This window comes from Triticum aestivum, chromosome 6D (genome assembly GCF_018294505.1).
Source record: "Triticum aestivum cultivar Chinese Spring chromosome 6D, IWGSC CS RefSeq v2.1, whole genome shotgun sequence".
Lineage (NCBI taxonomy): Eukaryota > Viridiplantae > Streptophyta > Magnoliopsida > Poales > Poaceae > Triticum > Triticum aestivum.
The window spans coordinates 859,551-931,639 of record NC_057811.1 but is presented as its reverse complement, the minus strand read 5'-3'; the positions used below and the strand labels follow the sequence as shown (position 1 = coordinate 931,639).

Genomic DNA, 72,089 nt, shown 5'->3' with positions numbered 1-72,089 from the left:
GTGCCATGTCGGCATGCGGACCTTCGCCTCACAGCCCAGGCCTGGCACGGCCCGTTTAGCCGCATGCTGGGCCAGGCACGTGCCGTGCCAGGGATGCGTGCTTTTGGCCCGGCTCGTGTAGCACATGGTCTGGCCAGGTCTGAGTGGTAGACATGCTCGTCCGTATGATGATCGAGCATCAACTCAGCAGCAGCTCTCTCGGTTAGTTTTTTTTATCACAAAAGGTAGTACTCCCTCTGTTCACAAATATAAGATGTCCTAACCTTTTCATGAATCAAAATGTATAGAAAGACATTTTAGTCTCTCTTTTTTTCACTCATTCTAGTCCATACGTACTTCATATTGAAATATCCAAGCCATCTTATATTTAGAGAGCAAACACAAAACACATGGCGGTGTAGCATTATTGCTAATCAATGGTCGTCGTTGATCCTGTTCCATTCCTGCCCTGGATATGCCCAATGAATTTAGAGAGTGCATCTTCCATGCCTTAGTGGACACATGCATGCTCCATCGTCATACATGCACAATGACGCATGTTTGTGTGCATGCACTTCCTGCAAGTTAAACAAGGAAAAATGTAATCAATAAAAAAATTACGGCAGATACGTTGCATCGTGGATTGGTTTGTTTGGAACGTTCCACAGGCCACGCACTGTCACCATCCAACTTTCCACTAGTCTACATGTAGTCACCACGGTAGACAACAGCCTCCATGTGGCTTTGTCGAATTGTAAACCTCAGCCAACAGAAAGCTCGCAACTAAACTAACCAAACCATTTAGTCACCATCGTCAAGTACAAGTAAATTTTACTTACTAGCACCGCCGGTTATTGTCAATCAGTACTTTTATGTTCGCTTTGCTGCTCAAGGGTAGACCGGCACGTTAACATCGTGTAGGGAAGGGCAAAATCCACATCGAGACTTATACTCACCACCAGCTTTGACAAGATGAAACTACTTTCCGGTAATATTCATGTGAAATTCTGCGAAATGCGATTGTGTCGAGGGTTGTGCCTTGTGAGAAGCAATTTTGACGATCGCTCGCGTCGCCCACGGGGGTGTCTCAGGTGAAACCCTAGATGTCGCTGTCCCCGCTACCTCCTTTACTTGTCTACTCCGTTGTCGTTGGACGCTCTCGTGCAACGATAACTCGCTCGAGAAGCTCTCTAATTGAGCAACACATCGGCCTCGGCGCGCCACATTTATATGGAGCATGGACAGGGCGGAGGTCCCGAGTGCCAGGGTGGTCGCTTGATAATGGGCCTTCAACACTGGGATTTGGCAATGCCTGCTCGGAGGCTGGTCCACAGTGGCAGTGGCGAAGTGACAGCAACAACAGCGACGCAAAAATAGGCATCAACGAGTTGGGGTGGTACGGCTATGGCTTGCGGCAGCAACATAATTGTCGGCTCAATTGTTGGCATCCGTCTCTGCCATAGGGTTTTTGGCGCACGTGTGTGTGACGATCCCGACGATGTTCGACTCTTCATGTTGTGTGACAGTTCTATGCTCGTACGCATAGATTTGACCGCGTGGTGACATCAATGCCAATGATGTGTACGCGAGCAGCTACGTCCGAGCATGAATGCCATGGAACATTTTGGATTTCAAATTCCAGTGACCATGGTGTGTGGATGCCTTTCCATGCAGCTTCGTCTTCTTTGACAAAGGGTGTGTCTTTGACTTGATGGTACTCTTCGAGCGCTTGGTCTCGAGCTCCAGGGTAAAAACCCTAGGCCCGACCTTTGATGGATGAACTTGACAATGGTGGTGTTTTCACACGACTTGTTGAAGGCATTGCTTTAGAGTCTGCTCATATGTGCTCTTCAGGGTGAAAACCTAAGATCTGACCTGTAGTGGTTGGACCACGAGACGACAGCTCTTAAGCATCATCAGGTGTTGTTTCCAAAGAACCTTTATCGTAGCTCGTGTGTTCCACGGCGGTGGATGGCTTCGGTGCTGGTACAAGTCATAGGTTGTGTAGTTTTCTTATTATTATTATTAGTTTTATTGTTGTTTTGGCGATATGCATCCTCGATGTTTCGATTAGGGCTTGATATTTGTGTCGTTGCAGATAGTGTAATTGATGTACTAGTCAGCGATGGAGCAATGGAGCAAGGCAAGGCGATGACCTTGTCCTTACGCACGTGGCGGAAGAACTAGAAGTGGCCTGCGCCAAGGTGCTCGGGGAGGCGGACTTACTTCTTTTCAAGAGGCGATCAGATAAAAAAACCACATATCTATGCTTTCCTACTTTTTTTCCATTCAAATAAAGAATAATATAGTCTTACGTTAACTGAAAAATTAACTAAAATTGATTTTATGAAAAACGTGGGAAAACTTGTTTCCAAAAACACGTAGTAACATGTTATCATTCCTTAGCTAATCTGTTGTAAATTTTCGCTAACTAAAACAAGTGAATAAAGCCTCCTCCAAAATCCACATCACACTTCTACTCTTTCTATAATAACTCTGTTTTTCAAATTCATATCCACTTCCTCCCTTTTTATTTGATAGGATAATCTTAAAAAGGAATCTGAATTTTCAGTGTGTAATCCGTGCTTTGGGAATAGGTAAACATTAATTACAACCACATTAATTTCATTCTAATTTTGATTAGTATTGGTGTGGAATCAGACAAATGCATAAATGAGATGTGCGACCATGCATATAGCATAGTACATTATCATTGAGACACAACTATGTGTTAAGATGAGGGGGCCTATGCCCCCCCCCCCCCTTCCCCATTGGATGAATTTTTGAAAAATGAGAGCTTAGTCGTTCGACGGCCACAAGCACTACAGTACACCACATAGACACACTAAATTACACAAATCATGACAGACGTAGATCAGAGTGGCTTAGAGTGGTAGTGGATCAGAGAAGGTTGCGTAGCATAATAAACAGGGTGCACAACATGGTAACGGCGCTGACGTACGCTGCAAAGCAGGTAAACGTCAACTGGAGCAGAGTGTAGCAGGCATCATGTTTTTGCAAAGGATGAGTTGTTGCGCGATGTCTGCTCAGCGACAAGTGCGGATTTATTTCTAGGCGTGAAGCAGGCATGAGGTCCGACCCAAAAATTCAAAAAGAAAATCTCATGGTAGACAATGTCGTGCGTGAGGTCCGATCCAATTTTCAAATGATTTGGACAACTGAGCAACTCTCGATAAAAAAGACAAATTCAGGGTCTGTAAAACAGTTTACTGTTCACGTACTGTTTTGACCCGATTTTTCTTTTTTGCTGAGAGTTACTCAGATGTCCAAATGTGTTGGGAACGTAGCAATTTCAAAAAAAAATCCTACGCACACACAGGATCATGGTGATGCATAGCAACGAGAGGGGAGAGTGTTGTCCACGTACCCTCGTAGACCAAAAGCGGAAGCGTTAACACAACTCGGTTGATGTAGTCGTACGTCTTCACGATCCGACCGATCCAAGTACCGTACGGCACCTCCGAGTTCAGCACACGTTCAGCTCGATGACGTCCCACGAACTCCGATCCAGCAGAGCTTCGAGGGAGAGTTCCGTCAGCACGACGGCGTGATGACGGTGATGATGTTGCTACCGACGCAGGGCTTCGCCTAAGCACCGCTACAATATGATCAAGGTGGAATATGATGGAGGGGGGCACCGCACACGGCTAAGAGATCAAGAGATCAATTGTTGTGTCTATGAGGTGCCCCCCTCCCCCGTATATAAAGGAGTGGAGGAGGGGGAGGGCCGGCCCTCTCTATGGCGCGCCCTAGGGGAGTCCTACTCCCACCGGGAGTAGGATTCCCCCTTTCCTAGTGGAACTAGGAGCCCTTCCAAGTAGTAGGAGTAGGAGAGAAGGAAGGAGGGGGCGCCGCCCCTCCCCCTAGTCCAATTCGGACTAAGCCTTGGGGGGGAGGGGGCGCAGCCTCCCCTCCCTCTTTCCCCTAAAGCCCAATAAGGCCCATATACTCCCCGGCGAATTCCCGTAACTCTCCGATACTCCGAAAAATACCCGAATCACTCGGAACCTTTCTGATGTCCGAATATAGTCGTCCAATATATCAATCTTTACGTCTCGACCATTTCGAGACTCCTCGTCATGTCCCCGATCTCATGTCCGGGGGAGCAGGGTAGTCGGCCTCAAAAAGGAGGCGCGCCTCCACTTCATGGAGGTGGCGGCGGCCGAAGCCGTTCTTCGCCGCGGAATTGCCTGGGTACCGCGCTGCCATTGCTCGTCGGCGGGATGTGGAGTGTGCGAGTGGGGGAGGGAGGGGGGAGGGGGGAGAGAGGCGATTTGCTGCGGTGTGGCGTTCACCGGCGAGGCGGGCGGCTTTTATAGCCGAAGCACGGGTGGCGGAGGCGCATGCCAGGCGACGCGTGGCGGGCGCCCGTGGCGCTGGGCGACGCGACGCTTCACTGCACGGCATCAATGGGCATGCTGACCGGCGCGCTGCATCGCGGCAGGCGCGCCATCAATGGAGGCGACGGCGCGGCAGCGCGTCAGCTTTGTCATTGATTCCCGCGGGAAACGAGGCGATGTGGACGATGAAGCGGCGCGTCGCTGACAGGGCGGGCCCATCACAGTTCGCGCCAAAAACGGTCCGTCCGGCGACCCCAGCGCGCCGGGTTCGAGTTGGGTACGCGGGCGTCAATTTCGGCCCAATCCGACGGAAAACGGGCTCCTGGGGGCGCGAGTGGGCCGGCGCTGAAAAAGTGGCCTGGGAGGGCCTGTTGGGGGCGCGGGTGGAGATGCTCTAAATGACTAGGCTACGCACCAAGATTCTTCGAGCCAATAAACACTAGTACTGGAAAACAAGAGGCAGCCAGTGAGGCAAATGCAGCTGGGCGATCGGATCCTGCTAAACCAAACCAAAATAAAGATCTCATCACCATTTATTTTACTTATTAAGTGTAGTAGAGTGGATTCAAATCCAGGAAAGAATCCCAACTGCATCCACCTGGCTGGAAGGAGATTCTTCAGGCCCCTCCCTCCCCCTCACCTCACCACCGTCGCTCTCCTCCTTCCTTCCTCTACAGTTCCAGCCCCAGCCAGTCCCCACAAAGCCCACGGTTTGGTTTTATATATAGCCAAAGCGGAACCCGAGGTCCTCACCGGTGTCTTCCTCAAGGCCACCGAGGCAAACCTCAAGAGACTTGCTGCTGTTGGACCGTTCGTCACCTATGGGTAACTCACTGAATGGAAATATCTTCTCCATTGGTGTGGCTTGTTTCGCCAGTTTTGTACTAGTAGTTTACAGTGATTGAATGTTGTTAATTGGTGTCACGGTAGGTTCCCCAATTTGAAGAATGTGAAGGAGCTTATTTACAAGGAGCCTTTCCCCCTTACCAGCAATGATCTAATCGAGAAGGTATAATTTCTGTGACATCTTCTGGAGAATGAGGTTCAGACATTTGATTAAAGTAAAGCTTTGGCATGACTACGGCAGCCTAGTAATTGGCATAGGAAGTAATCAGCTAGGAGTGTCAGTGATCTGTGCGTGTTAGCTTTCTTTAGCCAGTTCTACAATTGGTAAGAAACCTGAATACCTTCAGGGTTCAATTCTGGACCGATAATATGTTGTCGCCTTTTCCCTGTATCCTTGATGTTGCCAGGCATTTAACTATTTTGCGGTGTGAAAACAGATGATGTTGCTGCAGCGCTAGTACAACACCTTTCTTTTCATTTTTTCCTTGATTTTGTGTCTCCCCACTCCGCACAATGTTCCTCTTTCTCTGTATCAGATTGAACAAAAATGCATGTGTGCGCATACTCCAACTTCAGAGAACCTGAACTCTCTCTTAATCGTTGTGGATGTTTTTTTGTGCAGAGGCAGGAGGAAGAAAAGACAGCAATCAACACACACGTTCTGAAAAAAAAAATGTTGTTTTCACTTCCTTACTACGGCAATGTGAGAGACTTATAAAAATGAGGAAGTTCAACCTTATCTTTGTGAAGGTTCAGTGAGTGTACCAGTAGCAGGAATTCGCAGACTGCAAAAAAAAGAAAATCTTTCAAAAAAAACAACACACCTTGGGTGGGGGACTGTTTGCTGCTGGAGCTCATATTTGTGTTTTTCGTGCAGTGTTTTCAGGTGCATCGGAAGGTGTTATGACAATCTCCGCTGTTTCTACACGGCGCCGGTCCGCCACATCTCAACTAGCATCTACTACTACATGTTGTACTAGGCATGCTCGATTTCTTAAGCTCAAAAGTTTGATTTTGCCATGCTTTCCGCGGGGCAAATGTGCTGTGCTGGGTAGCAAGGATTTGGGATCCGCTGCTTCTCGATGTGCGGCCTCATACCATTGAACTTGATTGCTCAGGCCTCTACGATACTATGATCTCTGTTTGCAATTTGCTTCTTGTAAATACTATTGCGGATTCAGATGGGGTTGTATTATTTCCAATTGTATTCTTCTGAGCTTGTGTTTTAATTGAAAAAAATGTGCGTGTGAACAAGAGAAAAAGAATATGTACAAAAGAAGTTCGTGTATCACTTCCCTGAGAGTTCTTGTATTACTCCCTAAAGAGTTCAAGCATTGCTATCCAGTTTGTGCACAAATAATTCTCTTTCCTGTATGTGTCTATGTTTTCGAAACTACAATGATCCAAAAAAAAAAGATGTAACCAATCTAAAAAGTTTTGTAATTGCTACTATTTGTTGCGATGTCTAAAAGAGAATTGAGTTTTCGTTGAAATTCAAATAAATAAATATGAGCTGTTATATGTTAAAATAAATAATTGAAAAGGCCCCAAGGAGTCCAAATTTTAGAAAAGTAGCAGTTCGATGTTTATATAAAATTTAGACTGTTCTCATTATAAAAGAATGAATACAAGAAGTTCAAAAATAAATAAAAAAGAAGTTTGTATTTTAAAAATACAGCAGTTCAAAAATCTTAAAAAGGATTTACGCTGTTTCTAAATTAAAAAACTCTAGAAGTACTAATTTAAACAACGGTCTGGTTCAATAATTATTACAAAACTAGGATTTTTTTCGTTAATAAAAGGAATAAACCAAGAAGTCCAAATTACGAAAATATAGAAGTTCGATATTTATAAAAATATCATATTTTCCTTGTTACTAAAGAATAAAAATAAAGAAGTTTAAATTAAAATAAAGGAGTAGTTCGATGTATACAGAAAACTCAAATTCTTTCTGTTTCTCAGAAAAATAAAAGTAAGGAGTTCGATTTTAAGAAAATTGTATGATTCTAAAACCATATTTTTTTTCTCCGAAGAATAACACAAAGAAGTTCAAATTGAAATAATAGAGAAGTACGAAGTTTATAGAAACTTCAGATTTTTTCCTCGTTACTAAAGAAAATAAAAGGAAGAAGTTCAAATTAAAATAAAAGGAAGAGCTAAATGAAGAAGTTCAAATTAAAAAAGTGGGGGAGTTTAATGTATATGAAAAACTCAGTTTTTACTAATAATAATTTAAGAAGTTCAATTTTAAAAAACGGAGCAGTTTGACATTTATTACAAACTCGATTTTTTCCTGTTACTAACGAGTAAACCAAGAAGTTCAATTTTACTAAATAATAACCGAAGAAGTTCAATTTAAAAAAATGAAGAAGTTCAATATTTATTTTAAAAACTCCATTTTTCTCAATTCTAAAAATACACAAAGAGATTTAAATTGAAACAAAGGGCATTTTGATGTTTATAAAAAAAATCAGTTTTTTCATTGGTAAAGGTAACGTCATTTTTGTTTTTTAATGGAGCAATACGATTTTAAAAAGAAAATCAAAAATTTAAATTAACAATGGAGTAGTTCGATGTATATAAAAAACTCAGACTCTTCTTCTTTCTATGCAAAGTTGAAGTATGAAGTTAAATTTAGAAAAAAAGTTGTTTGATGTTTACTTAAAAATCATTTTTTTAAGAATAAAACAAAGAAGTTCAACTTAAAAAAGCAGAGAAGTTCAAGGATTATAAAAAGCTATGATCTAGATGCCCAATTTGGATGAGCGATTTGGGAGTTAGGGCAAAAAACAGAGAACAATTCAAAGTGATAACTGCCAGAAGTTCACGTACTACACAGTGTGCATTTTGTATTAAAAAAGTAATGAAAAAGCAAAGGCTAAAAGTTTTGTTGCTAGAAGTTGAAGTGCTCGGCCCGAGAAATTTTAAAAATTCTTGTGAGAGAGGTTGAACAAAAATACTTGACAGAATTTTCAGGTGAAAATAGCGGGAAGTTCAACTACTTCATTTCAAAAGAGAATAAAGAAATACAAAACTAAAAGCCTAAACGGTTTGTTGCAAGAAGTTCACGTGCTCCACCCTGCACGGTTCAAAAATTATATTTACGAGACGTCCGTCGTTCATATACATGTTGTTTTAAAAAGCAAAAACAACGTTGTTTTGCCATTTTAAAAACTACTCTCAAACGGCAACAAATTTGTAACACATGTCTACATGAAAAACTTGTTGTGATTCATAAGCTTTCCACCGGGTATATTATGTGCCACATTTCGATGAACGGTTTAAATTTTTCATGTATACCATTTAAAACACGTTTTGATGTATTCAAAAAATTCTTACCTGTTGAAAGAAGTTCATAGTGAAAACAACGAGAGGTTCAGGTACTGCAAGGAATGCATTTCCGGTGAGAATAAAAGTATAGAAAAATAAAAGTTTAAAAGGTTTGTTGAAAGAAGTTCAAGTGCTCTTTCCGGGAAAGTTCAAAAATTCTTGCAAGAGAGGTTCACCTTGTATTTCCATATTCGATTTTTTCGTATAAAAACGAATACAATTCTTTACTCAAAAATATAAAAAGGTGAACTTTAGATTGAAATAACAGAGAAGTTCGGAGTTTATTAAAACCTAGGATTTACCTGTTCAAAAAATAAAAAACACAACGCCCTTTTTTGCACTTTTAAAACAACTCATAAAATGAAAAAAATGGTTGCTAGAAGTTCAAGTGCTCGGCGAGGAAAAGTTCAATAATTCTTGTGAGAGAGATTCACCGTGTATTTAGATGTCCAAAATACATAAAAAAGATGTTGTTTGTTGTGTTTTAAAATAATTTACTCAAACCAGAGAGAAGTTCAAAATAATAACAACCGGAAGTTCACGTACTACATGGTGTGTATTTCGTATAAGAAAAATACAACTAAGTGAAACAGAGTGAAGTTCAAACAGACATGCCCCAGAAGTTCAACTACTTCACGTAGTGCAAAGAACAGTACGTCAAAAACAGAGTGAAGTTCAAACAGACATGCCCGAGAACTGCAACTACTTCACGCAGTGCATTTCCATTCGCGATGAAGGCAGAAATCATGATATCGTCATTTTTTAATTTACTACAAAACGGCAGGAATATCATTTGTGTAAGTTCAAGTCCTCGGTCATAGAAAGTTAAAAAATATTGTGAGAGAGGTTGTAAAAAAAGAATATCATTTGTGTAACATTAACGAATGGATGAGAGAATTACAAACGAAAATACGTCACAGAAGTTCAACGTGAAAACAGCAGGAAGTTCAACTACTACATTGAATGAATTTCAGATAAAAACTTTTAAAATCGTCGCGAGTACGAAAAAATGATCAACACGGAAAAGTTGCGTGTTTACAGCAGCTTTCTATCGGTATATCACTTGCTCAATTACGGTGAGTTGATGGAGAGCTACGAGCAGCGAATGGAGAGCTACGAGCAAGAAAAGCACGTGAAAAAACAGAGTGAAGTTCAAGTACACATGCCGAGAAGTTCAAGTTCTTCACGCGATGCATTTTTCAAGAATCTGTTTCGCGATAGACGCAGAACGCATGATCTCGCTGTTTTTTAAATTACTTGAAAACGGCTAGGAATCAGAGAAAACTATCAACATGAAAAAGTTTTGCATTTTCCGTAGCTTTTCAGCGGTATATTATTTGCCCCATTCCGTTAAAGTTTGTAGAAATTATGCCAAAAATACGTTTTATCCATTTTCAAATTTGACTTAAAACCGTAAGGAATGGGGAGAAACAATATATACGAGAAAGTTTCGCATTTCCTCAAGCTTTCCAACGCCGTATCATTTGTTGCATTCGGACATACGGTTAAAAAAATTAGCTCGAAAATACGAACTCGATGGAACTTGTACCGTTTTCTGAATTACTTTTAAACCATTTCAAATTAGAAAAAACATTTAACATGAGAAAGTAGCGCATTTCCACAAGCTTTCCAACGCCATATCATTTGCCTCAATTGGATTAGTCGTTTAGAAATTACGTTGAAAAGACGAACTCGGCTGTTCGGTTTGCGAAATTTTACGATTTTCTAAATTACTATTTATCCATAGGGAATTAGAGAAAACTTTCAACATGTGGAAGGAGCAGTTTTGCAGCAGCTTTCCAACGCCATATTATTTGCCTCATTCCGATAAACGATTTAGAAATACGATCGAAAATACGATTCACGTTTTTTGTATGAAGAAAAACGGTTTTCAAAACTGCTCTTAAACCACTTATATTTTGCCAAAAATTTAACTTGGGTCATAATACTGGTGTCCATAGCTTTTCAACGGTATATCGCAAGCCCCATTTGGACACTTTTTAGCTGAAGTTCAACTTAGTACTCGGGGAAGGTCAAGCGCGTTACTCAGGAAGTTTATGTTGTGATCAGAATATTATTCTGATCCCGTGATCAGAATAGTGTTTATATATATATATATATATATATATATATATATATATTTAATTCAATCAGTGAGCACCAATTATATCATCTCAGCTCTCACATTGTCTGTCACATGGGGTGTGGAGTTCTACAATTGAGATGATGGAATCCAATTGGCCTATCACCTTGGCTCAGGTATCCCAATCATGCTTGATTCCTCCTCTCCTCTCCAACAGTGGTGTGATGGGGTTGGTGGCGCACGTACACTACACTTTGGGAATTGTTTTTGTCGCCCAGTTGCGGCTTCACGGCTACTGTACCTGCCACAAAATGTTAGTACCACTATGATTCAGATCCCTATGTTGTGCAAGCCTGTCCTACTGTACTATTATTTTTCTGTGTACACATGTAAACAGTGCATTCAAATTTCAACTGGGTTTACATGGATTGTGTACTGAGTACTATGCATATGCTTGCTGTTCAACGATTCCATGTCATGGGTTATTTAGAGCAACTTCAATGGGGCGACCCATTTCGTCCGCGGCCGTCCGTTTGGGTCGGCGCAGACAAAAAAGCCGGCCCAACGCGCCGACCCAAACGGACGCGTGTCCGCTTTCGTCCGCCTGTCGACCCATTCCCGGCCCATTTTTGAGCTTGATTTGCGTCGGCGCGGACACGAGACGGACGCGCGCGCGCTCGCCCTCTTTCCTCACCGGGCCCGCTGGTCGGTGGCACATTGCATTCACACACTCGCCCGCCTGCTACGTCGCCGACGCCGCCGGCCATTTTTTCAGATTTAAAATGGATACATAGATAGTTCTAGCGTACACAGATAAAAGAAAAAGACCACTACTCGTCGCTTTCTGACTCCGACTCGGTAATGTCCTCCTCCGACGTCTGAATGTAGGCGTCAGCAAGCTGCTCGTCTTCAAAGTTCCAACCCGAAGTTTCTCGTAGCTTCAGTTTCAATTGAGCTGCCTGCTTCCGCGAACGCTTATCTTCTCGATAGGCGGCTCGCTCCCTCCTCCTCGCGTCCCTCTCCAACCTCAATTGCCTGTAGAACTGGCGCTCGTCGATGATGTCTTGCGGGAAGCCTCCGCGCCACGCCACCAAGGCTTCCACGTCCTTCTCTACGATGGCGAGGCGACATTGCCGCCTTCGGTGGACACGACGATCCTCGTCGGTGAAAAGCCGCGGGAGAGGCGCCAGATCCTGCGCCCGCTGGCTCGACACGGTGGGAAAATTCATATCAGGACGAGGCGCCACGCCGCCGCGTCGTGCTCGCGGGCCGCCTCCTCTGCGGTGTCGAAGGTGCCGAGGATGAGACGCTTCTCGCGAAAATAGATCTCGGAGGAGAAGGCGCCGGAGCGGAGCTCGCGGACTCCGCGAAAATCCGAAGAGCCCAGGCGGCGGATCGACATGGTGGCGCAGAGGCGGCGAGAGTGGGCGGCGGACAGAGTGTGGAGGGAGCGCCTTCTTTATAACGAGGGCCGGCCGCGGCGCGCGCGCGAACCTTTCCCGAGCGCTGGAGCGCCAAAACCAGCGCGCGCTAGGCCGCTTTCCACTGCGCGCGCGAACATTCCCCGCGCGCTGGAGAGCCAAAACCAAGGCGATGACATGATCTAAAACGCGCGCGGCCATGAAATGGGTCAGCCTGTTGGGCGCACTGCCGACCCAAAACTAAAAGAGGGCAGACGGCGGGCGGCCGGCCGACCCAAACGGACAAAAAGCGGACAAAAACACCGTCCGTTTGGGTCGGCCCATTGGAGTTGCTCTTAGTGGGCGAAATACTACTCCCTCCATTCCTAAATATAAGACGCCTACCAAAACGTCTTATGTGTAGGCACGGAGGGGGTAGAATTATCCTTTATTTTAGCCAATGACCAGGAGTGTATTTTGTTAATTAGTGGGCAAAATACTAGAATGATCCTTGATTCTGGCAGGAGCTTACAACAACATTTAATTTGCCAAGTACTTATTAGGGAGTGTGTCTTGCCGAGGAATATGACAAGTACATTCTCCCAGGCGAAGAGCAAGAAGGCGCTAATGTCCGTAACAACAACAACAAAACGAAATAATGTCCTTAGCTCGGACAATTGTTGAAATTAGACATTTTACCATCCAATTGTTTGATACTAAGTTACATTGCCACATGTAAAATGTTGTGCTCCGCACTACAAAAAATGTTAAACAAATTATACTAGTATTCTTTAAAAAGGGGATTTTTAATGACTTCAAACATAAAGCACATCCAAAGCACATATAAATATGTTTCAATCAAATGTCTTATTAGGTGCACGTGCATACAAAAATGTTGGTTCTACTCCCTCCGTTTCTTTTTAGTCCGCATATAAGGTTTGGTCAAAGTCAAGCTTTGTAGAGTTTGACTAACTTTATATTAAAAAAGATAAACATTCACAATATGAAATCAATATTATCATATGCACCATGAAACGTATTTTCATACTATATAGTTTTAGTATTGTAGATGTTTATATATTTTTATATAAATTTGGTCAAATTTTGTGTAGTTTGACTTTGACCAAATCTTATATGCGGAGTAAAAAGAAACGGAGGGAGTATATGATAACAAATGTATATGTTAAAAAGCAACAATATAATGAATACAATTGACAAGATTAAGTTTAGTTTAAGCCTTCTACGTATTTGACAAACGCATAACACTTCTTTTGGAAAACGTTACATTTTTAACGTGAGCTACTCTTTTAGTTTTATATAAACATTTCTTGTCACATACCAGCTTATTTTTTTTAAACACTCCACAAAATATTTTATTTTTTTAGAGTACATGTTTTATACACACACAAAATATTTCGATACACTAGACCTTTTTTGGCAACATTTTTTTGAATACACAAACTTATAGTTTGATATATGCGAACATTTTATTTTTGTAATACAAGGATATTTATTTCCACATATGTCAATATTGAAAAAAAAATATGGACATGTTTTCTAAAATACACATACACTTATTATTCGGATCATTATTTAAATAGTGAGGTACATATATTTTAAAAGTATCCTCACAAACAATATACATACATTTTAGAGATTTTGTATAAAAGAAAAACAAGCTATACCTATTAATGGTTAATGGGGCGCACCATGTGTCAGCCCGTGTATGGCTGCTTCGGACAACGCTGGCCTATTGCTCACTACTTAAATAATGGAGCCAATAAAAAGAATTTCCTGAAAAGGAACACAAATACGAAAATGAAAAGAATTTCCCGGAGGCTTCCAACGGGTCGGTGGCCACCTCCATCGGGAGCTCGCGTGATCAAGCCAAGGAGCCCTCCCCGGCGCTATGTTTCAACGGCCGGCCGAAAAATATTACGCTAGGTTTGCCACCGAGAGAGATGCGATCGCTCAAACCGCGAACATGAGTCATCCATGAGAGAGAGAGACCAGGGGGACGAGCGAGAATTTCACCGTCGTATGGCAAAATATGCATGTTTCCAAGTATGTCTTGTCTTTGATTGCACACATTATCTGCCGAGAGACTGATACTGTTTTTGGCAGAAAATTAATTGTTACCAAAAATCAGTGCAGTCCCAATAGAATGGATAACAAATTAGTGTAGGTGTCACCCGATGAAAGATCATCAAGACAAAATCCATGCCCGGAGACTTGTAGTCAGCATTTCAAACACAGAAATAAAAAAGAGCCTTCATTTTGCAGATATATTCAATATTCCACTAGATTCTATTTTGCTCACAGAACCTATAATTTGAAACCAAGTACACAACAGTTGCAGGATTCGAGCTGTTCAACATCCATATGACCCAAAATAACAACTTGATGCAAGATTGGAAAACAAAACAGCATATATTACAATTAACTTGCAACCAAATTGTTGCATAACCAAGTTTCTCAAGGAGACACAGCCAAACATCCAGCAGGGAGATCACATCGAAAGAGACCCTTGTTGAAAAGAATTGGCTGGAAAAGAATAAGCATCGAAAGAGACCCTTGTTCAAATGAGGAACCCAGCAGAGCTCCGGAGACGACTCAAATCGGACTGGCAGGCAGCGGCGACGGCGACGGCGACTAGTATAGTGCTGAAAAAGGAAAGGATAGCAAATCAGCCATTTCTAGGTTCAACCATGGTTGATATCGGCAACATGCAAGCAGGTTTTTATTCAACCCAAAAATTAAACAATCTAAATATGCAAGTAGATACAATCTGGATTTGTTCAAGAATTAGACTGATAAAAAAGTTGCATCTTTCAGAGCTAGGACGACCATCCACTCTTCATTAGGAAAGGAAACCTCTGTTAAAACATTGCCAACGCATAAATTATGCTACAGTACGCAAATGACAAGCAAAGGAAACCTCAGTTCAATCCAAAACTCTAAAGTTATGAAGACAGGAGCAGCAGCCTCTCTTTGATTGTTCAACTTAATAGGCTAGTTTTGACCAAATATTATCGATGCAACACTTGGCATCACTGAACTACAAATCCAAAGCATCACGAACACTAGATAAGAATCACCATGGCCAGCACATGATTTAGCAGCAGAGACGTATGGCCGTGGACACACGCAGTGCATGATAATAGACCAACAGAGAGCAGAGGAGAGGAGTGATTGCTTACGAGCTATGATATGCCGGAACGGAAAAAGAGCAACAGGAAGGGGAGACGTCTAAGTGGAAGAAGAATCACCGCACGGTGGCGTGGCTCGGTAATGAACCTGCGCGTGTTAGGAAGTGCAAGCATCAGGGAACCAAGCATATACATGGCATGCTGAAAGAATATATACCATAGCAGCAATGAAATTAAACAAAAACGTGCAAACAGTACTACTTTCGACTTGTTTGGATCATCACAAACCATCTATTACAGCAGTAAAAACTTGATAGCACTACAAGTGCTAATGATATTCACAATCAAATATTTAATTCAATGAATTCCAACCATTTCTAGGTTCAACAATGTTTGATATCTGCAACATGCAAGCAGGTTTTCATTCAACCCAAAAACAAAGCAGTCTACATTTACAGAATCTGAATTTGATCAAGACTTATATAGACTGATAAAAAAGTTGGATGTTTCAGAGCCAGGATGACCATCTGCTCTTCATTAGGCATATTAAATATGCAGCTAGTTTTTTTTCATTGATTGGACACAGGCAGAGCATGACAGTGAGAGAGAGAGAGAGAGAGAGAGAGAGAGCAGAGGAGACGAACGGTTGCTTACCAGCTAGCTATGCCGGAGTGGAAGAAGACAAGAGGGGCAGGGCGCGGAGTGGAAGAAGAATCGCTGTGGTGACTCTGTCCCCATCCACGAATCGAAAGGAGTTCATCGCAAGTGCAGATACGTCACCAATCACGTACTAATTACACTAAAGAAAAACAGGAAATCAAATTAGATGTATAAGTTGTTGCTTACGAGCTGTGCTTCATGAGGATTTTCTATTTCAGAGGGACGCCCAAACAGGACAATAGTTCCATCAGGATGAGTAACAACCATCAACATTTGGCACATCCCACTCACAGCTAGCCAAGTCAACAGTAGTACTTATATGACTACCAATTGGTGATGTGCTAGAAGTTCAACAATGAAGACATGTTTGTGTCTTGCAAAAGGGAAGGAAAAAATTACAGACTTGCTGATAATATGCATCTCAGTCGTGAACCTAGCTAGTGATTTGTTTCAAGTTCGATTACCACAAACTGAATGCTAATTCTGTACAGAAGGCCACTTTGTATTGCATTAAGTCAAACTGTTTCAAGTTTGACCAAGTTTGTAGAAAAAAATTACCATCGTATATGATGGGATTCATTTCTCAAACTTGGTCAAATTTAAAATAGTTTGATTTAAGACCACACTAAGTGGCCTTGTATACTTTGATAGAGGGAGCAACTGCCAATGGACAATGCTTTGGCTCAGTTACAAAAAGGAAAGAAAAAAGATTCAACCTCTAGCTGTTGTTTGCTGTTGCAAGCGACAGGTGGCCATTCACACCATGATTGCAAACATCAGCCTGCTGTCCTGCAGGTCAAGAAACACCTCTAGCGTCAGTTCAAAAAATAATATATGCTTCCTTATTGTTCAAATAACAAACAGTAAACATAGCATGCGCACAATCACACCGAAATCCTATCCTATGCGTCCACAAGCGTGCTCTACTCCGCTGACTAGTGAACAAAACAGCGGTTCAGAAGTCTAACACTATGGTAAGCTGATGATTTGGTTAACTAAACCAGCCATATTGATTCAATATGAAGAAGCCAACTCTACTGAAATCTGGAATACCAAGACATATATTTTTCCCTGTTCAGTTAATAGCATGCAGCATAAGCATTGTTCAATCCTCTCCAAGTTGTGGGTCGGACTGGTGTATGAGCTAGCTAACAAGGATAGGATAGGAAGAAAGAAATAAATAAAACGTTCCTTCTCTAGTCTCCTCTCTGAACTGAAGAATGAAACTTCTGGTTTTTTTGTTTCAGTTTACATGTACACAATGTGCAGTAAGCATATTGGACAAGAGAGAGCACATAGATACCTTCGATGGCGTCGGCCGGCACTAGGGTCGGAGCAGCAGGAGAGCGGTGGGATAATCATGATAAACCCTGTTCCTACAGAGCCAATAAAAGAAATTCATGAGAAGAAACCCAACAAAACATGATAGTGGGTGGTGAATCCATCGCAAAGAACATTATAAAGGCGGGCATTACACCAAGTCAAGCAATCATGCATTATTCTTCCTTTCTAAACACGCACATACATGAAACAATCATGATATAAACCTCATTTACCTATTGTTAATGACCACCACCCCCCCCCCCCCCCCCCCAAATAACACTTGGGTGAAAAGTGAAAACTGCACTTAACATGTACCAACATCAAAAGTGAAAATGCTGTACAGGACAGAAGGGGGAAAGAAACCTCCATTCTAAAACACAAAAGACATAATTGGCAGTTTGCATTATGGTCCAAGTCATCACATAAATCTGCCTTGTTACCCAAAAAAATAATGTCATCCTTGTACAAGCGTATTGGCCTACAACAAGTCAACTGGACATATCATTCTCCAACATCATTTAGCTACTGTTATTATTGACCCCCTCAAGTTATAACTTGAGTGACCCACAGTAGAAACCTGCACGTAACATATATGTTCCTACATCAAAAGTGAACTCTGCTGTACAAAACAAGAAAGGAAAAGAAGCATCCATCCTTCCATTATAATTATAAAGCACAGAAAACATAAAGGGTTGTAGGTATTGTGGTCACGTCGGCCACGCCATCACATAAAAATTTGACAGATGTGGATGTTCCATTGTTGAAGTAATACATGTACAGTATAATTTTGGAAACAATCATATTGGTAAGTAAGAATGGCATACCTCTCCTTTGTTGATGGGATAACACGAGGACCCATCCCTACAGAGCCAATAAAAAGAATTTCCTGAAAAGGAACACAATGAAACATGATAGTGGGTGGTGAATCCATTGCATAGAAGCATCATCGTATTGACAGTCCGTCATAATCCAATGACTAGCTAGCAAGGGATGTGGTACCTTACGTGCAAGAAGTCGTTGCCGTTGCCGGCGCACGGAGACTAGCTAGCGTCCTCTGCTGCTGGGCGCAACAGCAGCCACCCCGAGCGCGCGTCCGTCCGCGCTCCTTGGCAGGATAAACACATGGAGCGGAGCGGAAGAGGAGCAGCTGGGGAAGCGGATGCTGCGGCTGAAGTGAAGGTGAGCAGACCACAAGCACGGCAACCTTGCACTTTGACCTTGGAAGAAAAGAAATGGCATGACATGAGTAATTAGCCATCAGTTGCAAGGAATCAAACACGCCAAAGTATGGACTTGTATCAGCAACAAGCCCTTGCTCTATTCATCAATCAAGCAACATATATAATGATGCAGTCGCATCAACAAGCCCTTGCGGGGTTGGGCATGGCCTAACCTGCTGCTGTTTCTAAACCAAGCAAGGGCGCCAAATACAGAGAGAGGACAGCAACAAAATCTGGCTGTTTCTAATGCGACAGACAAACTGAAGAATTGTTTCATTCCGGTGGTGAAGAAGAAAGGCAATTTTGCATCACCAACTCGAGAGCACAAGGAAGGAAGGAAAGGGGTTTGTTTGGGGGTGGGGTTATCTGCCCTGAAGCTGCTGCTGCCCCTTGGTGCTGCGGTTATGGGCGCGCGCATTCCGGTGCTGGAAGAACGCGCCGGTGCCACACGAGGCTCTCACGGCCTGTAGGTGTGTATGTGTGACACACCATAAAAATGCAGGACTTTGATGCTGACTGACTTGGCGCCTGAACCAGAGGTCGACCATGCACTTTTTGGAGCAAAGAGCCGCGCAAATTCCAAAGATATACGTACATCCGTAAACACAATTCTAAGTATATTTTGATTTTGAATTGCGACTCGACAATTCAGACTGGACATTCCATGCTCTGAAGTTAGGAAAACTGTCAATCCAGGGCAACATCATGATTTATCCCGTTTATCAGAAACACAACCTACCGGTAACATTGTGCAAAAAGAATGAATTTCTTGTACCAGGAACTGACATAAGCAGAGATGGATGAATAATCGTGAAATTCTACCAAGAGAAAAGACAGATCGGCTCTGCACATATGGGGCATGATGAATTCAGAGATGGCGAGTGTTGCACTAGTAATCTTGAGAAAAACTGCAGAAGTGCTACCTGCTGGGATTGGAGCTGGAACGGAATGCCCATCAAAGAAGAGGGCCCTCCATTATGGCGCTGGCTCCTCCTGACCCCCCTCCCCGTCGTCCTCCCCGGCCATCAAAGAAGAGGGAGTTATGGTTTGGAGCCGCCCTGCATCTGGCCGTGGGTCCCGCCTAGGCGATGGCCTGCACGCCCGCCATGGTGCTCCTCCTTCCATTGTGATGGCCTGCAGAGCAGATCGAAATCAACCGCAGGGGTGCTTGGTCTTGGATCCGGCCGCACCTAGACCCTTGTCTGTCAGATCTGGGGCTGGGTGCCATGGCGAATTTGTGATGGCCTGCAGAAGCCAACCGCAGGGGAGGGTCAGATGAAGAAATCCAGAAGAAGAAGAAGAAGAAGAAGGAGAGGGGGCCGCCGGAGTTGGGGCGCCGGCGTGGTCGGGGCAGAGGAGAGGAGAGCGGCGGTCGGTGGTTGGGAGGACCTTTGGGGTCGGGCCACACGATGTGGATGTGGATTTGGATGGGGTTTTTTCCCTTTGGTTTCAAAAAATCCAACCGCGCCCCCGTCTCCAAAATTTAAATTTCCCCAAGACAAAGCGCGCGCCGTCGTGAGCGGGTCATCGAAAATTTCGCAAAGACAAAGGGCGCGCCCGCGTGCAATCGGACGAGCCTTTTATCGGTCCCACAGATCCCATCGGATCGCCCCACGCAACTCGATCTCGGCCGCTCCTCTCTTTCAGATCCGACGGCTTTGGCATAAAGCTGTAAATGTGTGTGGATGTGGCTTTTTGGTTTGGTTTGAAATCCAACCGCGTCCCCGGTCTCCAAAATTGCCCATGACAAGCGCGCGCAGCCGGTCATCGCAAATTTCAAAAGACAAGCGCGCGTGAGCGAGCGAGCGAGCCGGTTACTGATAAAACCACAAGCGCCGGTCCCGGGATGTGCCAGGTGGCCTGCGTGTTTTTATTGCTCCGACTCCTCCTCCCACAGATCGGCCCACGCAATTCAATCTCTTTCAGATCCCACGGCTCTAGCATAAGGCTTTTGATGGATCCGTACACAACTCAAATTCATGTATCTAGAAGAAAACAAACAAATTCAACATATTAATTTATGAAACTACCCCAAAAAAATCTACTTTACTTTTTAAATGTCTTTCTGCCTGCTTCTCACTGGGTAGGGATTGGGGTTTGCGGGAGAGTAGGAAGACAACAGAGCGGCTCGGGTGAGGCGGAGGGCCATGTTAGGGTGGCGCCGATGTAGGGTGCGCAAGCATGCATGGCAGTGCTGGACGACTAGATACAAGCCAAGTGTCCTCATTATGCTTTTTGGGAGAGGGGATGTGTCGTCATCGGTTTTAAATGATGGGCGTTTGTGATTCTTTGAAACCTTTTTTTTGCTTTTAATACAAAGGCGCGTGAACTATTAGTATATCTCCCACTCACTCACTCACTCTCTCTAGCTCAAAAAATATTAAAATAAAATCAGTTTTCCTCTCCCAAAACAATTAAAAAATACATGTGCCGATCATCCAGTTGAGCCCAATCTCTTCTAACCGCCCTAGGGGCAAAGCCTAGAGTTATATGACAAGGAAAGGGAGTTATACGAGTCCCGCTAAATCGCCTACCGCACTGCCCTTCCAACACATAAAATGACAACACATAGTATATATATTCCACGTCCAAACTACATAAAACCAGAACATGTAATATAACTCTACGTCCAACTACATAAAAAATATTGACACCACAAAGGCCGCATATATACAGTGAGTCAAATTTCTACAAGTAGGACCTACATGTACCATTGAACATACCACCCGATAATGCCAAGGTCACCACCGTCGCGACGTGAGCCTATGTAATTCGGTGTCTTGCATGTCCAAATTCAAGTGGATCCAAAATCAAAGCTTATCCACACTGGTCCATGAGATCCTGAACCGCCCACGACAGATTTTTCATATGCGTAAGTTTCATTGCGCATATGGTTGTTGGCGCGAAAAGAGATGACCACATGTGGGATCGAGTTCCCAACTGACATAGGAAAATGCTTGGCCGCACCATTAGGCCATCGGGTGTCACCACATAGAAACCTATCGGCTGAAGGTAGCCCTCCGCGCACGTGCGTGTGTGAAATGGGGGAAGAGAGATGAACACAGTTCAAGTTAAATTCCATACAGGCATAACACACAGTTCATCGGCCCAGAAGGTTTAGTTCAACGCCCATAACATAGATAAGACTAAAACGGAGACGAAGAGCGGCGCCGGGGCATCACTACTCCCACGCCGGTCCCTTGCCTTTGTGGTCACCGTTGCGACAGTAGCCCTCTGTGTAGCCATCGCCGGGGGAGAGGGAGGGCGTCGTCAGAGATGTTTGCCGCTCACCGGTGTGTGCTCTCTACCAGGTCTAAATTAGTGTTCACGGCTCAGCTAGCTCTTAGCCCCCATGAATGAGGGCGCCGCCACGCCCAACGGGATCATACAGATCAAATATATGGATGCAAAAGTGTTCAAGGTGTTGCCTTGGTTCATCTACACAGACTCGTTCCCTGAGATGGAGAAGAACATTATTAGCATGGAAGGGGCCGGGTGAAATGCATGAGTCATTCGTTGGTCCACCCTTGGTCAATGTGACATCATCCCTGTCTAGTATCGCTTCACTCCTGTATCTATTCCACCTCGATTCGCCAAGCCCGTCATCCTACGTACAGAAATTATGTGCAATGTTAATCTGCCATTAATTACTTTGAGGCTATCTATGAAAATGCCAGTACGTATTTGGTTAATTATTTTATGTTTTTCTTACCGTTGTCAGTTTTTTCTAGCGTACATTCCCCGTTTCACAATCTTCCCGTCCACCAACGTCTCGTCTACAGTCCAAGCTCTCCGCTCTCGTCTACATCATATCAGCCCCATACCATAGTTCAAAAGCATGCATTCTCTCCAGCTTCTGCAAGTACATGTTTTTTTCCCCCTCATAATACTAGCTAGATACAACTGAAGGAGTCACGTCTTACTGGAAACTCAAACCAATAATTAGGAAATAGGTTTGCTAACATGATATCTTGGTAGTGTAATCCGCTTCTGGGGAGGGATAATAGATCGTACATGTTTTGTGACAGGAGACTAGTGAGGATACAAATGAGATGGATCTTGAACCGTGCACGGTGATTCTTCCTTTCAGTTGCCTTTTCTCCAGCGTTGTGTATTTCTCTGTGCACCATTCCATAACTTTTTTGCTCAAAAAGTATAAGCATCCTGATTCTTGATAGCTTGCACACATGAGTCATGTGTTACTGGAAACCAAAAACAAATAACTAGGAATTATGTTTGCTTTCCATGATATTAATAACTAAAGTTTGTTTTGTAACAGGAGACTAGTGAGGATACTGACGAGACGGGTCTTGAACAGTTCATGGTAAGTCTTCCCAATTATTGGTTTGAGTTTCCAGTAAGACGTGACTCCTGTCTAATTACTCGCCTTTTCTCCCTCCCTTATCCATCTTACTCGATGCATCCCAGATCAAGCATTTTTGTTACTGGTCTCCTCCAGATCTAGTCCATTTTGTTGGTTAATTTGCATCTAAACCATTTTGCAGTGCCCTCTTCTCCAGGAATCGAATGCATCTAAGTGTTCATAGTCCTTATAAGATAGTTAATTATTTTTCTTTTTGTCATCTGAGTGGATCCAAAATTGTAGAGTTGCTGGAAGACTCCATGATGAATTAACCTTGCACACGAAAAATGTGGTCATGATCATCCTTCTATGCTTATAGCACCTCAAGATCTTCATGCACATGTTCAGCTCTTAACATATACCAGTACTTGTTTGTGGCAAGTGAATCATCTAATTTGCAATTGACATATTCTTGGTCAAAGATGAATTTAAGAAATTATATTCTAAATCATAATACATATATTTGTCTCACTCTATTGTGGTTAAAGTGTTGATTTGCTTTTTGGTCGTTTGCGTTTAGTTAATCTAATGAAAGCCTTTTGTCTAAGATGCTAATGTTTTGTGTGATCATTGAACAAATGCAGATCTTTGTCAATATACTCCATGGCAAGACTATCACTCTCAAGGTGACAGGATCAGATACGATCTATGATGTCAAGGCTAAGATTCAGGCAAAGGAGGACATCCCTGCATGCCATCAGAGACTCAAATTTGAAAACGAGTTGCTGGTGGGCAGGTGCACCCTAGAGCATTATAACATGGAGGAGTCGTCTACCCTCACCCTTGACCTCGTCACCCATGGGATGCATATCTTTGTCAGGACATTGACAGGCAAAATCATGACAATTGAGGTTGAGAGAAAAGATAGCATATACAGTGTGAAGGCAAAGGTTTTCGACGAAACTGGCATACCCCCAAGCAGACAACGTCTCATCTTTGCTGGGCATGGGCTGGAGGATGGCCGCACCTTGGTTGACTATAACGTGCAAAATGAATCTACCTTTCATGTTGAGTCGTGCCTCCGAAGAAGATGCGGGATGCGTATTTTTGTCAAGCACTTGACTGGGTTGACCGTCACTTTTCAGGTTTATGGAGATTATACCATTTTTGGTGTGAAGGAAAAGGTTTCTGATGAACTCGGCGTTTGTACGAGCCAACAACGTCTCATGTTTGATGGGAATCAGCTGGAGGATGGCCGCACCTTGGATGACTACAACGTGCAAAATGATTCAACCCTTGCTCTTGTGCTGCGCTTCCCTTGTCCAAAAGGTCATATATACATCTCGGTAAAAACGGTAACTGGGAAGAGCGTCATTGAACATCTGTTTACGGACCGAAAACCCATTGGTGACAGCATAAAAGGGCGGATTTACTCTGAGTTGGGCATTCTCCCGGACCACCAGCAGCTCTCTGACGAGCGCGGCCGCCCCCTGGTTGAAGAGTTATGCCATCCGCGCACCACCGTTCTTCTGCAGATCTGTCCTCCTGGTGGTCAGTGAGATGGATGCCATGGCTGTAGGATCGATGCATGCAACGTTCTATCCAGTGTGACCTGAATCTCCCATGTGTAAGTTCGTCCAGCTTGTATGTGTGTGGTATGCGCCACTCAGTCATAAAATCGTCTGTTTTGTTTGGTGCAGGAGCGAGAGCTCAGAGTACTTAATAATGCCATCGTGTGAAGCTTGAGGTGTAGTTTGCCTAAGTAACTAGATGACTCCCGACACGATTGTTGCGGAAAATATTGCCTAAAATTGATGTTTTACTATGCAAACTAAGTCCTAAGAGAGTTAAATGCACAAAACCGTCATGTTTGTGTCACGATTAGTGGAAAACCACCACTTTATGATTTGTGACATTTCACACCGAACAAAATTTCTATTACAAGGATGCGGAATCGCTAACCTAGCTTTCTAGAGATTGCAACTTAAGTCTTTTCGTCCTAGAGGCTCCCCTTTATATAATAGGTCGAGTCCCTGGATTTATAACAGATTCCGGGTCGTATTGCTGACCCGTATTGTATTCTAACTCTTATTTGCCTTGCCTTCCAAGTTACGAGAATCCTTCACCCAGACCCTCCTCGTCAAGCCGGCCCACCATGAGCCGTCCTCCTGCCAGGTCTTCCCCTGGGCCTTGGGTTTATATGTTTCTAGTACTTTCTAGGAGGCCCTTTCCCCGGCCCCAAGTAATGCGTGATCCATTTCTGCATTTGTGGATTCCACCATTTTTCTTCTTACCTTGTTTTCTGAAAACTGCTTCTGCTCCCTTATGTATGTGACTTCGCTTATTCTCGCGCCAAGTATATGGAGAAAATTCCATATCTTACTTTTTAGCGCAGGTTCTCGTAAGCTTGCCGAGTTCAGGGGTTTCATCCTCCTCTAAAAAAAGGGTCTCATAAGCTTGCTTTGCTTCAGTTCTCTTAGCTCTGCTCGTTAGTCTCTTGCCATGTCGTCCCGATCCTCATTGTTTCGACTAAGCTTTACACAATCTCTAGCTTCATTCGGTTGTATGTATCTAGCACTACTAACAAAAACAGTCATGTACGCAAAACAACAATTGAGAGAATCAATTTCATGTACAAGCTGAACCGAAAGCTTTTGAACGGATGTATAGGTAAGTACCTCCGTGGCTCCGTATCTGAGTCAACAATGTCCAAACAGGTCCTGGAGTCCTCCAACTGATTCTATTCGAGATCCACATTCAACACAGAAAGGTAATGGTATCAGCAGGAACACATAACTTGATAGAAATATGTAATAAGTATGTACTAGTACTTTCCTTATGTATGAGCTTATTACTAGTACACCATCACAAACTAAACCTGGTAGTATTCGATCGGCGCGGAGCTGATCAAACGCAAATCGACTGACACACACTACAGAGAACAGAGAGAGGGAGAGCGGATGGCTAGCCTTACGTCGCCTCGTGCCTGGAAGGGGAACGCCGGCCAGCCCAGTTACAGTTGGTGTCGACTCTGAGATGGGCTAGGCCGCCATGTACACTTGTTATCTACTTTGGGCTTTATGACTAACTTACTGGTCTCCACCAAACGGGCCAACTTATGGGCCTTTTGTATCTCTTCTTTTGAAGTTTGTATCTGTTCTACGAATCGCTAAAAAAATGTTCTACGAAACAACTCCAATTTCCTGATATGATTCTGCATTTAGGGACGCCCCTCGTCATCTGGGCATCAATTCTGCATAGAGAGCTCCCTCAGGGACCGAAACCGCCAAAGGTATGATGCAGGAATACCTTCATGGATTTGACAAGCAAATTGGAGAACGAAACACACATCTTTAATGCTCCGCGTGTCACGGACGACCTTACCATCTCCACATCAAAAGGTCGTCGGTGACAAGCAGCGTATCAAAGTTGCCTTCGAATCAAACGGGTGATTGAGTATATATCTGGAGTAGACATTTCGTCCCTTATCTTTTTTTTTTTGTCGACATTTCATCCCTTAAGTTTCAAAACCAGGAGTTTTTTCGGACAGGAGTAATGCCGGCAGATGTAAACAGCACCAATATAGTCCTAATACCGAAAATTAAGAACCCTGTTAAGATTACAGATTTCCGGCCAATTAGCCTCTGTAATGTAATCTATAAGGTGGTCTCTAAGTGCCTTGTTAACCGTTTGAGGCCGGTGTTGGATGGGATTATTTCTCCAACGCAAAGTGCTTTTATTCCTGGGCAAATGATAACGGGTAACTCTTTGATTGCTTTTGAATGTATTCACCATATGAAGTAGGAAAAGGATCCTACAAGGAGTTTTGGTGCCTACAAGTTTTACTTATCCAAAGCTTATGATTGAGTTGATTGGGATTACCTTAAGCAAATGATGCAAAAGCTTGGCTTTGCTCATCGGTGGGTTGACTGGATTATGTCATGCGTAACCCCGGTGAGATACTCAATAAAATTTAATGGAGCCATCTCTGATTCATTTGCACCATCATGTGGACTACGGCAAGGTGATCCTTTATCCCCGTACTTATTTCTGCTTGTGGCTGATGGGTTGTCAATTCTGTTCAACAAGGGGATAGACTCATCTGATTTGTCCCCGTTGAAGATCACTAGGCGAGCCCCTGGAATATCACATCTACTTTTCGCAGATGACACTCTTTTATTCTTTAAGGCCACTGGGCAACAGGCGAATACTATTAAGCAAATTATCAAGACTTATGAGCAAGCCACTGGCCAACTGTTGAATCCGGCAAAATCCTCTATCCTATTTGGAAAATGCATTGGTATGCTTGGCAGAAAATGTTGCGAGCGAAAGAACAAGGAGGGCTTGGCTTTAGGGATTTCAGACTCTTTAATCAAGCGTTGCTTGCAAGGCAAGCGTGGCGATTGCTAATTCATCCTGACAGTCTTTGTGCAAGGTTGCTTAAGGCTAAATATTACCCAAATGGGAGGTTGGAGGATACTGTCTTTTCGGGTAACCCCTCTCAGTCTTGGCAAGGGGTCTACCATGGTCTTGAGCTGCTGAAGAAGGGGCTTGTGTGGCGCATAGCAAACGGCCAGAATGTGAGAATATGGCGTGACCAATGGCTGATGAGAGGAAACACTAACTCTCTGCTTTCAAGAAGAGGCCGGTGTCGTGTCAAATGGGTGTCCGAACTACTTGATCACAATGGCAACTGGGACCTTCAAAAGCTTCAACAATTCTTCTTGCCGGTTGACGTGGCACAGATCTGCAAGTTAAAACCCTCGCCGCGGCTTGGGGAGGATTTTCTGTCTTGGGCGCCTGAGAGGAGTGGAATTTTCACAGTCAAGAGTGCTTATTGGCTTGCTGCACATGAAATGCTACAGCCATTGATTCCTTCGTCGAGCTCTGTTCCGGATAGCAGCAGAGAAGTGTGGAAACTTATTTGGTCTTGTCCCCCCCCTAAGGTTAAGTCGTTTGCATGGCGATTAGCAACGAATTCTCTGGCGACATGGAAGAACAAGAAGCGGAGAACCTTGGAGGAACGGGACACTTGCCCAGTCTGTGGAAGAGAAGTGGAGGACTCGTTTCATGCGTTATGTGCATGTGATAATGCGCAGCAGCTTTGGTGTGCAATGGAGCGGGTCTGGGAGCTGCCCAAACTCACTGATATAAAACGGCATGACGACTGGTTTATCCAGGCAGTCTGCGATGCCGAAGTACAGCAGCGTGTCCGGTTACTTATGCTCCTGTGGAGGATTTGGCACGTCAGAAACGAAGTTGTTCATGCAAAGCCGGCTCCTCCTGTTGATGGATCACTCCGGTTCCTTGAGAGTTATCTAAATTCTTTGGCAAACTTGAGCGTCGGCCAAGATGCTGATTATGTCAAAGGCAAGATGGTTCCTGCCCAGTGCCTCCCAGAAACGAGTGTGGTCCGTGCTGTACCGATACAAAGCAGTAGCCCTTGGATCCCCCCAAGTGAAGGACGAGTAAAGCTAAATACTGATGGTTCTGTCTTGAATGGAAGTGCGGGAACTGGCATGGTATTGCGGGATCATGATGGAAACATTATCTTCAGCGCTTGCAGATTTGTATGTGATTGTGAGGATGTACTGAGTCTGAGATCTTGGCCATCAAGGAGGGCCTCAGTTTGGCGTTGCGATGGAGCTCATTACCTATAGATGTTGAGTCTGATTGTCTTGATGCTGTTCAAATGGCAAATGATGCGGGTCGCAACTTTTCAAGATATGCCTTTATGATTGGAGAGATTAAGCAAAGTATGGGGGAACGGGACTCTTCTATTGCTCATATCCGCCGCTCGGGCAATTGTGTTAGTCATGTCATGGCTAGTTTTGGTAGAAGGCAGGGTCGAACTATGGTTTGGCTCGGCTCAGCTCCAGATGAAGTCTTATGTATTGCCTCGCGAGATTGTAACCCCTAATTATTGAGTAATAAAAGAGTTATTTCGCAAAAAAAAACCAGGCATGTTTCCTCCAAAACCAGCAAATTAAGCGGTATAGGACTCAAGTTTCCCTGGTTTTGGAATTTTGTGATAGACATTCTATCGAAGAGTTAGCATGCAGCTCCTAGTGCAATTGCACTTGCCTCACATCGTCGGCGATGAGCTGGGCCGTGGCCGCTGGCGACGTGGGGTCATGACGTAGGTCGAATGGCACGTCGCTGCACACTTTGGGCCATCGGACTAGCTCCAGCATGGCGCCGGCGCCGCAGCAGGTAGTATAGCGCGCGCGTACGTCGTGCTCTTGCTGCTCCCGGCCGATGGGAGGGACTCGTCACGGACATGGACCTGGATGCGCTGGACCGTTTAATTTGTCATGGTCATCAACTTCCGGGCGTTGCAGCCGTGCTGTTGCCGCCGGTGTCCGCGCCGCGCGGTGCTTCCAGGGCCGGTTCGAGGAAGTACGTGATGTCCACGGCGCTCCGTCGGGTTATGATGCGAGCCGGATTTCGAGCATGAATTGGAGCTAGCTCCTCCCCATCCACCGGCACACACGGCGGCACTGCACACGCACAACAGCCATTAATGGACGGACGCTCCGCACCTGAGCTCTTTTGGAGTTCCTTCAGGCTAGTCATAGTGAAGAGTAGTAACTTAACTAGTACTCCCTCTGTAAACTAATATAAAAACGTTTAGAATACTTAACATGCATATGTTACTGTCTATGTTACTATCTTCATAGTGGGTAGTTCATATATATGGTGACATAGATGTCTTCATTTATTACTTTGTACACTCATTTTGCATTTGAAAGTGTTATGTGATGGTAACATATCATGTTACTCTATTTGTCTCTCTCCTTATTAACTGCTTGTCACCTCACCATTTTTGCTTATGTGGCATCTATGTTACTACTTATGTTACTCCCACTATGACCATCCTCACTCTTGAGCCCGCCAAATGCGCCTGCCTGGATCTAGCACCGCAGAGGGACATGAGCATGGATAACGGCTCTTGCTCCTAGCTGCTGGCTTGCTGCCGGCGTGCCCGAACTGTTTGATCAAATGCCAACCCGAAATACATTGAGGAGAGACATAATGGGGCGGGGAAAAAAATTCTCAGTCCGGCGTGGCAAACGGGACAGAGGAAACTAGGAACACGTCAGCTCAATACCGCTTTATTTCTGATTTTGGACGAAATATGTCTGGTTTTGAAACATGAGGGGTGAAATGTCGACGGAAAAAAGATGAGGAACCGGATGTCTACTTCCTATAAACTTGAGGGACCAAAACCTTACTTTTCTCTCCTATAAATGTTCAGATGGAGAAAAAGAACTCGTTCTTTTCAGCATGGGCACAACTTTAGGCCTGTGGGCTCTGCTTGGACTTCTAGTTTAGGCTTGGACGCCAATGAACAGATATTTACCCAAATCATTAACTAAAGGTATCCTTTGCAATGAACAAACAAATCTAGCTACTTGTGCTTTTCATTAACTAAAACTCACCAATTAGAAATTAAACTCACTGATTAGAAATTAAATAATAATATTTACATATTCTCCCCACCAAGAAACAAAAATAGAAAAGATAAAAATATTAAGTAAAAAAGAATAATATAGAAACAAAAGAAATATTTACAAAGAAGGGAATAACACAAAAAGAAATGAAAAAAAAGAAAAGAGCGCTCATCTCCTGAAATCAATAATTAAAGGGCACTCTTTGCAAAGATCACTCACACCTTCACATGTAGTGCTAGTGCGCCACTTGTCACAATCTAGAAGTTTTTTTTCTTCATGGAACTGTTTATTCAAAATGTTTTATCTCTTAAATCGTGCATCCAAACCTCGAAATGTTTTCATCATTGGATTCCTTGCGTCAAGATCTTCAAAACTAGATCCCATGTTGATAGGTTTTGACGAACTTTTTTTCCAGAAAAAACCGGACGAAAAAACCAAACTGGGAGCACTTTTTTTTTCTTTTTCGAAATAAGCACGACTATGCCTCTCGCAGAAGTAAATCTGAGCCTCCACAAGAAGTAAATATGTGCCTCTCGCGGAAGGAAAACAATGCCCCTTCTGGAAGGATAAAAAAAGAAAACGTGTTTTTTTTCATTTTTTGAGTGGCACGACTGTGCTTCTCGCGAAAGGAAAAAAACGTGTTTTTTCGTTTCCGAGAGGCACTCGCGAAAAAACATGTTTTTTTTTGTTTCTGAGTGGTACGACTGTGCCTCTCGTGGAAGAAAAAAAACGTGTTTTTTCGCTTCCGAGAGGCACGACTATGCTTCACGCGAAAGCAAATCCGTGCTTCTCGCGGAAGAAGAAAAAGAAAATGTTTGTTCTTTGTTTGCGAGAGACACGATTGTGCCTCTCGCGGAAACAAATCATGCACTTTTCCGTTTCTGAGAGGCACAGGAAGCAAATCTGTGCCTCCTGCGGAAGAAAAAAAAACAAAAGAAAACACATTTTTTCGCGCAAATGTTTCTGTTTCCAGAACCTAAGTGAAACCGGGGAAAACTGAAAAGGCGAAAGAAGTCGGAAAAACCATCAAAAATCCGAAAATGCGTGCGAAAAATAAAAAAGCAAAAATCAAAGGGAGCACCTAGAGCGCAACATGTGACGGTGACTGAGAGCCCGAAGGATTTATTAGCCACCCTAGGTGACCCTTGCGGGGTTCCCGAAGAAGTACTCTTTCGTTAGTTGCTCTCCCCATCTCCTTCCAGTTCCACTCTTACACTCTTCCATATATATATAGCCCATATGTAGCCCATGACAACACCTAAAAACACCAGCTTTCGTAGTAAAGCCCATACAGATAAAAAAGAAAAGAAAAAAAAACTATTTCAGCGACAATTAATATGGATTGAGGGAGTACCATACAGAGGCACAACATGGCCTCTCTGAAACGCAAAAAAAAATTCACCATAGGTTGCCAGGCCTTGCAGCATGTGAGAATCACATACCAGCATGCATCCCGACACATTAATCCAATAGATATGGGGCTGAATATGACTTAACTATTTCTAAGATGACTGAAAATTAGCAAGCCCGTTTAATTAATTTTGTTGCATGCCACCAAGTAAATCGGGATGTGGTTAGATGGCTAAGTGGCTAATACTTCCTCCGTTCCTAAATATAAGTCTTTGGAGGAATTTCACTATGAACCACATACGGATGTATATAGATGCATTTTAGAGTGTAGATTCACTCATTTGCTTCGTATGCAGTTCATAGTGAAATCTCTACAAAGACTTATATTTAGGAACGGAAGGAGTAAATCCGAACGGAGAGAGTAAAAAATAAGATAACATTTTTAAGGCAATAAATACTAATTCAATATAGCTAAAATTTGTTTTTTGATACGTAGTCACCTCAACAATAAAATGCCAAATAAACCACTACGATTGCATACATGTGCCCCATCGTAATTGCAACGCACAGACAATTATATAGGTCATTTTTAACAGAGTATTGACTCGGCACAACATTTCGAGCTTGAAGCCACTCAACGGGAACGTCGCCTCCTATTAAATAAGCATCATTGGAAAGGTGAAAATAAATCAGAAAAAAAAATGTCAAGGCTAGGACTTAACCACTTTTGGCGGAGCTATTGCAAGGTTGAATGGGTCGTGGCCCGTCCAGCCCATGGACTTTGGGCACTATACATCTACTTTCGGGGCCTTGAAACAATAGCCCATAATCTGCTTTCTTCTGTTTGGCCCGCCCACCCTTTGGGTGCAAGCTCAGTCATCAAACTTAACTCTGGTGGGCTGGTTCCACCACAAGAAATCTAACCATCTGAGCAATGCTCATTCGCCAGATGACTAATATGGTTAACAGATTGGCCAAGTCACACATGTCAAAAAAGTGAAATTTTTCCCGGGGATACATATACACATTCCGATTACGCGCGTCAAGTTTCGGTAGAAATCTCGTTTTGTTTTGGGCTATAGGAAAATAAATAAATTTCTGACAGTATATAGGATAAAAAGGGTGCCATTTATGTCAGAGATTTCTCTTTTTTGCATTTCCCAAAATACAAAGTATTTTTTTCTAGATTTTTACCAGGCCTTAGGAATATGTGTATGTATCCACATATTTGTTTTCAGATTATTTTGAGTACCAAAAGTGTGTTTTTGAAAATTTTCAAATACCAAGAGCAGTGGAGCTCGGTAGCTGCAAGCACTTTTCATCCCTCCATCCATCTATATAGGGCCTAATGCGCTTTCGATGTAACTTTGACCGCATGTTAGAGCAATAAAATATGATATGCAAGTTACGCATACTCTCAAATACGTACGTGAAAGATGCTTCCAATGATATAATTTTCACATTATATATCTCATATACTATTAATCTTATCAATAGTCAAAGACAATCTCGAAAAATGCATTAGGCCCTATATATATGTGGATGGAGGGGGTAGCAGGTTTGCATTAAATATTAATTTGTCAACAATTTCCGGTATAGTTTTTATTCTTGAAACTATAGGTGATAAAGATGTTAAATCGCTGAGAAAGGCATAATTGAGGATAAAACAATCATAGGAGCAGACATTAAAAATGAAAATCACCATCGAGTAATCACTGGATGGCGAGTCGATGGCTTCCTATTTCTTCTCCACCTCCAGCAGAAGGGACCGATGGAAGCATAATTCCTCCTCCAACTGTGCCACCTCTCGCGACCTTCTCATCGATCCCCTCCTTCCTGATTGGACGAGATCTCCCCGAAGTGCGACTGGAGGAAGGCACGAGAGGGGCCGATGAACTCGTGATTGGGGCTCGTATCGAGGTGGCGGATCACATCGTGAGCACACGAGTTATCCGGGACAGAGCGAGTCATGGAGGCGAGGACGGATCGCAGACGAGGCCTGCCATATGCTCAAATTCTCAGGCGTATAGTGGGTTTTCTCCCCTGGGTAAAGTAATACTTCCTCCGTCCCAGAATTCTTGTCTTAGATTTGTCTAAATACGGATGTATCAAGTCATGTTTTAGTATTAGATACATCCGTATCTAGACAAATTTAAGACAAGGATTTTGGGACGGAGGGAATATATAGATACATGAGGGCAAGAGTTCGGATGTCGAACGCTTCGATCTTGAAAACGGGTCTGGAAACAGGGATGTGCGGGGCGACGAAAAAAGAGGCAAGCTATTGTACTACAAAACGAACGACGTCGCTGGCTTAGTTGGGCCATAGCAGGTGGGTTGAGGGAACGCCATTGCCCATTGATGCACCTAATTAACTGGGTCGGCCCATACCTAGCAATTGATCGATCGGTGGAAACCAAGCACACGACATATGAAGGCACATGCCGAGCAATAGTGGAATCATCATACGATTGATTGATGACCAAACGTAGGAAACAAAGCGTAAGATTAGTGCCACCTCGGATATAGAAAATGATATGCATGGGCGAAGTGGACGAATGACAGACGGACGAAATTATGGTGGCAAGAAGCAATAGCCTCTTCATTAATATATATATATATATATATATATATATATATATATATAAAATAGGTATAGATTCCTGTCACATGTAGCTAAAGTGGAAAAAGAAAGGGAAACCTCAGAAAATGCCATCGGAGGCCGAGCTCCACGGAGCTCATTTAGAAATTTCATTTTTCCAGATCGTGAATTTTCTAAATTTATTTGTGAACACACATACACATGTATACTACATATGTGCAAAAATTCACAGCATTATACTTCCACATGTGGCGCACAGGAAAAAGACAAACACACATTTTTAAACAGGCCTTCTATTTTTGTTGTTGGGCCGCAATTTTGTTTTTTTGTACAGCCTACAAATCACAACATTGTTAAACAAAATTTAACACGTTCTTGCGGAATGCATATATGTTTCCATGGATTTTTTCATATTTTTTTGAAACTTCTAAATATGCTTTCTGAGATTTTCAAAATTCCGAGCTCAAGGGCCTCCAAAAATCGGCACTCGGGAAACCTCGTTCTTTTCAGCATGGGCGCAACGTTGGGCCTATATGATACGAGCCTAGTTTAGACTTGGAAGCCAACAAACAGATGTCGTCAACCATAATACACTGGTGAGAAGTTAGGGTAGGAGGAAGAACAGCAGCTGCCGCTAGCGCTTCTTTCAGGCCCCTCGCCTTCATTTTTCATATTGGGGCTGAGAGATGGGGATGCCTCAGATGTTAGAGTTTTGTGGCCTCCATCAGCATCTCATTAATGAAAGGGGCTTTTGTTTTGCGAATGAATTTACTCTCTTTTTCTGTGGCGGAAAGGTTTGTGCTCTTGCAGAATCTCAGACGGTTCATAATAGAATAACGTAAAGGGCAGAATCCCTTCCGCCCTGCCACCGCCCGCTCCAACCCCAAACCCGATCCCCCACGCCATCACCTTTCCCGCCGCTGCCCCTCGTTTCCCGTCGGCTCACACTCCACTCCACAGTCCTCACTCCTCACTGAGGCCAGCCCAGACCTTGCTTTTCCAGCTCTGCTTTCGGGCTTAAAGACACGCCACACCCGCGCGGCCCTCGAGGGAACTGCGACAGACGATGGCGTCGGAGACCGCGCCGTTCTGCGTCACGGGGGCGGCGGGCAAGGGCGGCGCGTCCGCGGCGCACTGGCCGCACGGCCACGCCGTGCTCGCCGCGCGCATCCACGATGCGCTCGTCCTCCTCTGCTTCTCATCCCTGCTCGCGCCCGCGCCCGTGCCCAACCTCGTCGCCGGCCCCTCCCTCCCCTTCCCCACCTCCTTCCCGCAGCAGCCGCAGCAGGAGAACGACGACGGCAACGAGGAAACCCTCTACGCCTTCAACCCCGCGCTACTGCTTTTCTTCTCCCCCACCTCCTGTCAAGCCACCCAACCTTGCCGGCCGAACCGTGTCCGGCTGCCAGTTGGTGATGTTACCCTGCTCGTGTCGCTGCTGCCCCTAGCCATCCCTCTGACCACCGACCATGAACTCGGCCAGCAACCCTACACCCTAAACCTGCAAACCCGTTTTCTCTCCTTCGACGGCAAGCCGTGTCTTCCCTGCCTCCTGCGTTGAGGTCCTCGCGAGGCCTCACCCGGACGTGGCTGCCAGCATTGCCCCGCATCGGCCTCCGGTGCTAGGCGAAATCGACTGAATTGGACAAATTTTCAAGTTGCTCGGCTAACAGCAAATCTGGTGCTCCCTCCGTTCCAAAGTATAGTGCGTCCTCGATTTCGTGCTTCAACTTTAACAATAAATTTAACGATTTCGTGCTTCAACTTTAACAATAAATTTAACCAACGAGACCGACTGCGGCGGAAGCAAAAATTATACTAGTGAATTTGTATTCAAAAGAAGTTTTCAATTATATAATTCCGCCGCAGTCGGTCTCGTTGGTTAAATTTATGGTCAAAGTTGAACCTTAAAAAGCGTGGGCGCGCTATATTTTGAAACGGAGGGAGTATGTAATTATATAAATGACAGCGATATCAATCAAGATTAGCAATCTCTACTCCTAATGGACGAGTTGGTTGAATAGTCCCCCCACTTTCGTCTGGTTTTTTTCGACTGGTTTTTTTCGTCCCCCACACCCACCACACGCACGCAAAAAAAAAACCAGTCGAAAAATCCACGAAGGTTAACCTACGAAAAAAAGCCAGGCGCTCGCTCCCTCGTGCCCTCGATGCACTTGCCCACCGCCGCTCTCCTCTGCCCCAACCCCAATCCCGCCGCCGCCTCAATCCCACCGCCGCCGGCCTCCTCCTCCTCTAGCGCCTCCGCTCCAGCCCCTCACCTTCTCATCCTGGATCCGCACGACAAGGTGTGGGGCTATGGGAGAGAAGGCTCCATATCGCGCGACAAGGTGAGGGGGCGCCCAGATCCGCAGCGGCACCACCGCGCCCTCGTCCACCTGGCCCTCGAGGTCGGCCATGGAGGTCCGGCCCGACCAATGGATGGATGGGGATGAAACCCTAGCCCAACACCCACCCATGGATGGATGGGGATGGGGCGACGACGGCGGCGGCGGCGGCGGCCTTCTCTCGGTGCTTGCTGATGTGGTGGACATCGACGTCGGTGACGGGTTGCAGCACGTAGACATCAAAGGTATTGACGCCCTCCATCCTCCTCCCCTCGCCTCCCCTCCCCTCACCTCATCTTCTTCTTCTGGATTTTTTGATTTGATCGGTGCGGTTGGTTTCTGCAGGCTGCGGGTGTGACGGAGGAGCACCATGGCGGGCGTGCAGACCATGGCTCGCTATGGAAGGCCCTTCCCTTCCCTCTCTCTGTTCGGGCCATGCTCAGGCAGTCTTTTCTCTTCTCTTCCCGCAAAAAAAGTCTTTTCTCTTCATGATCTGAACATGTTGGAGGCCATTATTTCTCCACTGCCGGAGTCTAGCCTCCCTCCGTGGGATGCCATGGAGATGAAACTCCCCTCGACGAAAGTGGGTACCAATCCCTCCTCCCCTACCCTTGTCTTCTTCTTCATCTCCAACATCTGATGTCTGCTTGTATTGTGTCAAGGAATTCAAGGGCATGTGGGAGAGAGAGGAGGTCCATGGAGAAGAAGCTCTGCTCCAACCCTCCCTGCCTCCTAATACAAGATGTCTTTTTTTGTGTGTGCTTGTATTGCAGCAGCCATGTGCGTATCAAAAAAAGGGTCCAGTTTGCAGCAGTCACATGATATGGACATGTTTTTTCATCACAATTGGATTTTTGGATTTACTAGGCTAATTGGTGGTGGTTGCTGCTGTTGTTGTTGTTTTAGCAGCAGCAGCAGCAGGCGGAGTGACGATGTTGGCTATGTGCAGGCCATGGAGGCTTTGATGAGCACGAGGGGAAGGCCGCTGCTTCAACCCCGTTAAGGTCTGCTGCTTCGAATTGTCCCTGATCGGTCGATTTCTTCTTGCTTTCCCGTTAAGGATTTCTTCTTGATGTTTATATTATTGGATTGCCTGTATATTTTGTAACCCGTGGAGTTAGTATGACCTGCCTGGCAACCTGTATTTTACTGGAGAAAATGTTGAACAGTATGCTTGTTATTTTGAATGCTTGCGGCAAAGGGATGGGCTTGCACCCTTTTATGTTCTAGACTAGGCATGCTAATGAAAACATTCCCGTACATGTAGGTCATGTGCATATAAACTCCACTTCTTATATTACTTATCTATCCTTTAACAGCTTACGTGTGGGATTTGCTTCGGAAGTTGTCCACGTGAGTCAATGGGTGCTGCTTCATGTGGGCATCCTTTCTGTGGTGTATGTTGGAGAGGTTTCGTTCTCTTGTTATCCCCTTGCTTTGGATGGTCCTACTTTACACCGCCCTTGCCTATATAATTGTGCCATGAATATGCAGGTTACACACCTGATGATGTTTACGGCTAGGCACAGGAACAAGCAGAGGCCGAGGAAGTGCGGGCACGCGCAGCTGGCCTTGGCAGGTGTAGGAACCGTGCGAGGAAGGTTCAGCGCGCTGCACAAGTCGGGCCACGCCCGGAGCGCCGTACCAACGCATGTGTGCGTGGTCGGTGGGTTAGCCAAGATCTGCATTCTGCGACTTTATCTTCACCATGGACACAAGCAAGGACTGATTGGTGGTTCTTGGTAGCGGTGCCGAGCATCGGCGGATCGAAGTGGTCGAGGTCGCGGTTAATCCACCAGGACGAGACATGCATCTTGGAGCTAGCGCAGAGGGGGGAAGAAGCAGGTTGGTATGGCCCGGTATGTCCAGTTCTTCCCATGAAGGTCACATGCCTAACTTCGTGCTAGACATTGCTAACTTAGCCACTTGATGTTAAACTCTGTATGTGTAACTAGACCTAGCACCACTCAATGATTCGATGTGTTAAATTAAAGTACCAATTAGGCATGTTCACCCCTTTGTACATGTGTGTTGTTGCATTGCTTACTATATCTTGTTGTATATGATGGCCCATTGTCAGCTATACAACTTATGAATTCTGTCAAGTTCAGTTCAGATTTGATTTTTTTTCACCTCTTTTTGCATGGACAATGTGTCTGGTGTTTAAATAATGGCTACTTGAAATTCATAGGCATTGTGAGGTCAAAAAGTATTCCATTTTGACTCCTTTATTCAGTATGGTTCAAAGTTGTTAGCTGCTACACCTACAGGTGGAAAACTTACGGCATTCTAAAATTAAGCAGCAACCTTTATTGCCGGTCATTTAAAATTGCAGTGACAAGACAACTGCTGACACAGAGTTCTACCTCTCTGACTGAAATAGGAACTTTTGCGCAAAGAAAACACACAGGGCAGGAACATGACTACTCTTCCCGTTCCAAGTTTTTGATCGATCGAACTCTTCGGTGACCAGAAAATGAGAAAAAGGCAGGCCGTCGATGTACAAACCACAGGTGCTCGGACGCACGGCCGGCATCATGGTCGTCATAACTCATAACCCATGAGGTGGTGACCAAGCAAGAAAGGAAGGTTAGTTGACTCTCCTCTAATTCCTTTTTTTGCTGAGAAACTCTCCTCTCCAATTCTGGTTGTCTTAGTTAGTCCTTGGAAATCTCCCAACATTAGATTAATTTATGCATTAAAAACTATAAAGAGTACAATAGTAGAAACTATAGCCATAGGAACTAATTATAGAAACTAATTAGAATATTTCAGATTCATCCATGTAGACATGAAGAGGAAGAGAACCGAATCTATTCATAAATTTTACAGGCTAATTGATTCAGTTTGTCAATGTCCATGCCAACATGATAGTAATGCAAGTACGAACAATGTGGAGAGTATTTCATTGGAAGTAATGTTATTTTCCTTTCTTTACCATGCACCTTCAAATATTATGAACCTAATCTCAAATAACATTACAAGGGCCTGAATGATTCAGTACTGGAATTACATAATGGGCTTTCAGGCTTGCAGGCATTTTTCATGTAAAATTGTTATTCTTGCTAAAATTGTATAGCTGTCCTGCGTGCACCTGAACATTTTTGCATAGATCTATTATGATAGCTATGTCGAAACTCAATATTGTATAACATGTTTTTTTGTATGAGTGATATCAGCTTTCTGAGTCAGATAATTTTATCGTAAGTGCTTAACTTGATGACTTTGTAAACTTGCAAGACAGAAATTTCATTCTGTAAGGAAGTGAAAGACCTTCTCATTTTCTGATTGTTCTACCTCTCTGACTGAAACAGGAACTTTCGCGCAAAGAAAACACACACAGGGCAGGAACATGACTACTCTCGCCCTTCCATGTTTCTGATCGATCGAACTCTTCGGTGACCAAAAAATGAGAAAAGGGCAGGTCGTCGATGTACAGACCACAGGCGCTCGGACGCACGGCCGGCATCATGGTCGTCATAGCTCATAACCCATGAGGGGGTGACGAAGCAAGAAGGAAGGTTAGTTGACTCTCCTCTAATTCTTTTTTTTGTTGAGAAACTCTCCTCTCCGATTCTGATTGTCTTAGTTAGTCCTTGGAAAGCTCCCAACATTAGATTAATTTATGCATTAAAAACTACAAAGAGTACAATAGTAGAAACTATAGTCATAGAAACTGATGTGGGTTGCAGAACTCCCGGGCGACGAGCCCAATGGCCTTGTACTTCGCCCGGACAAGCACCATTGGGCCGACGTTGCAGCCAGCGGCTGCGGCCATGCATTCGGAAATTCCATGGCATGATGCATATAAATTGGATCTGTAGGTGGGTTCAGAAGATGATTTTTTTCTATGCTTCTCCTATGGTGGGTTCGGTTTTGCATTACTCAATTTTGCTAATGTGTCATTTCTGCAATGTACCTTCAATTTTTTTAGTATACTAATTTCAAATGATTACATAATTTTCTATGGATCAGATTCATGAAGCTCCAAGCGAGCAAGAAGTTTCAGTCCACCTTTACTCATGGCCTCCCCTTCTCGTCTGGTAACTCACGTGCTCACTTTGTCCCGAAGATAGCATGAACTAATCTTTTATCAGGCAACAAATGCCATGTCCTAGCACTGGCCAAAATCCCTTTTTCATGTGTGAACCATATACAGAAAACTGCATGATACATACTGGAATCTGGTGCTCACTTTTAGAATAGCTGGTTTTTTTCACCCAACTAGAGAACTTAGGAAGGCTATTTTTTTTCTTCTTTTGTTACGACTTTTTCAGTCTTTTGGGTTAACAAGTGGTTTTTTTCTTTCGCCTTTAGGTTGCATAAGTGCAATTGCAACTGTATGCGTTCACTAGCGACAAAACCCGTAGATAAATATACATGCCTATTACATGTTGATGCTGCCAGCTCTTGTTATACATTTATTTTGCAGCGGTTGCTCTGTTCAATCGTGGTCCATGCTCTGTTTAATGCACATGTCGGATCAAAATCAAAATGAAATTAGTATAGCTTGTCTAACCACATTCGGACTCCTAATTTTAAGTTTTTGTCTTGCTCTCAAGTGGACGGCCTTGGCAATCTGAACAAGCTTTACGCGACTGGCACTCTTGTTGATCCCATATGAGTCATTAAGCCGTTTTGTGCGCAAGGTTGAGATAGTTGGGGCCTGTAACTGTGTTTTGGTGAGCTTCTTCCTTCCTTTGAGGGTTTCCCAATCCCTTCTCAATCCAAAGTTCTGGCTCAGGCTGTGACTACAACTTTTATTGACCTAGATCTGATGGTGATAGTTAGGAATAATTCAAATTTTTTTCATGGTTTATTGAACTGCACCACACATAAGTAATAGATATTAACCTATGTTAACACTAATATTTGTAATTTGTTACATCATGATGTTTAATATTGCCAGGGGTTTTTTCTTGAAAAGAAAATATAAAATTTACACCTCTTGCACCACTGATAGAGATGTGCCTTGCTGTAATAAGATGATGGGCTCATGACTTATCTTTCTTGGACAAAACAAGGAATCTAGCCATAACTATGTACATATCTGGATACTCATCTTTTTTTTCTCAAGCTATCATGTCAAGTGTAGAGGAAATGATGATATACAGAATAAGGAGAAAGACATGCTGACAGTACATATGGTTCCAATTTTCATCACACTATGTGCTAATATATGCTCTCAATGATAATATGCCACCTTGCGCTATCTACACACGTAACATGTTCTTCTTTTGTATAATTATACACTATAAAATTATTGTATGCTTACCTTTGGTGGAATTTCAGAGTTGAAAGGACATCAAGTTTCCACGCGAGGGGAGTTAATTTTGGTTGTCCTTTGTTTCATAAAAAATGTTGGTAGCATTTAGAACTATGTTTATTTGGTGTAACCGGAATTAATCACTGGTTAAACATGTAGAAGGAGTCTCTCTATTGGAAGGGGAAAATATAATATTAGACACCATTTATTTTTCTGCTCGCTGATGCATGCAATGTATCATTTGGCCTTGATTTAATGTACTGCACTTTTCTTCATTGCTCTTTGTTCTTTAATAAGTCAGACTCATATAGAACCTGATATTTCTTAGTGATGCCTTCAGATCCCATGAATGTCATTTTGCACCGAAGGTTTGTAACCATTGGGGAATGTTTTCTTGCTCTGATGTATCAAGTTGCCATGGGGGTGATCTAGAGGTGAAAGCTAGCAAGCCATCTCCTGATAATTTCCTTACTAGCAAGCTTAATGCGGAACACTTATATTTCAGTACTTGTTTGTTTAATTGTGTTATTTATCTGCAGGTCTCTTCCTTGTCCAAAGTATGTCATACCTAATCAAGACATGTTCATTTAATTTACCCGTCATGTAAATGACACAACATGATTCACTTGTGTATAGTGTAAAAATATATTTATTTATGGTACACAGGTGTTCAAATTATAGTTGTGAAACGTGTATAGTGTAAAAATATAATTATTAAGGGATGTGACGTCACAGTGGTCGTGCCCCGTCTTCTCCGAGTCTCTGCTTGTGGTTTGTGTTCTTTAGATCTGTTCATGCCCTGATATTGCTATCTGATTTCATCTTCTCTGGACTAATTAGGGCTTTGCTTTTGTTTGCACCAATTCGAGATAATGGTCATGACATGCAGCAGCTAAGACAACAAGGTCAAGCCCAGGCTTAGGCCTGATGATGAACACAATTAGATGCGGGTAGTTCCTTGCATCCTCATGTTAGAACTACTTTTTTTTACGCTCTTGCTGCTGCAGATTAGCTACCTACTTACCTTTAAACACAATGTGTCTGAGATAACACGGCGAATAGTCCAGACAACGACACCCCCTCTATGGGCTTGAATTGTGGTCCTGGGCGCTTGTTTGATGTTCGAACATGCCCGGACGTATGAGGGAGAAATGCGTTTCGACCTTGAAGACGACCTTAATCATTTGTTTATTTTATTTATATGCATGGTAGCCCGTAGCAACGCACGGGCGTTCTACTAGTAGTATGTAGTTTTTGACGATGCGTGTTGACAAGTGTACTACATCCAGATCCAGAGGAAGTACTACTACTACTTGTACGTGCCAACAAATCAAATCGTGTACACAGACCTTATTTAAGAGTAGGCTGACACGTGTTGACTAAGATATCCCATTCGTACATGTCAGATGGCATTTAAGGAAATCAGATTCGTACTACTTACCTTTGATTTGAATACTATAAGGTAGTCAGCCGATTGTCCGGAGTAAGTATACGAGATTCTATGCTTATTATCTTACCTTCTCTTCACCACGTGTCTCTCTATCATTGGTTCGTTCTTCTTCTGGCGATTACAAATTAATTAAGGAAAAGTATTAAAATCAACCGGTTGATTTCTCTACTCCGTAAACCGCCTCCTCCACTTGACACGTGCTCCTGTGAGGCCCACCCACCGCTCTCCCACCTTGCCTTATCTTTTCCCAAGCCGTTCTAGCCGGTCGTCTTCTTCCTTCTTTTCTCCTCATCTCTCTGACTCTCTCTGCAACCTACCCACTCCCCCAGCACTTCTGCTACGCATCCGCCATGGACGCAGTTGCCGCGCTGCGAGTTGGTGGTGTGAGCCACCGCCACTAGCCATGCCCTCTAATCTAGCCCGCACCTGCTACTCCCCATCTGCAATCCATGGGAGAGGGGGGATTTCCGCCATTGCTGCAGAACGGAGGAAAGCTGCACAACACCGAGCTCCGCCGGGCAGCAACATTGTGCTGTGTGCCGGCAGTGGAGCTGCAGTGGAACACGGCGGTGTACGGCGGAGCTGAAGTGCAGCGGCGTGGTGCTGCGCGGGGGTGCGGTGGAGCTAAAGTGAACCTGCGCGGTGCTGCACACTAGAGCGACGCAGCTACAGTGCAACATGCCGGAGCTGCGACGGGCCGCTGGAGCACCGTGTGCCGATGTCGCGGGTTGCAATTAAGCATGGCCGGCGATGCGACGGGTCGGCGGCGCTGCGTTGGAGCACCCACATGCCGGTGTCGCGGCTGCAATGGAGCATGGACGGAGCTACGGAGGAACCTCGGCGCTGCGTTGTAGCACGGCCGCGCCGGTGTTGGCGGCTGCAATGAAGCATGGCCGGAGCTGCGCCGGGTCGCCGGCGCTGCGTTGGAGCACCGCATGCCGGTGTCGCGGCCGCAATGAAGCATGGACGGAGCTACGGAGGGACGTCGGTGCTGCGTTGTAGCACCGCCGCGCCGGTGTTGGCGGCCGGTGCTGCCATGGAGCTCACCAGGTGCGTTGCTGGAGTGGAGCATCGCCAGGGCCACTGGAGCTGCAATGAAGCGTCGTGGCGTCATCGAAAGCTCCGCCGAGTTGCTATGAAGCGTCGCCGGAGCTGCATTGAAGCACCGCAGAGGGCGTTGAAGCTTGTCGGGGTTGCTTTGAAGCGCCGTTAACGCTGCAATGGAGCGCCGCCGGGCGCCGTTTGTGCTGTGCGGTGCTGCCATGTGAGCTGGTGCGTGGTGCTGGCTTGGGGCTGCAGATCGTGTGGTTGGGAGAGTCTGAATCGGACAGTTCTAGGCTCTAGGAGGATGCATCGAACGGCTGGCGACCCGACTGATTTCTCCAGGAAATCAGTCGGTTGACGCCTAGCAGCCGCCATTAATTAAGCTAATGAGATGATCCTCAAAAAAAATTAAGCTAGTCAAATGAAGGAGGGACGGTGATGGGGATGGGGATGTGGTTGCAGTCATGGCGCGGCGCGGGAGATCCTCATTCTCCGGCGGCTTTGGTGCCACCACGTTGTCGGTGTTCTCCAGGGCCTCGTCACCTTCAGCTTCTGGATCAACCCATTCCATAGTTTTAACGACCGGACCGGACCAGTTGGGTCAAAAAATAAAACACAATCGGTGCTTCTTGTGCAGTGATATATATATAAGATTATTTATTGGGAATTGTGGAGCTTGAGCCCACAATGCAATTCATTCGCTCCATGTCCACAAGTAGTTGCATATTCCAATTGGGATATGTTCTAGGTTTTATACCCACGTAAATGGTTTCACAAAATACCAGTACAATAGTACTTGACTTGTATGCGTGTTGAAATAATAGAACTAGAGCAAGTACTAAGGTCTCGAACGCGCCGACCCTAATACACGCAGATTTGGTCCATTTTTTGTCCATTTGGGTCGAGCGAGGGGGCGGCGACCGGCTGCGTCTGTGTTTTCCGGGCCATGCGCGTGCACCCAACCGGCGGATCCATTTGACCCGGTGATAACCCACAAGTATAGGGGATCGCAACAGTTTTCAAGGATAGAATATTCAACACAAATTTATTGATTCGACACAAGGGGAATCAAAGAATATTCTCAAGTATTAGCAGTTGAGTTGTCAATTCAACCACACCTGAAAAACTTAATATCTGCAGCAAAGTATTTAGTAGCAAAGTATTATGGAAGTAACAGTAACGGTGGCAAAAGTAACAGTAGCAGCTTGTATTAATTGTAACAGTGGCAACGGTAAAGTAACTAAGCAAAGATCAATATGTGAAAAGCTCGTAGGCATTGGATCAGTGATGGATAATTATGTTGGATACGATTCCTCATGCAACAGTTATAACATAGGGTGACACAGAACTAGCTCTAGTTCATCAATGTAACGTAGGCATGTATTCCGAATATAGTCATACGTGCTTATGGAAAAGAATTTGCACGACATCTTTTGTCCTACCCTCCCGTGGCAGCGGGGCCCTATTGGAAATTAAGGGATATTAAGGCCTTCTTTTAACAGAGTACCGGACCAAATCATTAACACTTAGTAAATACACGAACTCCTCAAACTACGGTCATCACCAGGAGTGGTTCCGATTATTGTCACTTCGGAGTTACCGGATCATAACACATAGTAGGTGACTAATGACTTGCAAGATAGGATCAAGAACTCACATATATTCATGAAAACATAATAGGTTCAGATCTGAAATCATGGCACTCGGGCCCTAGTGACAAGCATTAAGCATAGGAAAGTCATAACAACATCAATCTCAGAACATAATGGATACTAGGGATCAAACCCTCACGAAACTAACTCGATTACATGATAAATCTCATCCAACCCATCACCGTCTAGCAAGCCTACGATGGAATTACTCACGCACGGCGGTGAGCATCATGAAATTGGTGATGGAGGATGATTGATGATCACGACGGCGATGGATTTCCCTCTCCGAAGCCCCGAACGGACTCCAGATCAGCCCTCCCGAGAGAGATTAGGGCTTGGCGGTGGCTCCGTATCGTAAAACGCGATGAATCCTACTCTCTAATTTTTTTTCTCCCCGAACATGAACATATAGAGTTGGAGTTGAGGTCGGTGGAGCACCAGGGGGCCCACGAGGCAGGGGGGCGCGCCCCCCACCCTCGTGGACAGGGTGTGGGCCCCCTGGTCTTGATTCTTTCGCCATTATTTTTTATTTATTCCAAAAATATTTCAGGTCATTCCGAGAACTTTTATTTCTGCACAAAAATAACACCATGGCAATTCTGCTAAAAACAGCGTCAGTCCGGGTTAGTTCCATTCAAATCATGCAAGCTAGAGTCCAAAATAAGGGCAAAAGTGTTTGGAAAAGTAGATACGATGGAGACGTATCAACTCCCCCAAGTTTAAACATTTGCTTGTCCTCAAGCAATTCAGTTGATAAACTGAAAGTGATAAAGAAAAACTTTTACAAACTCTGTTTGCTCTTGTTGTAAATATGTAAAGCCAGCATTCAAGTTTTCAGCAAAGATTATGAACTAACCATATTCACAATAACACTCAGGTCTCATATTTATTCATATCAATGGCATAATCAACTAGCGAGCAATAATAATAAATCTCGGATGACAATACTTTCTCAAAACAATTATAATATGATATAACAAGATGGTATCTCGCTAGCCCTTTCTGAGACCACAAAACATAAATGCAGAGCACCTCTGAAGATCAAGGACTGACTAAACATTGTAATTCATGGTAAAAGAGATCCAGTCATAGTCATACTCAATATAAACTAATAGTAATGCATGCAAATGACAGCAGTGCTCTCCAACTGGTGCTTTTTAATAAGAGGAGGATGACTCTACATAAAAGTAAATACATAGGCCCTTCGCAGAGGGAAGCAGGGATTTGTAGAGGTGTCAGAGCTCGATTTTTGAAACAGAGATAAATAATATTTTAAGTGGCATACTTTCATTGTCAACATAACAACCGAGAGATCTCGATATCTTCCATGCTACACACATTATAGGCGGTTCCCAAACAGAATGGTAAAGTTTATACTCCCCCACCACCAACAAGCATCAATCCATGGCTTGCCCGAAACAACGGGTGCCTCCAACTAACAACAGTCCTGGGGGAGTTTTGTTTGCAATTATTTTGATTTGGTCTGAGCATGGGACTGGGCATCCAGGTGACCAGCCATTTTCTCGTGAGTGAGGAGCGGAGTCCACTCCTCTTGAGAATAACCCGCCTAGCATGGAAGATACAGACAACCGTAGTTGATACATGAGCTATTCGAGCATACAAAACAAAATTTCATTTGAAGGTTTAGAGTTTGGCACATACAAATTTACTTGGGACGACAGGTAGATACCGCATATAGGAAGGTATGGTGGACTCATATGGAATAACTTTGGGGTTTTTGGAAGTGGATGCACAAGCAGCATTCCCGCTTAGTACAAGTGAAGGCTAGAAAGAGACTGGGAAGCGACCAACTAGAGAGCGACAACAGTCATGAACATGCATTAAAATTAATAAACATTGAGTGCAAGCATGAGTAGGATAAAATCCACCATGAACATAAATATCGTGGAGGCTATGTTGATTTTGTTTCAACTACATGCGTGAACATGTGCCAAGTCAAGCCACTCGAATCGTTCAAAGGAGTATACCACCCTATCATACCACATCACAACCATTTTAATAGTATGTTGGCACGCAAGGTAAACCATTATAAACTCCTAGCTAATTAAGCATGGCATAAGCAACTATAATCTCTAATTGTCATTGCAAACATGTTTCATTCATAATAGGCCGAATCAGGAACGATGAACTAATCATATTTACAAAACAAGAGAGGTCGTGTTCATACCAGCTTCTCTCATCTCAATCAGTCCATCATATATCGTCATTATTGCCTTTCACTCGCACGACCGAACGGTGTGGATAATAATAATAGTGCATGTGCATTGGACTAAGCTGGAATCTGCAAGCATTTAATACAAGGGAGAAGACATGGCAATATGGGCTCTTGGTTAAATCAACAATAATGCATATGAGAGCCACTTCAACATTTTAATTATGCTCTTCTCATCTCGACCCCCAAAGAAAAGAAAAGAAATAAAACTATTTACACGGGAAAGCTCCCAACAAGCAAAAGAAGAATGAGAAATCTTTTTGGGTTTTCTTTTAATTATTACTATTACAGGCATGGAAAGTAAACTAACTAAAAGCTAGAACTAATTTTTTTGGGTTTTTCTTAAGGTTTTCTCGAACACACAAGAAGAAGGCTTAAAAAGAAAATAAACTAGCATGGATAATACAACGAAAAGTATGAGCACCGACAACTAAAATGAGTGTGTGAATCATGAATGTAATGTCGGTGAGAAATACGTACTCCCCCAAGCTTAGGCTTTTGGCCTAAGTTGGTCTATGGCCATGGCTGGCCTGGCGGATATCCAAAGTTGTAACTGGGGTCGTACTGTGATACAACGGCTATTGCCTGATGAGCTGCAGCTTGGAGGCGAGCTGCCTCCGTCCTCCTCTCATACTCGTTCGCCTCCTCCCTGGTTATAACATATCTCCCTTTTGCCTGAAAGTCAAAGAAAGTAGGAGCAGGAAGAGCAATATGGACAGTGCGGCGTCTGTCAAAGATTAGTCGGTATTGGAGGAACTGTTCATTCCTCTCAACAAACTGATGATGAACCATGACATTACAATCTAAATAAGCAAGAGGCAATTCCATATCATTTTCATGTATGGGTATCTCAAGATAATTAGCTACACGGGTTGCATAAATTCCACCAAACAAATCTCCGCTAATACTGTTATGATGCAACCTTCGTGCAACAATAGCCCCAAGCTGTATTGTTTATCTCCTAATATAGCACTCTTGAGAACACTAAGGTCGGGAACACACATGTGACTGAAGGAAATATGCCCTAGAGGCAATAATAAAGTTATTATTTATTTCCTTATATCATGATAAATGTTTATTATTCATGCTAGAATTGTATTAACTAGAAACATAATACTTGTGTGAATACATAGACAAATAGTATGTCACTAGTATGCCTCTACTTGACTAGCTCATTGATCAAAGATGGTTATGTTTCCTAACCATAGACATGAGTTGTCATTTGATTAACGGGATCACATCATTAGGAGAATGATGTGATTGACTTGACCCATTCCGTTAGCTTAGCACTCGATCGTTTAGTATGTTGCTATTGCTTTCTTCATGACTTATACATGTTCCTATGACTATGAGATTATCCAACTCCCGTTTACCCGAGGAACACTTTGTGTGCTACCAAACGTCACAACGTAACTGGGTGATTATAAAGGAGCATTTCAGGTGTCTCCGAAGGTACTTGTTGGGTTGGCGTATTTCGAGATTAGGATTTGTCACTCCGATTGTCGGAGAGGTATCTCTGGGCCCTCTCGGTAATGCACATCACTTAAGCCTTGCAAGCATTGCAACTAATGAGTTGGTTGCAGGATGATGTATTACAGTACGAGTAAAGAGACTTGCCGGTAATGAGATTGAACTAGGTATTGAGATACCGACGATCGAATCTCGGGCAAGTAACATACCGATGACAAAGGGAACAACGTATGTTGTTATGCGGTTTGACCGATAAAGATCTTCGTAGAATATGTAGGAGCCAATATGAGCATCCAGGTTCCGCTATTGGTTATTGACCAGAAACAGTTCTAGGTCATGTCTACATAGTTCTCGAACCCGTAGGGTCCGCACGCTTAAAGTTACGATGACAGTTTTATTATGAGTTTATATGTTTTGATGTACCGAAGGTTGTTCGGAGTTCCGGATGTGATCACGGACATGACGAGGAGTCTCGAAATGGTCGAGACATAAAGATTGATATATTGGACGACTATATTCGCACACCGGAAGTGTTCCGGAGAAGTTTCGGATAAAACTGGAGTGCCGGAGGGGTTACCGGAACCCCCCGGGGAAGTATTGGGCCTTAGTGGGCCTGAGGGGAGAGAGAGGGCAGCAGCCCAGGAGGTGGCGCGCCCCTCCCATGGGGAGTCCGAATTGGACTAGGGGAAGGGGGCGCGGCCCCTCTTTCCCTCTCCCTCTCCCTCTCTTTCCTTCCCCCTTCTCTCTTCCTAGTTGGACTAGGAAAGGGGAGTCCTACTCCTACTAGGAGGAGGACTCCCCCCCTCCTTGGCGCGCCCCAAGGGCCGGCCGGCCTCCCCCCTTGCTCCTTTATATATGGGGGCAGGGGGGCACCTCTAGACACAACAATTGATCCTTGAGATCTCTTAGCCGTGTGTGGTGCCCCCCTCCACCATAATCCACCTCGATAATATCGTATCGGTGCTTAGGCGAAGCCCTGCGTCGGTAGAACATCATCATCGTCACCACGCCGTCGTGCTGACGGAACTCTTCCCCGACACTTTGCTGGATCGGAGTCCGGGGAACGTCATCGAGCTGAACGTGTGCTAGAACTCGGAGGTGCCGTAGTTTCGGTGCTTGATCGGTCGGGCTGTGAAGACTTACGACTACATCAACCGCGTTGTTATAACGCTTCCGCTTTCGGTCTACGAGGGTACGTGGACAACACTCTCCCCTCCCGTTGCTATGCATCACCATGATCTTGCGTGTGCGTAGGAATTTTTTTGAAATTACTACGTTCCCCAACAGTGGCATCCGAGCCAGGTTTTATGCGTAGATGTCATATGCACGAGTAGAACACAAGTGAGTTGTGGGCGATACAAGTCATGCTTCTTACCAGCATGTCATACTTTGGTTCGGCGGTATTGTTGGATGAAGCGGCCCGGACCGACATTACGCGTACGCTTACGCGAGACTGGTTCTACCGACGTGCTTTGCACACAGGTGGCTGGCGGGTGTCAGTTTCTCCAACTTTAGTTGAACCGAGTGTGGCTACGCCCGGTCCTTGCGAAGGTTAAAACAGCACCAACTTGACAAACTATCGTTGTGGTTTTGATGCGTAGATAAGAACGGTTCTTGCTCAGCCCGTAGCAGCCACGTAAAATTTGCAACAACAAAGTAGAGGACGTCTAACTTGTTTTTGCAGGGCATGTTGTGATGTGATATGGTCAAGACGTGATGCTATATTTTATTGTATGAGATGATCATGTTTTGTAACCGAGTTATCGGCAACTGGCAGGAGCCATATGGTTGTCGCTTTATTGTATGCAATGCAATCGCCCTGTAATACTTTACTTTATCACTAAGCGGTAGCGATAGTCGTAGAAGCATAAGATTGGCGAGACGACAACGATGCTACGATGGAGATCAAGGTGTCGCGCCGGTGACGATGGTGATCATGACGGTGCTTCGAAGATGGAGATCACAAGCACAAGATGATGATGGCCATATCATATCACTTATATTGATTGCATGTGATGTTTTTCTTTTATGCATCTTATCTTGCTTTGATTGACGGTAGCATTAGAAGATGATCTCTCACTAAATTTCAAGATAAAAGTGTTCTTCCTGAGTATGCACCGTTGCCAAAGTTCGTCGTGCCCAGACACCACGTGATGATCGGGTGTGATAAGCTCTACGTCCATCTACAACGGGTGCAAGCCAGTTTTGCACACGCAGAATACTCAGGTTAAACTTGACGAGCCTAGCATATGCAGATATGGCCTCGGAACACTGAGACCGAAAGGTCGAGCGTGAATCATATAGTAGATATGATCAACATAAAGATGTTCACCATTGAAAGCTACTCCATTTCACGTGATGATCGGTTATGGTTTAGTTGATTTGGATCACGTGATCACTTAGAGGATTAGGGAGATGTCTATCTAAGTGGGAGTTCTTAAGTAATATGATTAATTGAACTTAAATTTATCATGAACTTAGTACCTGATAGTATCTTGCTTGTCTATGTTGCTTGTAGATAGATGGCCCGTGCTGTTGTTCCGTTGAATTTTAATGCGTTCCTTGAGAAAGCAAAGTTGAAAGATGATGGTAGCAATTACACGGACTGGGTCCGTAACTTGAGGATTATCCTCATTGCTGCACAGAAGAATTACGTCCTGGAAGCACCGCTAGGTGCCAAACCTGCTGCAGGAGCAACACCAGATGTTATGAACGTCTGGCAGAGCAAAGCTGATGACTACTCGATAGTTCAGTCTGCCATGCTTTACGGCTTAGAACCGGGACTTCAACAACGTTTTGAACGTCATGGGGCATATGAGATGTTCCAGGAGTTGAAGTTAATATTTCAAGCAAATGCCCGGATTGAGAGATATGAAGTCTCCAATAAGTTCTACAGCTGCAAGATGGAGGAGAATAGTTCTGTCAGTGAGCATATACTCAAAATGTCTGGGTATAATAATCACTTGATTCAACTGGGAGTTAATCTTCCGGATGATAGCGTCATTGATAGAATTATTCAATCACAGCCACCAAGCTACAAGAGCTTCGTGATGAACTATAACATGCAAGGGATGGATAAGACGATTCCCGAGCTCTTCGCAATGCTAAAGGCTGCGGAGGTAGAAATCAAGAAAGAGCATCAAGTGTTGATGGTCAATAAGACCACCAGTTTCAAGAAAAAGGGCAAAGGAAAGAAGAAAGGGAACTTCAAGAAGAACATCAAGCAAGTTGCTGCTCAGGAGAAGAAACCCAAGTCTGGACCTAAGCCTGAGACTGAGTGCTTCTACTGCAAGCAAACTGGTCACTGGAAGCGGAACTGCCCCAAGTATTTGGCGGATAAGAAGGATGGCAAAGTGAATAAAGGTATATATGATATACATGTTATTGATGTGTACCTTACTAGAGCTCGCAGTAGCACCTGGGTATTTGATACTGGTTCTGTTGCTAATATTTGCAACTCGAAACAGGGACTACGGATTAAGCGGACACTGGCTAAGGACGAGGTGACGATGCGCGTGGGAAATGGTTCCAAAGTCGATGTGATCGCGGTCGGCACACTACATCTACATCTACCTTCGGCATTTAGTTTTAGACCTAAATAATTGTTATTTGGTGCCAGCGTTGAGCATTAACATTATATCTAGATCTTGTTTGATGCGAGACGGTTATTCATTTAAATATGAGAATAATGGTTGTTCTATTTATATGAGTAATATCTTTTATGGTCATGCACCCTTGAAGAGTGGTCTATTTTTGATGAATCTTGATAGTAGTGATACACATATTCACAATGTTGAAACCAAAAGATGCAGAGTTGATAATGATAGTGCAACTTATTTGTGGCACTGCCGTTTGGGTCATATCGGTGTAAAGCGCATGAAGAAACTCCATACATATGGACTTTTGGAACCACTTGATTATGAATCACTTGGTACTTGCGAACCATGCCTCATGGGCAAGATGACTAAAACGCCGTTCTCCGGTACTATGGAGAGAGCAACAGATTTATTGGAAATCATACATACAGATGTATGTGGTCCGATGAATGTTGAGGCTCGTGGCGGATATCGTTATTTTCTTACCTTCACAGATGATTTGAGCAGATATGGGTATATCTACTTAATGAAACATAAGTCTGAAACATTTGAAAAGTTCAAAGAATTTCAGAGTGAAGTTGAAAATCATCGTAACAAGAAAATAAAGTTTCTGCGATCTGATCGTGGAGGAGAATATTTGAGTTACGAGTTTGGTCTACATTTGAAACAATGCGGAATAGTTTCGCAACTCACGCCACCTGGAACACCACAGCGTAATGGTGTGTCCGAATGTCGTAATCGTACTTTACTAGATATGGTGCGATCTATGATGTCTCTTACTGATTTACCACTATCGTTTTGGGGTTATGCTTTAGAGACGGCTGCATTCACGTTAAATAGGGCACCATCAAAATCCGTTGAGACGACGCCTTATGAACTATGGTTTGGCAAGAAACCAAAGTTGTCGTTTCTTAAAGTTTGGGGCTGCGATGCTTATGTGAAAAAGCTTCAACCTGATAAGCTCGAACCCAAATCGGAAAAATGTGTCTTCATAGGATACCCAAAGGAGACTGTTGGGTACACCTTCTATCACAGATCCGAAGGCAAAACATTCGTTGCTAAGAATGGATCCTTTCTAGAGAAGGAGTTTCTCTCGAAAGAAGTGAGTGGGAGGAAAGTAGAACTTGATGAGGTAACTGTACCTGCTCCCTTATTGGAAAGTAGTTCATCACAGAAACCGGTTCCTGTGACGTCTACACCAGTTAGTGAGGAAGTCAATGATGATGATCATGAAACTTCAGATCAAGTTACTACCGAACCTCGTAGGTCAACCTGAGTAAGATCCGCGCCAGAGTGGTACGATAATCCTGTTCTGGAGGTTATGTTACTAGACCATGACGAACCTACGAACTATGAAGAAGCGATGGTGAGCCCAGATTCCGCAAAATGGCTTGAAGCCATGAAATCTGAGATGGGATCCATGTATGAGAACAAAGTGTGGACTTTGGTTGACTTGCCCGATGATCAGCAAGCCATTAGGAATAAATGGATCTTCAAGAAGAAGACTGACGCTGACGGTAATGTTACTGTCTACAAAGCTCGACTTGTTGCGAAAGGTTTTCGACAAGTTCAAGGAGTTGACTACGATGAGACTTTCTCACCCGTAGCGATGCTTAAGTCTGTCCGAATCATGTTAGCAATTGCCGCATTTTATGATTATGAAATTTGGCAAATGGATTTCAAAACTGCATTCCTGAATGGATTTCTGGAAGAAGAGTTGTATATGATGCAACCAGAAGGTTTTGTCGATCCAAAGGGAGCTAATAAAGTGTGCAAGCTCCAGTGATCCGTTTATGGATTGGTGCAAGCCTCTCGGAGTTGGAATAAACACTTTGATAGTGTGATCAAAGCATTTGGGTTTATACAGACTTTTGGAGAAGCCTGTATTTACAAGAAAGTGAGTGGGAGCTCTGTAGCATTTCTAATATTATATGTGGATGACATATTGTTGATTGGAAATGATATAGAATTTCTGGATAGCATAAAGGGATACTTGAATAAGAGTTTTTCAATGAAAGACCTCGGTGAAGCTGCTTACATATTGGGCATCAAGATCTATAGAGATAGATCAAGACGCTTAATTGGACTTTCACAAAGCACATACCTTGACAAAGTTTTGAAGAAGTTCAAAATGGATCAAGCAAAGAAAGGGTTCTTTCCTGTGTTGCAAGGTGTGAAGTTGAGTAAGACTCAATGCCCGACCACTGCAGAAGATAGAGAGAAAATGAAAGATGTTCCCTATGCTTCATCCATAGGCTCTATCATGTATGCAATGCTGTGTACCAGACCTGATGTGTGCCTTGCTATAAGTCTAAGAGGGAGGTACCAAAGTAATCCAGGGGTGGATCACTGGACAGCGGTCAAGAACATCCTGAAATACCTGAAAAGGACGAAGGATATGTTTCTCGTTTGTGGAGGTGACAAAGAGCTCATTGTAAATGGTTACGTTGATGCTAGCTTTGACACTGATCCGGACGATTCTAAATCGCAAACTGGATACGTGTTTTCATTAAACGGTGGAGCTGTCAGTTGGTGCAGTTCTAAACAAAGCGTCGTGGCGGGATCTACATGTGAAGCGGAGTACATAGCTGCTTCGGAAGCAGCAAATGAAGGAGTCTGGATGAAGGAGTTCATATCCGATCTAGGTGTCATACCTAGTGCATCGGGTCCAATGAAAATCTTTTGTGACAATACTGGTGCAATTGCCTTGGCGAAGGAATCCAGATTTCACAAGAGAACCAAGCATATCAAGAGACGCTTCAATTCCATTCGGGATCTAGTCTAGGTGGGAGACATAGAAATTTGCAAGATACATACGGATCTGAATGTTGCAGACCCGTTGACTAAGCCTCTTCCACGAGCAAAACATGATCAGCACCAAGACTCCATGGGTGTTAGAATCATTACTGTGTAATCTAGATTATTGACTCTAGTGCAAGTGGGAGACTGAAGGAAATATGCCCTAGAGGCAATAATAAAGTTATTATTGATTTCCTTATATCATGATAAATGTTTATTATTCATGCTAGAATTGTATTAACCGGAAACATAATACTTGTGTGAATACATAGACAAATAGTATGTCACTAGTATGCCTCTACTTGACTAGCTCGTTGATCAAAGATGGTTATGTTTCCTAACCATAGACATGAGTTTTCATTTGATTAACGGGATCACATCATTAGGAGAATGATGTGATTGACTTGACCCATTCCGTTAGCTTAGCACTCGATCGTTTAGTATGTTGCTATTGCTTTCTTCATGACTTAGACATGTTCCTATGACTATGAGATTATGCAACTCCCGTTTACCGGAGGAACACTTTGTGTGCTACCAAACGTCACAACGGAACTGGGTGATTATAAAGGAGCATTTCAGGTGTCTCCGAAGGTACTTGTTGGGTTGGCGTATTTCGAGATTAGGATTTGTCACTCCAATTGTCGGAGAGGTATCTCTGGGCCCTCTCGGTAATGCACATCACTTAAGCCTTGCAAGCATTGCAACTAATGAGTTGGTTACGGGATGATGTATTACAGTACGAGTAAAGAGACTTGCCGGTAACGAGATTGAACTAGGTATTGAGATACCGACGATTGAATCTCGGGCAAGTAACATACCGATGACAAAGGGAACAACGTATGTTGTTATGCGGTTTGACCGATAGAGATCTTCGTAGAATATGTAGGAGCCAATATGAGCATCCAGGTTCCGCTATTGGTTATTGACCAGAAACAGTTCTAGGTCATGTCTACATAGTTCTCGAACCCGTAGGGTCCGCAGCTTAAAGTTACGATGACAGTTTTATTATGAGTTTATATGTTTTGATGTACCGAAGGTTGCTCGGAGTTCCGGATGTGATCACAGACATGACGAGGAGTCTCGAAATGGTCGAGACATAAAGATTGATATATTGGACGACTATATTCGGACACCGGAAGTGTTCCGGAGAAGTTTCGGATAAAACCGGAGTGCCGGAGGGGTTACCGGAACCCCCCGGGGAAGTATTGGGCCTTAGTGGGCCTGAGGGGAGAGAGAGGGCAGCAGCCTAGGAGGTGGCGCGCCCCCTCCCATGGGGAGTCCGAATTGGACTAGTGGAAGGGGGCGCGTGTTGGGGAACGTAGCAGAAATTCAAAATTTTCTACGCATCACCAAGATCAATCTATGGAGTTTACTAGCGACGAGAGGGAAGGAGTGCATCTACATACCCTTGTAGATCGCGAGCGGAAGCGTTCAAGTGAACGGGGTTGATGGAGTCGTACTCGTCGTGATCCAAATCACCGATGATCCTAGCGCCGAACGGACGGCACCTCCGCGTTCAACACACGTACGGAGCGGGGACGTCTCCTCCTTCTTGATCCAGCAAGGGGGAAGGAGAGGTTGATGGAGATCCAGCAGCACGACGGCGTGGTGGTGGAAGTAGCGGGATTCCAACAGGGCTTCGCCAAGCGCTACGGGAGGAGGGAGATGTGTCACGGGAGGGAGAGGGAGGTGCCAGGGCTTGGGTATTGCTGCCCTCCCTCCCCCCACTATATATAGGGCCAAGGGAGAGGGGGGGGCGCAGCCTTGGCTCTTCCTCCAAGGAAGGGTGCGGCCAGGGAGGAGTCCATCCTCCCCAAGGCACCTCGGAGGTGCCTTCCCCCTTTAGGACTCTCCCTTTATCTTATCTCTTGGCGCATGGGCCTCTTGGGGCTGGTTCCCTTGGCCCATATAGGCCAAGGTGCACACCCCTACAGCCCATGTGGCCCCCGGGGCTGGTGGACTCCCTTGGTGGACCCCCGGACCCCTTTCGGCACTCCCGGTACAATACCGATAATGCGCGAAACTTTTCCGGCGACCAAAATAAGACTTCCCATATATAAATCTTTACCTCCGGACCATTACGGAACTCCTCGTGACGTCCGGGATCTCATCCGGGACTCCGAACAACTTTCGGATTACCGCATACTAATATCTCTATAACCCTAGCGTCACCGAACCTTAAGTGTGTAGACCCTACGGGTTCGGGAGACATGCAGACATGACCGAGACGACTCTCCGGTCAATACCCAACAGCGGGATCTGGATACCCATGTTGGCTCCCACATGCTCCTCGATGATCTCATCGGATGAACCACGATGTCGAGGATTCAATCAATCCCGTATACAATTCCCTTTGTCTATCGGTATGGTACTTGCCCGAGATTCGATCGTCGGTATCCCGATACCTTGTTCAATCTCGTTACCGGCAAGTCTCTTTACTCGTTCTGTAACACATCATCCCCTGATCAACTCCTTGGTCACATTGTGCACATTATGATGATGTCCTATCGAGTGGGCCCAGAGATACCTCTCCTTTACACGGAGTGACAAATCCCAGTCTCGATTCATGCCAACCCAACAGACACTTTCGGGGATACCTGTAGTGCACCTTTATAGCCACCCAGTTACGTTGTGACGTTTGGTACACCCAAAGCATTCCTACGGTATCCGGGAGTTGCACAATCTCATGGTCTAAGGAAATGATACTTGACATTAGAAAAGCTCTTAGCAAACGAACTACACGATCTTGTGCTAGGCTTAGGATTGGGTCTTGTCCATCACATCATTCTCCTAATGAAGTGATCCCGTTATCAACGACATCTAATGTCCATGGTCAGGAAACCGTAACCATCCATTGATCAATGAGCTAGTCAACTAGAGGCTTACTAGGGACATGGTGTTGTCTATGTATCCACACATGTATCTGAGTTTCCTATCAATACAATTTTAGCATGGATAATAAACGGTTATCATGAACAAGGAAATATAATAATAACCAATTTATTATTGCCTCTAGGGCATATTTCCAACAGCGCGGCCCCTCTTTCCCTCTCCCTCTCCCTCTCTTTCCTTCCCCCTTCTCTCTTCCTTCCCCCTTCTCTCTTCCTAGGAGGAGGACTCCCCCCCTCCTTGGCGCGCCCCAAGGGCCACCCGGCCTCCCCCCTTGCTCCTTTATATACGGGGGCAGGGGGGGCACCTCTAGACACAACAATTGATCCTTGAGATCTCTTAGCCGTGTGCGGTGCCCCCCTCCACCATAATCCACCTCAATAATATCGTAGCGGTGCTTAGGCGAAGCCCTGCGTCGGTAGAACATCATCATCGTCACCACGCCGTCGTGCTGACGGAACTCTTCCCCGACACTTTGCTGGATCGGAGTCCGGGGAACGTCATCGAGTTGAACGTGTGCTAGAACTCGGAGGTGCCGTAGTTTCAGTGCTTGATCGGTCGGGTTGTGAAGACGTACGACTACATCAACCGCGTTATTATAACGCTTCCGCTTTCGGTCTACGAGGGTACGTGGACAACACTCTCCCCTCTCGTTGCTATGCATCACCATGATCTTGCGTGTGCGTAGGAATTTTTTTGAAATTACTACGTTCCCCAACAGTGACATGCCTCATCCTTGCCGTTAATGCATCTACCTATAAAGAGAGCAAAATAATGTATGGGAGGAAAGTGAATGCTCCCTATGGTAGCTTGTGTTATTTCTCTAGATTCCCCCACAGTGATACTAGCAAGAAAAATTTTAAATTCAGATTTGCGAGGTTCACTAACATTACCCCACTGCGGGAGTTTACAGCAGTATTAAAATCTTCTAAGTCCATGGTATAAGATATCATAAAGATCAAATAGGACAGTGTGAGAATTGCGTGATGATGTAAATTTAAACCTTCTCACAAAGGAATAAGTTAGGTAATAATATTGGGGGCACTTATCTGACATGAAGCCCTCAAGTTCAGCGTTACGCACATATGCGTCGAATTCCTCCTTAATGCCTGCTTGGACCATAAAATCTTCTGACGGCCATTCACAAGGCCGCACTTGAGCTTCTCTTGGTAGTTCATAGTCCGGCTCATGTATCGCGAGCCTGGGTCCTTGCTTCTTTGAGGAACCACCTTGGTACATTTTCCTGAACATATTTCTTCCTCTGAAAAATTTCTGAAATTTTTAGTAACTCAAAATAAAAGTGAACCAAACTCAACAAGATTGATAGCAACTACTCCCACAAGTGCCTAGAGACTATATCATGCATTAGAACTACTTGGGACCAAATAAATTTGACATGCAAGCTCAAGAACAGGGTCGCCTAAGAAGCAAAAATTTGCAATAAATAAAGCACTAGAGCAAAAATTAATTGGACCATTGGAGGAGTCACATATTGAAGAACAATCCCCCAAAGCAGTTTCGTGAGTGGAGCTTTGAGCAAGGAGATCGAAAATCGCAGCAAAACGAGCTAGAACACGGGTTTGAGTTGTGTGGTGAGTTTTTCTGGAGGAAGATGAAGTGTGTGGGTGCACGAATAAGTGGAGGGGGGCCACGAGGGGCCCATGAGGCAGGGGGTGCGCCCAGGGGGGTAGGGCGCGCCCTGCACCCTTGTGGCCAGGTGGTTGCCCCCTTTGGTGTGTTTTCAGTGCCATATATTCTTAAATATTCTACAAAAAATCATATTTCAATTTCATTTGGAGAACTTTTTTTTCGGGGTATTTTTTCTTGCATGGATAATTCAGAAAACAGACAGAAAATACTATTTTTGCTTTATTTATTCTAAATAATAGAAAGTAAAAGGAGGGTACAGAGTGTTGTGCTTTCTAACTTCATCCATCTCATGCTCATCAAAAGGAATCAACTAACAAGGTTGATCAAGTCCTGTTAACAAACTCATCCCGAATTGCATGAAACCGGAGAATTTTCGAATAGCACTAGGTTACCTCAACGGGGATATGCACGTCCCCAACAATAAGAATATCATATTTCTTCTTGACAGTAGGAAGAGTAAATTCAAAACCTCCAATAATAACTGATGGAATTTTTCCAATAGAGTTGATACTGCGGACTTGAGGTTGTTTCCTCGGAAAGTGTACCATATGCTCATTACCATTAACATGAAAAGTGACATTGCCTTTGTTCCAATCAATAACAACCCCTGCAGTATTCAAAAAGGGTCTACCAAGGATAATCGACATACTATCGTCCCCGAGAATATCAAGAATAACACAGTCCGTTAAAATAGTAACGTTTGCAACCACAACAGGCACATCCTCACAAATACCGACAGGTATAGCAGTTGATTTATCGGACATTTGCAGAGATATTTCAGTAGGTGTCAACTTATTCAAATCAAGTCTACAATATAAAGAGAGAGGAATAACACTAACACCGGCTCCAAGATCACATAAAGCAGTTTTAACATAGTTTCTTTTAATGGAGCATGGTATAGTTGGTACTCCTGGATCTCCAAGTTTCTTTGGTATTCCACCTGTAGAAGTGTAATTAGCAAGCATCGTGGAAATTTCAGCTTCCGGTATCTTTTTTTTATTTGTAACAATATCTTTCATATACTTAGCATAAGGATTCATTTTAAGCATATCAGTCAAACGCATACGCAAAAAGATAGGTCTAATCATTTCAGCAAAGTGCTCAAAATCCTCATCATCCTTTTTCTTGGATAGTTTAGGAGGAAAAGGCATGGGTTTCTGAACCCATGGTTCTCTTTCTTTACCGTGCTTCCTAGCAACAAAGTCTCTCTTATCAGAACGTTGATTCTTTGATTGTGGGTTATCAAGATCAACAGCAGGTTCAATTTCTACATCATTGTTATTGCTAGGTTGAGCATCAACATAAACATCATCACACTAGTAGAAAAGAGGGCTTTGGTTCAGGCCGGGTCAGCCCATTAGTCCCGGTTCAGTCCAGAACCGGGACCCATGGGGGCATTGGTCCCGGTTCGTGAGCCCAGGGGGCCGGCCGGGCCACGTGGGCCATTGGTCCCGGTTCGTCTGGACCTTTTGGTCCCGGTTGGTGGGACGAACCGGGACCAATGGGCCTGGCTCCTGGCCCACCACCATTGGTCCCGGTTGGTGGCTTGAACCGGGACAACAGGCTGCCCTTTAGTCCCGGTTCGTGCCACGAACCGGGACCATTGAGGTGCCTATATATACCCCTCGCCCGCGAGCAGAGCACTCCACTGCTTTGTTTTTCTCTGGCCGGGGAGGGGAGGGCTTTGTGGTGCTCTAGCTCACCTCCTATGCACATGAGGTGTTCGATGAAATGCCCGAGCCACACTAGTTAAGCTTTCTCCTCTCGAAGCACGACCTCCGAACTCTATTTTTCCTGAGATTTGTCTAGGTTTATATTAGCGGCCCGTCACGCCCCGTCCCCGTCTTCACTGTCGTCGATCGCCCGCGCCGATCTCGTCGCCGACACCACCGTGGTGAGCCTCTTGTTCTTATCTTCTTTCTGAAAGAAAAAAATTCTTGCTTTAGAGATATATACTTGTCTAATTTGCTTACTATTTTATTGCTTGTTATTATATAGTGCGATGGTTTTGGTATCCGCCCCCGTCGGCCCTCGTCCTGTCTATGATTCGGATGTGGTATATATTATCTTTATAACTATTGCTTCATTTATTGTTTATGAAAATTATGCCGACCAACGTGACATAGATTTTATTTATCTAGGAGGTATGTGAACCGGAAATTCCAACCGACCCTATTGTCGAGAGGTTAAATTTAGTTGAAGAAGAAAACAATTTCTTGAAGGAAAAAATAAAAAAATTGAGGAGGAGAAGATGATATTGGAGTTGCATGTGGCGGATGTCGTCGATGATCACAAGATCAAGATGGATGCAATGCGCTTGAAGATTAGAAAGATTAGAAAATATGCCATTCATACCGAGGCTTGGTATCATTATGTCGTTGGATCAATTGTTACCTTGGTTGCGATTATGATCGCATTTGTTTTCGCATTGAAATGTTTTACATAGTTTCAATGTATGGTTTAATTAATTTAGATGCTCTGGAGAGCTTTATGTTGTTAGATGAGAACTATGTATGTACTTTGGTTTTAATGTGATGATGAACTTCTATTAATTTGGTCACTTAATTATCTATTCATGATGTTCTGTAATGGTTTTTGACACACTTAATTATATATAATGCACGCAGATGAACCGGCAATGGATGTACGGTGACAGACACACCTCCGAGTACACTAAGGGCGTGCATGATTTTCTCGAAGTGGCTGAGGCAAACAAGCAGAATGGTTTTATGTGTTGTCCATGCCCTATATGTGGGAATACGAAGTCTTACTCTGACCGGAAAATCCTTCACACCCACCTGCTTTACAAGGGTTTCATGCCACACTATAATGTTTGGACGAGGCACGGAGAAATAGGGGTTATGATGGAAGATGGCGAAGAGGAAGAGTACGATGACAACTATGTGCCCCCTGAATACGGTGATGCTACTGAACATCAAGAGGAACCAGACGATGTGCACGATGATGCTGCAACGGGCGAAGCTGCTGAAGATCAAGAGGAACCAGACGATGTGCCCGATGATGATGATATCCGCCGGGTCATTGTCGATGCAAGGACGCAATGCGAAAGTAAAAAGGAGAAGCTGAAGTTCGATCGCATGTTAGAGGATCACAAAAAAGGGTTGTACCCCAATTGCGAAGATGGCAACACAAAGCTCGGTACCGTAGTGGAATTGCTGCAGTGGAAGGCAGAGAATGCTGTGCCTGACAAAGGATTTAAGAAGCTACTAAAAATATTGAAGAAGAAGCTTCCAAAGGATAACGAATTGCCCGACAGTACATACGCAGCAAAGAAGGTCGTATGCCCTCTAGGATTGGAGGTGCAGAAGATACATGCATGCCCTAATGACTGCATCCTCTACCGCGGTGCGTACAAGGATCTGAACGCATGCCCGGTATGCGGTGCATTACGATATAAGATCAGACGAGATGACCCTGGTGATGTTGACGGCGAGCCCCCCAGGAAGAGGGTTCCTGCGAAGGTGATGTGGTATGCTCCTATAATACCACGGTTGAAACGTCTGTTCAGAAACGGAGAGCATGCCAAGTTGATGTGATGGCACAGTGAGGACCGTAAGGAAGACGGGAAGTTGAGAGCACCCGTTGACGGGTCGCAGTGGAGAAAAATCGAGAGAAAGTACTGGGATGAGTTTGCAAGTGACCCAAGGAATGTATGGTTTGCTTTAAGCGCGGATGGCATTAATCCTTTCGGGGAGCAGAGCAGCAATCACAGCACCTGGCCCGTGACTCTATGTATGTATAACCTTCCTCCTTGGATGTGCATGAAGCGGAAGTTCATTATGATGCCAGTTCTCATCCAAGGCCCTAAGCAACCCGGCAACGACATTGATGTGTACCTAAGGCCATTAGTTGAAGAACTTTTACAGCTGTGGAATGGAAACGGTGTACGTACGTGGGATGAGCACAAACAGGAGGAATTTGACCTAAAGGCGTTGCTGTTTGTGACCATCAACGATTGGCCCGCTCTCAGTAACCTTTCAGGACAGACAAACAGGGGATACCACGCATGCACGCACTGTTTAGATGACACTGAAAGTATATACCTGGACAAATGCAGGAAGAATGTGTACCTGGGCCATCATCGATTTCTTCCGACCAACCATCAATGTCGAAAGAAAGGCAAGCATTTCAAAGGCGAGGCAGATCATCGGAAGAAGCCCGCCATGTGTACCGGTGATCACGTACTTGCTATGGTCAATGATTTACACGTAATCTTTGGAAAGGGTCCCGGCGGACTAGCTGTTCCGAATGACGCTGAGGGACACGCACCCATGTGGAAGAAGAAATCTATATTTTGGGACCTACCCTACTGGAAAGACCTAGAGGTCTGCTCTTCAATCGACGTGATGCACGTGACGAAGAACCTTTGCGTGAACCTGCTAGGCTTCTTGGGCGTGTATGGGAAGACAAAATATACACCTGAGGCACAGGAGGACCTGCAACGCTTGCACGAAAAAGACGGCATGCCTCCGAAGCACTATGAAGGTCCTGCCAGCTACGCTGTTACGAAAGAAGAGAAAGAAATCTTCTTTGAATGCCTGCTCAGTATGAAGGTCCCGACTGGCTTCTCGTCGAATATAAAGGGAATAATAAATATGCCAGAGAAAAAGTTCCAGAACCTAAAGTCTCATGACTGCCACATGATTATGACGCAACTGCTTCCAGTTGCATTGAGGGGGCTTCTACCGGAAAACGTCTGATTAGCCATTGTGAAGCTATGTGCATTCCTCAATGCAATATCTCAGAAGGTGATCGATCCAGAAATCGTACCAAGGCTAAGGAGTGATGTGGCGCAATGTCTTGTCAGTTTCGAGCTGGTGTTCCCACCATCCTTCTTCAATATCATGACGCACGTCCTAGTTCATCTAGTCGACGAGATTGTCATTCAGGGCCCCGTATTTCTACACAATATGTTCCCCTTTGAGAGGTTCATGGGAGTCCTAAAGAAATATGTCCGTAACCATGCTAGGCCAGAAGGAAGCATCTCCATGGGCCATCAAGCAGAGGAAGCATCTCCGTGACCCCGTATGTCGATGAACACAAGAACAGTCTGCGCTCCAAACACCCGGAGCAGTGCGACGACTGGATTACATGTGAACACGTCAGGACTTTCAGCAGTTGGTTGGAAACACGTCTCAGAGGTGACAAGACTGTTTGTGATGAGCTGTACTTGTTGTCCAGGGGACCATCTTTGACTTTATTGATTTCCAAAGGATACGCGATAAATGGGAATACATTTTACACGATTGAACAAGATCAAAAGAGCACCAACCAAAACAGCGGTGTCCGCTTTGATGCAGCAACCGAGAGGGGAAAGGACACATATTATGGTTACATAATGGACATATGGGAACTTGACTACGGACATGATTTTAAGGTCCCTTTGTTTAAGTGCAAATGGGTCAATCTGTCAGGAGGCGGGGTACAGGTAGACCCACAGTACGGAATGACAACAGTGGATCTGAAAAATCTTGGGTACACTGACGAACCGTTCGTCCTAGCCAATGATGTGGCACCGGTTATCTATGTGAAGGACATGTCTACCAAACCGAGAAAAAGAAAAGATAAGGAAGCGAATACATCATACGATGAGCCAAAGCGCCACATAGTTCTTTCAGGAAAAAGGGACGTCGTGGGAGTGGAGGGCAAGACAGACATGTCTGAAGATTATGAAAATTTTCATGAAATTCCTCCCTTCAAAGTCAAGGCTGACCCAAGCATCCTGATAAACGATGAAGATTATCCATGGTTACGGCGCAATAAGCAAATGACACAAGCGAAGAAAAAGTGAAGACTTTCTCCCGCAACTATTATGATGATACCATGCCAACTTTGTAACAGACGAGTATGATACCATTGTCCGTTTTGTACATGCACATGCTATGTGTGTGAAATTATGATACCATGCCAACTTTCAACTTTTTCAGAGTTCATTTGAAATGCTTTAATGTCTTATGGTTCGGCCCTCGTAATACCATTAATCCCGATTCGCTCCTTATCAACTATGTTCTCACCAAGAACACTCAAGAGGGCAGCCACGTGGGCCATTGGTCCTGGTTCGTCTGGACCTTTTGGTCCCGGTTCCACACACGAACCGGGACCAATGTGCCTCGCCCCTAGCCCATGACCATTAGTCCCGGTTTGTGCCACAAACCGGGACTAAAGGGTTGGTCCTCGTTGCGGTCAGAGTTTAGTCCCACCTCGCCAACCGAAGGGCGCTCACACCGGTTTATAAGCCCCTCCCTCTCTGCCTTGTTGAGCTCCTCTCAAAGTGAAAATAGATGCCCTTATACAGGGAATTTGACCTAAATTCATACTGAATTTCTCTGAAATTCATAGAAATTTATTATGAATTTAGGTTGAATTCTCTCTATAGGCGCATCTATGCTCATTTTTTTTAGTAAAGTTAATCACAAACTTGTGATTCACACAAATTTCAAAGAATTCAAATTTTAACTATTCAAATTTGAAAACTAATGGCACTAACAGAAAGTTTATAATTTTTGTGACTTAAAAGAAAAATAATTAAAAATAAACTTTAATAAAATAAATAAAAATAGCAACAATAAGTATTTTTTTGTAAGTGGAAACAAAATAAAATAAATAAAGCAATAAAGAAAACAAAAAAACAAAATATTTTTTCTAAAACTAATGGCACTAACAGAAAGTTTATAATTTTGCTGACCTAAAAGCAAAAAGAACTAAAAAATAAAGCAAAAAACAAAAGAAAATAAATAATGCAAAAAACAAAACAAAAAAATTGGAAAAAAAACTTTGAATTTTAAACACAGTAATATTAAACACAGTAATTTTAACTATTCAAATTTGAAAACTAATGGCACTAACAGAAAGTTTATAATTTTTCTGACCTAAAAGCAAAAAGAATTAAAAAATAAAGCAAAAAATAAAAGAAAATAAATAATGCAAAAAACAAAACAAAAAAACTAGAAAAAAACAAAAAAACTGCCACCTATTGGGTCACCACGGCCTGAATACAACTAGAAACCCAACCTGGGCCAGGATTCAGGCCCGCAGAAGACCCAATAGGCCCACATACAGCATAGTGTGAGATTAGGCCCGTAAGCCTGCATTTGAGAGGAGCTCGAGAGGGCAGCCGCAGCGGGGCTTATAAACCACTCCGAGCCCCTCTCAACTAGCGAGGTGGGACTAAACTTTTGGCCGTGACGCGGGCAGCAAGAGGCCGTTGGTCCCGGTTGGTGCCACCAACCGGGACTAAAGGGGTGCATTGGTACCGGTTCGCGAGACCAACCAGGACCAATGCACCCCCTTTAGTCCCAGTTGGTGCCACCAACAGGGACCAAAGGCCTCTGCTTCCTGCCCTTTGGGCTGCTGAAAAGAGACCTTTGGTCCCGGTTGGTGCCACCAACCAGGACTAAAGGGTGGCATTGGTCCCGGTTGATGCCACGAACCGGGACCAAAGCCTTTTCTATATAAGCAAACACTTAGCAGTTTGCCCAAAATTCACTTGTTCTTCGCTCTGACTCCCCACGCTGCTTGTCGTCGCCGTCGCCGCCGAGGCCTGCCCCGACGCCGTCGCCCACGCCCTTGCCCGACGCCGTCGCCGTCGAGCCCTGCCCCGACGCCGTCGCCCGTGCCCTCGCCCGACGCCATCGTCGCCGCTCGCCGCCCTGCCCCGACGCGCGCGCGTCGCCCCGGCCCGCCCCTGTCATCGCCGTTGCCCTGCCCCGCCCCCTTCCTCGCCGGCCGTCACCCCTGCCCTGAGCGCGCGCCCCCTGCCCCGTCGCCGTCCTCGCCGCCGAACCCGCGCCCCTGCCCCTCCTCAGCTTGGTCCGGCCAGTGCCCCTCCCCTGTCCTTGTTTTTTATATATATTATATGCTTGTTTTTTTTCAGATTATATATATATATATATATGTATATATGTGAGTATATGTATTGTGTATATATGATATACGCCTTCTTTTCAGATTTTTTGTTCATATATATGATGATTTGTATTTTGCTTTTTTATAAAAATGTATATATGTTTTGTATGTTCTCTGTGTATATATGTTCATATATGCAAAAGTTAGATTTATATATTTAGAAAAGTTTTATATATTTAGGAAGAAGGAAGAAGAAGAAAAAGTTTTATATATGCAAAAGTTACATTTTTAGAAAAGTTTTATCTATATATGTTCTCTGATTTAGTACATTTTAGGTTAGTTTCATTTTCTATTTGAACATTTTTTTTAAAACAAGCAATACTACTTCATGTATTTTTAAGAAGGAAGAAGAAGAAAAAGAATGAGAGGAAAAAGGAAAATAAGAAGAGGAAGAAAGGAGAAGAAGAGGAGAAATAAATAAGAAGAGGAAAAAAGAAGAAAAAGAAGAGGAGAAGAAGAAAGGAATAGAAGAGAAGAAGAAAAAATAGAAAAAATTCTATTTTTTCTTCTTCTCTCCTCTATTCCTTTCTTCTTCTCCTCTTTTTTTTCTTCTTTTTTTCTTCGATCTTCTCCTCTATTCCTTTCTTCTTCTCCTCTTTTTATTTCTTCTTCGTTTTCTTATATTTTATCGGGTCTGTCGTCGTCGATATACCCCTCTCCCGATAACTTCAACACGACGGGGGTCGATATACCCCCTCCCCGATAATATTATTTTCCCATGTACGTATGTCGTCATTGTCGATATAACCCCCTCCCGATAACTTCAACACGTGGGGGGGGGTTCGATATACCCCCTCCCCGATAACATTGTTTTCCCGTGTATGTATGTCGTCGTTGTCGATATTCACTACAAAAAAAAGACACATCCGTGACATTTTGGGCCGAACGAAATTTTTTTCTGTCATACATATGACACTTCTATGATGATAATTGTGACAAAACCTGGTATCATCATAGATGTGGTGGGCTCCTACTTCTATGACAAAAAATCATGACAGAAAATGGGCTTTTCGTCCTAGGCGGGCTGGAGACGCAGCTGCATGACATTCTTTGGGCCGTCCATGATGGAAAAAACCGTGGTAGAAGCGAGGGGGAGGATAATTTCGGGGAGTTGCCGGTTACGGTGGGACGTCGGGGGCCGAGCAATGCGAGTTTCTCTCGTACACGTACGCGTGTGTGTGCGAGGCGTTGGCTCTAACCGAACCCAAGCGAGGCGTTGGGCTCTAACTGAACCCAAGCGACTGCACTGCAGGCTACGTGTTACTGAACCCGAGCGATCGATCGATGGCTGTTAACTGAACCTGATGGAGCGATTCCTTCGCTACTGCTGCTAACTAAAGCCGATCGATTGGATGAACAGTGAGCGTTGCGCGGGGGGGGGGGGGGGTGGATGAACAGTGAGCGGTGGCGTTGCCTCTGGATGAACAGGACCCCGTGGTGTGGAGGGCTGGATGAACAGTAGACGGTGGAGGGGTGGCCGTGGAGGGGTCGTTGAATAGGACCCCGTGGTGTGGAGGGCTGTATGAACAATAGACGGTGGAGGGGTGCCCGTGGAGGGGTGGTTGAACAGTAGCCGGTGGAGTAGCGCGTGGTGGAGGCTGGATGAACAGGAGCCCGTGGAGGCTGGAGGAGGTCGACGGTAGCCCGTGGAGGCTGGAGGAGGTCGACGGTGGAGATGAACAGTATCCCGTGGAGTCCCGTTTTGCGGTACGCCACACCCCTCCCGATCAACAGGACCCCCGTTTCGACTGTAGGAGGTCCGTTTCGTCCGTTTTGCGGTACGCCACACCCCTCCCGATCAACAAGACCCCCGTTTCGACCGTAGGAGGTCCGTTTCCTCCGTTTTGCGGTACGCCACATCCCTCCCGATCAACAGGACCCCATTCCGAACGTAGGAGGTCCGTTTCCTCCGTTGTGCGGTACGCCAGGCCTCGTTTCCATCGCCTGTTCTGTCCAAGCCGGTTGGCTCCCACGCGTTCCGTTGCCTCCCGATGAACACGACGCATTCCGTTGGCTCCCCATGAACACGACGCATTCCGTTGCCTCCCCATGAACACGACGACGACGCTGTTTCTCCGTTCCGACCCAGCCATGTACACGAGCCCTGGCCGTACGTATGCGCGAGTAGGCGTTTGAGACCCTGCCCGTATGTACGTACGTGGCCGTATTTTCTTTCTTGCACCCTCGCCGCAGTACGTACGTATACATGCTACGTGCGCGCCTCTACTACGACACGTCCGCGCCTCTACAACGACCAGTGTGTACGTACACGTTCGCGACCAGAATGACAACGCTATGTACGCTTCGACCAGGTGGGTCCCGACTGTCAGGCACTTCCTTGCCTGCGAAGATGTAGCTGGTGGGTCCCAGCAGTCAGGGGGGCGAATCGTTTTTTTTGCCCGGACGCACTTCCTTGCGTGCGAAGATGTAGCTGGTGGGTCCCAGCAGTCAGGGGGAAACATTTTTTTCGCGAAATACGGTGGCCCGTCTGGTGGGTCCCCGCTGTCATGTGGAGGAATAATTATTTTGCGCGTAATAACGAGGCACTTCCTTGCTGCGCCGTGGACCCAGCTTTCAGCCTCTCCACGTACAGTCCACGTCCGATGGAAGCCATTCCTTGACCACGTTGACCACGCCGCGCCGAGAGCACGAGGGCGGTGGATGACGGCGAGGCCTAGGAAGGGGACGACGTGGAGCCGGGGAAGACGCGGAAGTGGATGCCCACGCGTAGAGGAGTACGAGGGTTCACTGGTTTGCTGTGGTGTGAGGCTGCCGTCACCGCAGAATAACATGGGGTGTGGGTGAGTAGAGGGATGGACTGGCCAGCGGTGGGAGTAGGAGGGGGCGGTGAGGCCTCCGCCGCATCGCAGCCGGCCACGGGAGGCAGGAGCACGAGGCACGACCGGCGCTGGTTTGGGCGGCTGGAGCAAGAAGACCAGAGGTTGAAGAAGCACTACGGCCGTTGGATGGACATCGTACGGTCACTGGAGCTAGAATCGTGCATATTGACTAAGTTGACAAAGCCCTCCGTCCCCGTCAACTTAGTAGGCCCACAAGTCAGCCTGCCACTGTACTGCGTCCCAGCTAACAGGGGGAGTATTCATTTTTTTGTACGTAATAAGAAGGCACTTCCTTGCGTGCGAAGATATAGCTGGTGTGTCCGAGCTGTCAGCGGCGGTAACATTTTTTTCACGAACTACAGAGGCCCTTCCGGTGGGTCCCTGATGTCAGGTGGAGGAATCATTATTGTGTGCGTAATAAGGAGGCATTTCCTTGCGTGCGGCATTGGACCCAGCTGTCGGACTCTCCACGTACAGTCCACTTCAGATGCATGTCGGTCGTTGACCACGTTGACCAGGCCGCGCCGAGAGCACCAGGGCGGTGGACGACGGCGAGGCCTAGGAAGGGAACGACACGGAGGCAGGGAAGACTCGGCAGTTGTTTCCCACGCGGAGGGGAGTACGACTGTACGAGGGTTTACTGCTTCGTCTGCCATCGCCGGAGAATAACTGCAGGTGTGGGTGAGTAGAGGGATGGCTAGGCCAGTGATGGGAGTACGGTAGGGCGGTGAGGCCTGCGCGGCAGCACAGCCAGCCGCGGGAAGGAGGGAGCAGGCAGTCCCGCCGGCGCTTGTTTGAGCGGCTGGAGCAGGAAGAGCAGAGATTGAAGAAGCACGACGGCCGTTGGATGGACATCCAACAGTCACTGC

At 44.8% G+C, this 72,089-nt stretch overlaps 2 protein-coding genes and 1 long non-coding RNA gene across 18 annotated transcripts; 2 read left to right on the top strand and 1 right to left on the bottom strand.

Moving 5' to 3' along the window:
- Positions 1-14,243: 14,243 nt before the first annotated feature.
- On the bottom strand, positions 14,244-19,809 carry LOC123142885 (uncharacterized). Its single transcript, XR_006470629.1, has 8 exons — positions 19,275-19,809; positions 18,131-18,348; positions 17,956-18,017; positions 17,112-17,184; positions 16,525-16,597; positions 15,803-15,947; positions 15,200-15,296; positions 14,244-14,662 (listed from the first exon to the last, which is right to left on the bottom strand). It is a non-coding gene; the product is annotated as an uncharacterized lncRNA (long non-coding RNA).
- Positions 19,810-21,703: 1,894 nt separating this feature from the next.
- On the top strand, positions 21,704-24,213 carry LOC123146414 (polyubiquitin 11-like). The gene is made up of 3 exons (XM_044566066.1): positions 21,704-21,772; positions 22,631-22,675; positions 23,299-24,213. The coding sequence occupies exons 1-3, from the start codon at positions 21,704-21,706 to the stop codon at positions 24,211-24,213; spliced, it is 1,029 nt and encodes a 342-aa protein (XP_044422001.1).
- Positions 24,214-36,190: 11,977 nt separating this feature from the next.
- LOC123142884 (uncharacterized) lies at positions 36,191-42,412 on the top strand. Of its 16 annotated transcripts, none has more exons than XR_006470615.1 (13): positions 36,194-36,650; positions 36,751-36,988; positions 37,068-37,185; positions 37,355-37,409; positions 37,725-37,815; positions 37,935-38,250; positions 38,741-38,994; positions 39,720-39,926; positions 40,098-40,229; positions 40,381-40,448; positions 40,968-41,087; positions 42,012-42,105; positions 42,211-42,412. XR_006470615.1 is itself a non-coding variant. In XM_044561590.1 (6 exons), exons 2-6 carry the CDS (start codon positions 36,776-36,778, stop codon positions 38,149-38,151), a joined length of 729 nt encoding a protein of 242 aa, XP_044417525.1. In that variant the 5' UTR covers positions 36,212-36,650; positions 36,751-36,775; the 3' UTR covers positions 38,152-38,732. The 16 variants fall into 16 exon arrangements, 1 of the variants encoding a protein (XP_044417525.1); XR_006470614.1 differs by having other exon boundaries at positions 40,098-40,269; XR_006470628.1 differs by having other exon boundaries at positions 36,200-36,650; positions 37,725-37,802; positions 37,900-38,264; positions 38,789-38,994; positions 40,098-40,269.
- Positions 42,413-72,089: the final 29,677 nt, after the last annotated feature.

Excerpts from the sequence above, each read along its gene's own strand:
- LOC123146414 (XM_044566066.1), top strand. The coding sequence starts at position 21,704 with ATGAATGAGGGCGCCGCCACGCCCAACGGGATCATACAGATCAAATAT. Across the intron at positions 21,773-22,630 it reads TGGATGCAAAAGTGTTCAAG|GAGACTAGTGAGGATACTGA; the intron begins GTGTTGCCTTGG and ends GTTTTGTAACAG. Across the intron at positions 22,676-23,298 it reads CGGGTCTTGAACAGTTCATG|ATCTTTGTCAATATACTCCA; the intron begins GTAAGTCTTCCC and ends GAACAAATGCAG.
- LOC123142884 (XM_044561590.1), top strand. The coding sequence starts at position 36,776 with ATGGCGGGCGTGCAGACCATGGCTCGCTATGGAAGGCCCTTCCCTTCC. Across the intron at positions 36,989-37,067 it reads TGAAACTCCCCTCGACGAAA|GAATTCAAGGGCATGTGGGA; the intron begins GTGGGTACCAAT and ends TATTGTGTCAAG. Across the intron at positions 37,186-37,354 it reads GCTTGTATTGCAGCAGCCAT|GCCATGGAGGCTTTGATGAG; the intron begins GTGCGTATCAAA and ends GGCTATGTGCAG.